The sequence below is a fragment of the Dermacentor variabilis genome, chromosome 9, assembly GCF_050947875.1.
Source record: "Dermacentor variabilis isolate Ectoservices chromosome 9, ASM5094787v1, whole genome shotgun sequence".
Taxonomy (NCBI): domain Eukaryota; kingdom Metazoa; phylum Arthropoda; class Arachnida; order Ixodida; family Ixodidae; genus Dermacentor; species Dermacentor variabilis.
This window is the reverse complement of record NC_134576.1, coordinates 37,599,043-37,671,131: the sequence shown is the minus strand read 5'-3', so window position 1 is coordinate 37,671,131 and position 72,089 is coordinate 37,599,043.

Here is a 72,089-nt window from a genome sequence, read left to right as displayed (position 1 = left end):
ACCAGTTCCTGATGGCGAATACCTCGTCACTCCTCTGCCCGACATACCAATACAGTATGACGTCACCGTGCCTCACAGTCTACTCACCATTACTGCGAACCACACTCGCATGCCTGTCTGTAACTTTGGATTGGCAAATCAAATTCTACCGCAAGGTACTTGCCTTGCCACCATTGATTGTCTCGGCGACCAATACGTGGCAGCGTTATCGACCGATGGTTCTCGCGAGCTTAGCATGCCCCTCGCGCCAGCCTCGGGCACCGATCCCAATGTAAACAAAATGGTTGCGAAGGGCCTGTCCTCTACGCAGGCTGAAGACCTTTGCGAAGTATTATCGTCCTACAGAGATAGTTTCGACTTCGACGATCGCCCTTTAGACCAGACGCTCGCGGTCAAGCATCGGATTCTTACTGGCGATGCTGCGCCTATTCACCGACGAGCGTATCGAGTTTTTGCGTCGGAACGCCGAGTAATTCAAAGTGAAGGGAACAAAATGGTAGAGAAAAACATCATTGAGCCTTCTTCAAGTCCCTGGGCATCACCTGTGGTGTTGGTTAAGAAGAAGGACGACACAAGGCGCTTCTGTGTAGACTACCGTAATATGAACAACATTGCTAAGAAGGACGTCTGCCCGCTCCCACGTGTAGACGACGCCCTTGATTGCCTGCACGGTTCCAGCTATTTCTCGTCTATTGATCTTCGTTCGGGATACTGGCAGATTGATGTTGACGATATGGACAGAGAAGAAACCGCGTTCATCACACCTGATGGCCTATACCAATTTAAAGTAATGCCGTTTGGATAATGTGAGTTCCGTCCTTACCTTTACGGTCGCCTTTTTCCGTAGTCACTGACCATCATGCTCTCTGCTGGCTCTCATCGCTAAAAGATCCTACAGGCCGGCTTGTTCGATGGGCTTTGAGGCTACGAGAATTTCATATTCCGTGGTCTACAAGTCTGGCCGCCTGCACCAAGACGCTGACAGCTTGTCGCGTTACCCTGCTGACGACTCTGACTCCTCCAATACTGCCAGTGCTTCTTGCGTATTCTCTGTATCCCAGCTGCTTCATTTCGCCGACGAGCAACGCCGTGACGCTTACATCAGAGCACTCATGGACCGTTTTGAACACTCTCCAGCCGATGCTGCTCTACGCCTCTTCGTCCTCCGTGAGGGTACTCTGTACCGTCGTAACCTTCATCCGGACGACTTTGAGTTCCTGCTTCTAATACCTAAATACCTCCGCTCCACCATTCTAGAAGAGCTTCACAACGCACCAACGGCAAGACACCTCGGCGTATCTCGAACCTACGACCGTATACGTCGCCGTTTTTTCTGGCCGGGCCTTGCCCGTTCCGTACGACGTTACGTCGCCGCTTGTGAACTTTGCCAACGACGCAAGAATCCTTCCCAGCTCCCCGCTGGTTACCTGAAGCCGCTCGACATCCCTGCCGAGCCCTTCCATCGTGTCGGCTTGGACCTTCTCGGTCCATTTCCGGAATCCACATCAGGAAACAAGTTGATTGCAGTCGCGGCGGACTACGCGACCCGCTACGCCGTAACCCGTGCTCTTCCGACCAGTTGCGCTACTGATGTTGCGGACTTCCTCCTACATGATATCATTTTGATGCATGGTGCTCCGCGTCAATTGCTTACAGACCGCTGCTGCACCTTTTCGGCCAAAGTCATTGACGACATCATGCATGCCTGCTTACTACAGCATAAGTTTACCACCTCCTACCACCCCCAAACGAACGGCTTCACTGAGCGTTTGAACCGCACCCTTACAGACATGCTATCCAAATACGTTTCAGACGACCACCGCGACTGGGACCTGGTTCTACCTTACAAATACCTTTGCACACAACTCTTCCCGTCTCGAAACTGCTGGCTTTTCCCCGTTTTACGTCTTGTATGGCCGCGAACCGACGCTACCACTGGACACTGTGCTTCCGTCCGCCACAGCTTCAACTAGGGATTACGCCCGTGATGCAATCGCCCATGCTAACCATGCTCGCCAACTTGCGCGTGCTCGTCTACAAGTGTCTCAAGACAAGCAGAAACAACGCTACGACCTCCGTCACCGTGATGTCCATTTTGTGCCCGGTGCCCTCGTGTTGCTTTGGTCACCATCGCGTAAAGTAGGCCTTTGTGAAAAACTGCTTTCCTGTTACACAGGCCCATATCGCGTGATACGCAAAGTGACCGATGTCACCTATGAAATCGTTCTAGCCACGCCTACTACGTCCTCCGCTGTGACAACCAGTGACATTGTCCACGTTGCCCGACTCAAGCCCTACAACTCTCCATGCACCTTGGATATTTAACAGCACCGTGACGGTGCTTTTGCGGCCGGGGGATAATATTACGATATCATTGAGAGATGCTCAAGAGACGAACCGCCGCGAGAACGACGAAGTTGGTCGCTGCCCTTGGCAGGAGCGAGTGTCAGCCTGGCTGCCTGGCTCCAGTGTAAATAGCGTGTAAATAGCATCTTTCGTCTGTGTCTTTCCACACGTAACATTTCACACACACACACACACACACACACACACACACACACACACACACACACACACACACACACACACACACACACACACACACACACACACACACACACACACACACACACGCACACACGCACACACGCACACACACACACACACACACACACACACACACACACACACACACACACACACACACACACACACACACTATATATATATATATTGAAATGGGGTTTATTGTAGCTCGTTCGAGGGATCGCAGGTAGCTCTAGATCACGAGTCCTAGCGCTTCGCATCAACAACCCGCGCTCGTGTCTCGCGCCGCAGCGGTGGCAGTTCGCACAGTGCCACATGCATATTACCCACTACAACTACAGTGCCACATGCATATTACGCACTACAACTTCCCCCGGGGCGAAGAGGAGCCATCCTGGCGACCTAAGGCGATGATACGACAAGGGGGTCGTGGTACGGCTTCAGGCGGCTGACGTGAACAGTCTCGCGGCCACGGCGGCGTTTGTCCGAAGATGGCGTCACCGGTTCGACCACATAATTCACAGGCGAAGTACACGCGACGATCCGGTACGGACCTTGATATTTCGGAGCAAGCTTTGGGCTAAGGCCTGGAGCTTGGAAGGGCAGCCGAAGCCAGACGTGAGAGTCCACGGCGAAGGACTGTGTGGGCTGATCGTTGTCGTGGCGATCTTTGTGGATTCCTTGGGTATCCGACGTGAACGAGCGAGCAAGTTGGCGGCACTCTTCAGCATGGCGAGCAACTTCGGAAAGAGGGGTGAATTCGGAGGCATCCGGGTGATATGGTAGTACGGTGTCGAGGGTAGTGGATGGTTCACGGCCATAAAGAAGGAAAAATGGTGAGAAGCCTGTGGTAGCCTGTACGGCGGTATTGTATGCGCACGTCACAAAAGGGAGGACATCGTCCCAATTGGAATGATCCGACGCAACATACATGGTGAGCATGTCCCCAAGGGTGCGGTTGAATCGTTCCGTTAGACCGTTAGTTTGTGGGTGATACGCCGTAGTGGTGCGGTGAATAGTGCGGCACGCGGCGAGGAGCTCATTAATAACTTCGGACAAGAAGACACGGCCTCGGTCACTGAGCAGTTCTCGCGGTGCGCCGTGCCGTAAGACGAAATGCCGTAAGATGAATGCGGCGACGTCGCGAGCAGCAGCCGAAGCAAGTGCAGCAGTTTCAGCATATCTTGTCAGGTGGGCTACTGCGACAATTATCCAACGATTGCCGGTAGCACTGCATGGAAGAGGCCCATAAAGGTCGATGCCAACCCGATCAAAAGGACGTGCAGGACAAGGTAAAGGTTGCAGAGGGCCTGTCGTATGAGAAGATGTCTTGCGTCGCTGACAGGCTGCACATGACCGAATGTATTTGCGGACATAAGAATACATGCCGCGCCAGTAGTACCGCTGGCGGAGCCGCTCGTAGGTTTTCAGGACGCCAGCATGAGCTTGTTGTGGGTCTGCATGGAAATACGTGCATACGTCGGAACGCAAATGGCGAGGGATGACTAGCAGCCATTTGCGACCGTCGGGCTGATCGTTTCGGCGGTACAAGATGGCGTCCCGTAGCACGAAGTGAGTGGCTTGGCGACGAATGGCTCGAGGGCATGTAGACGTTGAAGAACTGCTAAGAATGTCAATAAGAGACACAATCCACGGATCTTTTCTCTGTTCAGACGGCATGTCACTAACGGCAAGCGTAGCAACCGGGCACTCTATGGGTGAAGGTGGCCTTTCGTCGGAGCGCATGGGCGCACGGGAGAGCGCATCTGCATCAGAATGTTGGCGCCCGGATCGATAAATGACGCGAATGTCAAATTCTTGGATCCGAAGAGCCCAACGTCCAAGACGCCCCGACGGGTCTTTCAGTGACGCAAGCCAGCAGAGCGCGTGGTGGTCTGTCACAACGTCGAACGGACGGCCATACAAGTAAGGGCGAAATTTGTTTAAGGCCCAAACTATAGCTAAACATTCTTTTTCCGTGACAGAATAATTGGATTCTGCCTTCGTGAGAGCACGACTCGCATATGCAACCACATATTCTGGATAGCCAGGCTTCCGTTGTGCAAGGACGGCCCCAAGACCAACGCCGCTGGCGTCGGTATGAACTTCAGTCGGTGCACTCGGGTCGTAGTGGCGTAGAACAGGCGGTGAGGTAAGCCGACGGCGCAAAGTGGTGAAGGCTTGGTCACATGCCGGAGTCCAGTCGCGAAGGTCACCAGAGCCAGCCAGGAGCTTCGTCAGGGGAGCGATGATGCAGGCAAAATTGCGCACAAAGCGGCGAAAATAAGAGCAAAGACCGACGAAACTGCGGAGCTCTTTCACTGTAGTCGGCCGCGGAAATTCTGCGACAGCACGAAGTTTGTCAGGGTCGGGAAGGACGCCGTCTTTGGACACGACATGGCCAAGTATGGTCAGCTGGCGGGCTCCGAAGCGGCACTTTTTCAAGTTAAGTTGAAGGCCGGCGGTGGTAAGGCAAGTAAGGACTTCGCGTAGACGAGAGAGGTGAGTGGTGAAATCAGGGGAGAAAACTACCACGTCGTCTAAATAACACAAACACGTCTTCCATTTGAGGCCTCGTAGAAGATTGTCCATCATCCTTTCGAATGTCGCGGGTGCATTGCAGAGGCTGAATGGCATTACTGTAAACTCATACAGGCCATCAGGCGTAATAAAAGCTGTCTTCGAGCGGTCGGATTCAGCCACTGGCACTTGCCAATAGCCCGATCGCAAGTCCAAAGAAGAAAAGAATTCGGCACCATGAAGACAATCCAGGGCGTCATCTATGCGCGGTAGAGGATAGACATCTTTTCGTGTAATCTTGTTGAGGCGACGATAGTCCACACAGAAACGAATCGAGCCATCTTTTTTCTTAATGAGTACTACAGGAGATGACCAAGGGCTGCAGGATGGCTTGATAACACCACGTTCAAGCATGTCTTCAACTTGCTCGGCGATGACACGACGCTCGGTGGATGACACGCGGTACGGACGCTGGCGTAATGGTGCGTGGTGTCCCGTATCAATGTGGTGAGAGACGGTACTGGTGCGGCCTAATGATGCTTGGTTGCAGTCAAAAGAGGCGTGAAAATCATTTAAAAGAGTAAGAAGCCGCTCACGTTGTGTCGGCTCGAGGTCATCGGCAATAGAGCGACAAAAAACATCCGGTGGTACTCGGTTAGATGGCACATGGGGTGCCAGTGCTGTTACGTTGGCAGTATCCACGTCGTCGGGAACAGGGAAATGCACAATAACGTCAGCGTCCACAGTCTGGATGGTACCAATAGTCTCGCCACAGTGCAAAGCCAAAGTGTACGAATTTGGGTTAGAAATCAGTATTGCTGCAGCCCCATGGTGAATTGTGAGGAGGGCGAAAGGCAACAATATAGGTAGGCGGCGAATGAAGACGGCAGCGGGTGAAAACATGACCGTCGCTTCGGCAAGCGATGCGCATGAAAGAGGGACAAATACCGCGCTGTGAGGGGGAAGGTCAGTATCTGAAGCTACACAGATCCTGGTAACATCATGAACTTGAAAGTCGTGAGATGGCAAATCGCACAGAACGGAGAACTGAACCTCAGCACGTGCACAGTCAATGACGGCGTGATGGCGCGACAGAAAATCCCAACCGAGAATCACATCGTGGGAGCAACAAGTTAGCACAAAGAAATCAATCGAATACAAAATGTCTCGAATCAACACCCTGGCAGTGCACATAGCGACTGGCTGAACTTGTTGTGCACTGGCTGTTCTAAGCAATAATACCGAAGGCATCATGGTCACTTTCCGTAATGCACGGCAAAGTTTCTCACTAATCACAGATACAGCAGCACCTGTATCGACGAGCGCAAGACATTTGATGCCATCAACAGACACTTCAATAACGTTAGCGGGGGAAAAACGAGGACTTTGATGTTCCGACGATGACGCAGTTCGTGCCTCAGGAACTGCGGGAATCAGTTTTCCGCCTCAGTAGTACTGGCACTGGGCCTACGACGCATGGGTGAGAGTGAGCGCCGACGAGGGGAAGGCGAGCGACGAGTATTGTAGAGCTGTGACTGCGGTGCTGGTATGTCATCAGCAGCGTAGACTTCCGGTGGTGGTCGCTGAGGCATACGGTATGGTCGGAAGCCGGAGCTGGGTGGTCGCGCGGTGCCCACGAAGGCCGGCAAGCGCCGGCGGCAGAAGCGCGCTACATGTCCCGGTGTACCGCAGGCATAGCATATTGGGCGGTTGTCAGGAGTGCGCCAAGGATTTGTGCCTTGCTGCTGTGCGCTGAAAAAGGGAGCGACCTGCTGGCGAGGCGAGGGCGGATGAGAGAACACCGGCTGGAGAGGCGCTGAAGGCGGAGGCGAGAATCTCGGCAGACGAGGCGCCCGTGCAGCGGCTTCAGCATACGTCAGAGGCGCGGCCACGAGAGCCGGCTGACACGGAGGTGGAAGAGCTTCGATCACTTGCTCTTGAATTACCTGTCGGATCGCTGGAGCCAAATATTGAGAAGGCTTCTCCGTGGTCGGCAAAATCGAGAGCTGTCGCGCGACCTCCTCGCGCACAAATTCTTTTATTTGCGTCAGCAAAGTTGTGTGGTTGTCGCCAATAACCAATGCTGCTAACGAATCTTCCGTAGGCGGTGGGCGCCGAGCTAAGATGCGTTGTTTCCGTAGCTCGTCAAAACTTTGGCACAAGTTGATAACTTCGGCCACGGTACGCGGATCCTTCGCTAGCAACATTTGAAATGCGTCCTCATCAATGCCTTTCATAATGTGTTTTATCTTGTCCTGTTCCGCCATTGACGGATTCACGCGCTTACACAGGTCAATGACATCTTCGATGTAACTTGTGAACGTTTCACCGTGATGTTGCGCGCGCCCCCGTAAGCGTTGTTCTGCGCGAAGCTTGCGCACAGCGGGGCGCCCGAACACTTCTGTGAAACTTGTCTTGAATCTGCTCCACGTTGTGAAATCGTGTTCGTGGTTTCGGAACCAGAGGTTCGCGACGCCGGTTAAGTAAAACAGCACATTGTGCAACTTCGTGACGTCGTCCCACTTGTTATGCTGGCTCACCCTTTCGTAAGATGACAACCAATCCTCCACGTCATGATCATCGGTGCCGCCAAAGATGGCAGGATCACGCTGGCGCAATGCACCGGAAACGATGACCGTCGGAGGCTGTGGTGCATCTTCCTGGGTGGTTTCGTCAGGCATGGTCGCAGCAGTCGGTAGCGTCCGGCTTCGGAGTTCCAGTTTTCGAGGTTACCCCGCAGCTCCACCAAATGAAATGGGGTTTATTGTAGCTCGTTCGAGGGATCGCAGGTAGCTCTAGATCACGAGTCCTAGCGCTTCGCATCAACAACCCGCGCTCGTGTCTCGCGCCGCAGCGGTGGCAGTCCGCACAGTGCCACATGCATATTACCCACTACAACTACAGTGCCACATGCATATTACCCACTACAATATATATATATATATATATATATATATATATATATATATATATATATATATATATATATATATATATATATATATATATATATATATATATATATATATATATATATATACTCGTGTGGTTGGGGCACCTGTACAGTCTCCTCGCTTCAAACAGGAAGCCACTCGTAACCATATATAATGATATTAAAAAACACATCTTTAAATATATTTTTGCGGCGCATGTACACTTATATTTCAGACGTAAAATTTTGCACGAAGGCTGCTCTGTACGCTCTTCGAAATTAGCGATTTTACGCAGTCCAAAATTTTTCTGCAGCAGCCTTTTAAGGGAGACTAAAGAAAAACGACAGATCAGTCTAAACTATTAATGTATTCTTTGAGAACTTTATTGTATTTAATTTCGCAGTAATAGGTTGATTATTAGCAAACACCTTGCTGACCAAAGTTCCATATTTTTTGTATTTCGCGCCGAAATCTCAGCGCTGGTCACGTCACGCATTTGAATATACGTCTTTAATATTTGCGCCGCATTGACTCGGTTCCCGAAACTTGCCGGGTTCAGTCCTTGGGTCTCTTGTGACACAATGTAGTTCATTTTTACCGAGAAGCAGACGCCCTCGGAGTCCGTGACGTAACGGCGAGATGGTGCCAACACTTCGAGGCGTCGTCGCCATCTTATTGCGCTGTCAAACAAAATATGATACGCGGAAAGCGGGCGCTGCTCATTTTGTGTTTACATTTGGCCTTCCTCAGCAACGTATTCATGTTTCGTGATGTCAGTAACGTACTCGCCCAGCTTTTAGCAGTGGTAGTCAAACGTCTCTGTTGTACAGATATACGTTCCGTGCGCAGAGGAAGCTATACACAGAGTGCGCCATAAATGCTGTCGCGAGCTTTATTCCTAATATTTTCGTTGAGAATAAAAACCTCTCGGGAAATATTTTGCAGGGTATTTACGCGACGCGTTAGAAATACAACACAAAACATTTAATTTGATATCTCAGCTCTTGGCCTCGATCACGGCCTTTAAACGCCACGGTTACGCTGGCCCACAGTTAGGGTACCTCAGGGGAATTATTGCTGATGGGCGTGGGCTTCCTCTTTAAGAAAATCGCACACACAGAAGTTGGTTGCATTTAAGTCGGAGGAGTTTGCCGGCCTTTCTTGAGCCAGAATGCAGTCACGCGCGGGAGCGCAACACCACCGCGGTGGTGTCGATTTAACTTCTCCTCGATAGTTAATTGTGCTACTAAAGATATTAAGACTACTCGCCGAAGTGGGACTGGGACCAGGGCAGCGAATGAGGCTGGCTCGAGAATATCCTTGAAATTTGTGTCGGTGTCGATCTTTGCGCCTTTTGGCATAAAGGCAAGAGGAATGCGACTCGTGGTGGTTGCCCCAGTTGAAACCGTAACTAGATGGGGCTGGGAGTTTCCAAAAAAGTTGTCCAACTAGGTTAGTCAGCAAGCTCGGACGTCGGAGCAAGCACACGAGCATTGCGACTGGAGGCTTCTATGCAAATATTCTAATTGGTGCAAACAGTTACCAAGTGTTCATTCACCCTTCGTGGCCCGTGCTAGCAGCAGCCTGTATTTTCCCCATCTTCTTTTTCTTGCCTAGGCCTCTGTCTGTACATGTCTTCTCTCGAACTCGTAGCGGAATAACTTGATGTCCTTATGGACGCCTTATATCGTTGTTGTCGCCGACGCATTCAGCTCCAAGGCCAGCCTTCTGATGCTCCTCCATGGTTGCCATTGGAAGGGAAAGCTTCAGCTCGGGGCCTCCTAATGAAATGCAAGGGAAAGGAGAAATCATTTTTCTCGGCAACCAATGAACCAAATTTAATGAGGTTTGTTGCATTTACAAGGAAACGTTTTAATCTAGTGATTACTGTTGGGAATTCTCGATTTAGGTCATCAATATTTTAAAATAAAAATTGGCAAAAATCGCAAACTTTCGGAAAACGATACTTTCAAGATTACAACTATGTAACTCAGCAATGAAAGATGGTATCACAATTCTGTAAATTGCACCTAATTGTACATTTAATGCGGAAGAAAACTGATATGCACGGTTCTCAACTAGACCACTCATTTGTGAGTAGAACTTTCGCATAACCCTTGTAAACAATGAAACAAATTCACGTAGGATGTACATTGACACGCCATATTTTTCCGCTTCGGATGCTCTAATAGGTGCAGCTTACAGAATTGTGATATCCAATCTAGGTGCAGAGCTACAAATTTGTCAACTTCGTACTTCTATTTTTTCAATCTTACCAACATTTCAGAATTCTTTTTAAAAGAATCAGAACCTAAATCGAAATTCCGCTTCCAATACTCACTGTAATATAACTTTGTCTCTCAAATGCTATAAATTTCATTAAAATCGGCCCAGTGGTTATCTGAGAAAAGCGTCCCGCGTTTTTTATGTACTTGAATAAGCGGCATGGGAGTTGGGCCCGAGCTAAAGCTTTTTTAGAATTTTGGTGATCTCGGAAAAGTGTTCGGCCTCACTCAGTGACAACATTGCGGGCCGGTTTTGTGTAGGACCGAGCCATATAAAAAAAAGGAGCAAAAAAGAAGAAAAAAGAACCCATCAAACCAGCAAGAAACACGGTTGAAATGCAAGAAGGAATATTGAAGAAATGTGTTCAAAAATGACGGCGAGAAGTATTAAAAAAGTAAGAGGCACAATTAGCGTGGAAGTGTGTGACAGCAATTATGTCGCACCCTGTACACACGTGCCTGCCGGGTGCTGATCATCGACGCATATTTTGACCCATACTTTATAGACGATGGCGGAAGCATGACGGCGAGTACATGAGTAGAATACGAACGTTTTTTTTTGTATTTCGTCCCCTCCCCCCTCAATATGTGGCGCAGCAGCGGCCAGGGTTGAAACAGCAACCTTGAATTCAATAACAGAACGCCATAGCCACTGTAATATGCTACCGCGGCAGATTACGCCGAAAAAAAAAAAGAACACGGCTATGACTGACGTGGTTTCTATTTCTTTGTAAACTATGGGCGTCATTATGGAATGTTCCGCAGAGGGCTAGTTGGTTCGACATAATTAACGCAGTTGCGCAAAACGACGAAGCGACAGAACTTCAGCCAGAAAAACAACACACATGACACCTGAGCGCACTTGACACCTGAGCGTTGAAGTTACTCTCAGGTGTCGTGTGTGATGTTCTTTTTTTTTTAGCTGAAGTCCTGTCTCTTCGTCGCTTTGCGCAACTGTGTTAATTATGGACGTAAGCTCGCAGAGATGTGCGACCTTGCGGAAGCACATCTGAATTTCCAGCGTAGCTGTTTTCTTTAGAACAGTTGCAATAAGAATTTCACTTGTCTTAATTAAATCACATAGTTTAAAACGTTGCCCGCATATGACTGGCCTAAACCTTGTCCGCATATAATGCATTCTAGGCTCGCAAATAATTTGTTTCTAGAAAGGCAGTAATTCATCCATGCAAGTTTTACTTCTCGAGTATATTGCTATAGTCTCCTCGCCCCTCCCCCCCCCCTCCCAGTATGTCCATTCAATTTGAACTATATGTGGCGTTCATAGTCGTCCATAGCCAAAGCACTGGATTTCACATTCTCTTTTTTGACGTCATAATTGTGCTGTTTAAGACGCCTTTCAAAGTCACCAATTTCGCCAATGTACACGTAGTCGCAATCCGCGCATGGGACAACGTACACAACACCTGGGAATTTCTCTTTTGGTAATTTGTCCTTAACATTGACGAGTGATTGCCGTAGTTTCTGGTTTGGAATGCGCGCCACTTGAACATTGCATGAACGTAGAATACGGCTTCGAGCTTCACTTGTGGACGGGATATGTGGTACATGTATTCCGGCGCGCTTTTGACTAGAGGCAGCATACGGTAACTGCGGACGTGCCATTTGTCGTTCGACAGCATTCAAGAAAGAGCACGGGTAACCACAGGCTGATAGTCCAACGCAAAAAGCCAGACTCAAAAGCACCCCTGCAGGGAGAGCGCTCCTGACTAGGCTGGGACGGGACACGAGTGGACACGTAGATAGATACGCCTGACTGCTTAAGAAAAACAATAAGCGTTAGGCCAGTACCTAAGAACATGGACCCCAACCTCCACGAGAGCAGAAGGCAGGCGCGAGCCGAATACGTGGAAAAGACACTAGCGCTACTAGACAACACGGTATACACGGATGCTGCCACGTACCCGCGAGAAGGGAAGCGCACGGCCACGGCAGTGGTGGTGGACGGCGACGGGAATCTGATCACATGTGTGACGGCAAAGACAGCCGGCACAGCGGAGGTCGAAGAAATTGCCGTGGCGCTGGCGGCAGTACAAGGATATAGGACAGGCAGGCCTCTAAACATCTTAACAGACTCGAAGGAAGCGTGCTGAAATTACACGAGGGGCAGGATTAGCAAAGCCGCCCTCAAAATTCTTGGCGGAGCCAACTTCGCCGAGAGGAACGTTACGCACGAATTAATCTGGATTCCGGCCCACGCAGGCAGAGAGGGTAACGAAAGGGCAGAGAGCCTAGCTCGAGAGACCACGTTCCGAGCAGAGCAGTCGCACGCCCCGGAGTATCACCCACACGCTTGTGAGGGAGGATACACAGAAATCTTAAAGTTATACAGAGGGACGAGAGCCAAATATCCCCCACCGCACAAAGCTCTAACGAAGGAGGAAGCAACGAGTTGGCGCAGATTGCTGACAAACCCCTTCCCAAATTTATACATCCTAAACAAAATGTACCCAACGCAATACAGAGACGCCTGCCCATGGTGCGGGGCCACACCCACACTATATCATGTCACATGGGAATGTAAACACAATCAATCATTCCACCAACACAATAACCTGAGGGCGGAGCAATGGGAGAGTCGGCTTACCAGCTGCGAGCTCACGGCCCAAAGGGCCTTAGTGCAGCACGCTAGTGAGGTAGCTAGGCTCAGTGGAGCCCTGGAATAGGGGCCCACCCTTGCCGGAAGAGGCTCCAAGTCGCCGGCGCACAAGAATACAACGGAGACCTCGAGACGCTAATTCCTTGAAGGAACCAAATAAAGTTTCTCTCTCTCTCTCCCGCCGTACCACGCTTACGTCGGCTGCGTAGTCTTCTTGTCTCGTGCAGATTTTCTCCGCGCGTAGTAGAAGCGTCGAAACCACTGTCCTTTTGTGAGAAGCAGGTTGCAAGGAGCCGAAATGCAAGTAGCGTCCTGTGTGAATTGGCTTTCTGAAAACTGCGAACGACAAAGTAGGCCCCTTTCTTTCAATCAGCATATCAAGGAACGGAAGCTTGCCGTCGACTTCCTCTTCTACCGTGAACTGGATTGCTGCTTCCACGCTGTTAAGGTGTGAAGTGAACGACTGAACTGCTTCTTTGTGAATGATGCAAAAACAGCCGTCCACGTATCGAAAGAATGCCTTCGGAGCAGGGCTGAACGAAGAGAGTGCTCGACTTTCAAGTGCTTCCATTGTCAAGTCAGCGGCGGTTACCGATATAGAAGCTCCCATAGCCGTTCCGTGGACCTGTTTGTAGAAACACTTTTGGAACGTAGAGTACGTGTTTGATAAACAGAACTGTAACAGCCGAGCCAGGTCCGGTGCATCAATGGGCGATCTCTCGGGTAGAGTTGCATCCGACTCCAGAGCGGTACTGCATACATCCACGGCCAGTTACTTTGGCACACTAGTAAAAAGAGACAAAGATGTCGTTTTTATCCAGCACGATGTCGTTTTGGCCGATGTCTTTCGTGTGGTCCCCCCTGAACGCAAGTCACTGTATTTCACATTACTTTGTCATAATGGTTCGGCCCCTGCTCTTTATGGCCTCCCCAAGGTTCACAAGCCAGGCGTTCCCATGCGTCCAATTGTAGATTTTACGCGTTCGCCCCTGCACAAGCTATCAGGATTTTTACATCGTGTTATTTCGCCCCTTGTGGGACAGCGTGCCACTCACATACGCAATTCCTACGACTTTATGGACAAAGTCCGTGACGTCGTATTGGATAAAAACAACGTCTTGGTCTCTTTTGTCGTGAAATCGCTTTTTACTAGTGTGCCAAAGTAACTGGCCGTGGATGTATGCAGTACCGCTCTGGAGTCGGATGCAACTCTACCCGAGAGATCGCCCATTGATGCACCGGACCTGGCTCGGCTGTTACAGTTCTGTTTATCAAACACGTACTTTACGTTCCAAAAGTGTTTCTACAAACAGGTCCACGGAACGGCAATGGGAGCTTCTATATCGGTAACCACCGCTGACTTGACAATGGAAGCACTTGAAAGTCGAGCACTCTCTTCGTTCAGCCCTGCTCCGAAGGCATTCTTTCGATACGTGGACGACTGTTTTTGCATCATTCACAAAGAAGCAGTTCAGTCGTTCACTTCGCACCTAAACAGCGTGGAAGCAGCGATCCAGTTCACGGTAGAAGAGGAAGTCGACGGCAAGCTTCCGTTCCTTGATATGCTGATTGAAAGAAAGGGGCCTACTTTGTCGTTCGCAGTTTTCAGAAAGCCAACTCACACAGGACGTTACTTGCATTTCGGCTCCTTGCAACCTGCTTCTCACAAAAGGACAGTGGTTTCGACGCTTCTACTACGCGCGGAGAAAATCTGCACGAGACAAGAAGACTACGCAGCCGACGTAAGCGTGGTACGGCGGGAGAGAGAGAGATAAACTTTATTTGGTTCCTTCAAGGAATTAGCGTCTCGAGGTCTCCGTTGTATTCTTGCGCGCCGGCGACTTGGAGCCTCTTCCGGCGAGGGTGGGCCGCTATTCCAGGGCTCCACTGAGCCTAGCTACCTCACTAGCGTGCTGCACTAAGGCCCTTTGGGCCGTGAGCTCGCAGCTGGTAAGCCGACTCTCCCATTGCTCCGCACACAGGTTATTGTGTTGGTGGAATGATTGATTGTGTTTACATTCCCATGTGACATGATATAGTGTGGGTGTGGCCCCGCACCATGGGCAGGCGTCTCTGTATTGCGTTGGGTACATTTTGTTTAGGATGTATAAATTTGGGAAGGGGTTTGTCAGCAATCTGCGCCAACTCGTTGCTTCCTCCTTCGTTAGAGCTTTGTGCGGTGGGGGATATTTGGCTCTCGTCCCTCTGCATAAATTTAAGATTTCTGTGTATCCTCCCTCACAAGCGTGTGGGTGATACTCCGGGGCGTGCGACTGCTCTGCTCGGAACGTGGTCTCTCGAGCTAGGCTCTCTGCCCTTTCGTTACCCTCTCTGCCTGCGTGGGCCGGAATCCAGATTAATTCGTGCGTAACGTTCCTCTCGGCGAAGTTGGCTCCGCCAAGAATTTTGAGGGCGGCTTTGCTAATCCTGCCCCTCGTGTAATTTCAGCACGCTTCCTTCGAGTCTGTTAAGATGTTTAGAGGCCTGCCTGTCCTATATCCTTGTACTGCCGCCAGCGCCACGGCAATTTCTTCGGCCTCCGCTGTGCCGGCTGTCTTTGCCGTCACACATGTGATCAGATTCCCGTCGCCGTCCACCACCACTGCCGTGGCCGTGCGCTTCCCTTCTCGCGGGTACGTGGCAGCATCCGTGTATACCGTGTTGTCTAGTAGCGCTAGTGTCTTTTCCACTTATTCGGCTCGCGCCTGCCTTCTGCTCTCGTGGAGGTTGGGGTCCATGTTCTTAGGTACTGGCCTAACGCTTATTGTTTTTCTTAAGCAGTCAGGCGTATCTATCTACGTGTCCACTCGTGTCCCGTCCCAGCCTAGTCAGGAGCGCTCTCCCTGCAGGGGTGCTTTTGAGTCTGGCTTTTTGCGTTGGACTATCAGCCTGTGGTTACCCGTGCTCTTTCTTGAATGCTGTCGAACGACAAATGGCACTTCCGCAGTTACCCTATGCTGCCTCTAGTCAAAAGCGCGCCGGAATACATGTACCACATATCCCGTCCACAGGTGAAGCTCGAAGCCGTATTCTACGTTCATGCAATGTTCAAGTGGCGCACATTCCAAACCAGAAACTACGGCAATCACTCGTCAATGTTAAGGACAAATTACCAAAAGAGAAATTCCCAGGCGTTGTGTACGTTGTCCCATGCGCGGATTGCGACTACGTGTACATTGGCGAAATTGGTGACTTTGAAAGGCGTCTTAAACAGCACAATTATGACGTCAAAAAAGAATATGTGAAATCCATTGCTTTGGCTGAGCATGCCGCTTCAAGCGGCCACGCAATCGACTGAGGGAAGGCACGTGTCCTTGCCAGGGAAAAAGGGCTATCTCGACGCCTTTATCTTGAGTCCCTCATGATTCAGACTATGCCACACACTCTGAACAGGAGCAATGACAATCTGCCGTCAGTGTATGCCCGCTGCCTGCGTCACGTGTTCAAGACTATTTAAGCGAGCTGCTCGAGCACCTTTTACCTGTGAACAAGGCTCCCGTGTGGGAGCCGAAACGTCTTCTTTTCTTTTAAATCTTCATTTGGTCGGCGAAGTGCCCCGGGTTTTTGTTTACGTTTTAACGATGTTTCATCCCGACCAGACGGGCTTCCGTCAAACACTGAACTTCATATATCAAGTTGGTGTAGAGTTGTGTTCTGTCGGGACATTGGGAAGCACAACTGATAACGACCGTATGACACTTTCAAACACTTGCTTAAGAAATATTTTGCCTAGAGTGCATTTGATCTATGCGTTTTTAACTGCATGCACGGATTTGACACACCGTTTTACCCATTTTCGGCAGATTTATTCTCGGTGGCAGTTGCAGTTCTGCCAGGGAAACGGGCTAAATTCTGCGCCGCTCGTAAAACATGCTCATAAAGCTCCAGAGTGCTTGCATACGTAATTTATTGCAAATGACGCAATTTACCCAGCACATGGAACTTTGCCCATAAATAACTCTCGCAGTTAAGCCGTGGCTCTCAGTTCCCATGGCGGCTGCGGTGCGCTGCTGAAGGCGGCAGTGAGACCTGCCACGCGGCAGAGGCTGCTAAGGACCTCTGAATCCGGCCATTGGAAAGAACCTGGCAGCGTTTAACGCGCAAACCCTCTCGAGTGAGGCTAGCTTGGCAGGGCTCTTTGAGCAATTATCAAGCATTGCCTGGGATATTATGGGCCTTAGTGAGGTTGTAAAAACTGGTGCGACTTATACACGGCTGGCTAACGGCCACGTCCTATGCTACAGATAAGAGAGAATACGGGGTAGGATTTCTAATTCATAACGACATAGCGGGCAAAAAATTGATGAATTCCACAGCATTAGCGAGATGGCAGCAGTCGTCGTAATAAAGCTGAATAGGACATGTAGATTATAGGCAGCACGAGCCTACGCTCCAACATCCAGGGATGATGATGAAGAAATAGAAATGTTTTATGAAGATGTTGCATTAGCAATGATAAAGGTGGAAACCTAATATAATTTAGCCAGGGGCGATTGCAACGCAAAAGTGGGGAACCATCAGGCTGGGGAACATTTAATTGGTAACTACGCCATCGATTCTAGGAATAGTAGAGGAGAGATGTTGCTAGAATACGCGAAAATAATAGGCTCCGAATAATGAATACCTTCTTCAGGGCGCACAATAACAAGAAGTAAAACCTGGAAAATTCCTGATGGAGAAACAAGAAATGAAATATGTTTCATACTCTCTGTCGATCCAAACATAGTGTAGGATGTAGAAGTGTTGGGAAGGGTAAAGGGACAGTTATCATTGGTTAATGATGTCTAAGATTTCTCTCTATTTGAAAAGGAAAAGAGTAAAATGAGTGCAGAAGAAACAAGCCAACCTAGACGGAGTAAGGGTAAAAGCAGATGAATTCAGGCTTGTGCTCGCTAACAAATATGCAGCTTGGAAAAATTATGAGATTTTATGTGCCAAAGCCACGCCCTGATTCTGAGGCACGCTGTAGTGGGGGACTCCAGAAATTTGACCCCCTGGGGTTCTTTAACGTGCATGTAAATCTAAGTGCACGGGTGTATTCGCATTTCGAAAACATCCTTTAGAGCAGGAAGATGACAATAACATAGAGGTAATGAATGAAACCATAACTAGGCTGATTTCAAAAGCAGCAGCTGAAGGGGGTGGTAAGGCACCAAGGCAACCAGTAGTTAAGCTGGCTCAAGCAACGGATGACTTAATAAAGAAACTACAAAGCATGAAAGTGTCTAACTCAAGAGATTTGATAGAGTTCGCTGAATCGTCCAAGCTGGCCAAAAAGAAGAAAGTAAGGGATATTCGAAATTATAATGCCGGAATGATTGAGTAAGCAGTAAAATATGGACGAAGCAAGAAACCAGTGGGAAGAAAACTTGGTATAGAACAGGGCAAGATGTGTGCACTGAAAGATAATAAGCAGGGTAATGTCATAAACAATTTCGATGATATAGTAAAGGCAGCAGAAGAATCCTATACTGACATGTACAGTACCCATAGCAGCCACGCAACTTCATTGGAAATAATGGTAAACGCGACACAGAGGCTCCCTCTATAACTGGCGATTAAATTCTGCCTTGCAAGACACGCCCCGGTGGACAGCGACAGAAGCGAGAAAGCGGCAGCAGAAGATGAAATAACAGTCGATTTATTTTAAGATTAAGGAGGTATCGTGTCTGAAAAGGTTGCAGCCCTTTATACGCAATGCCTCATGACTTCAGGTGTACCAGAGAGCTGGAAGAATGTCACCATTATACTAATTCATAAGAAGGGATACATTAAAGAATTGAAGAACTATACGCCCATTAGCTTGTTTTCGGCACTGTATAACATATTCACCGATATAATTTCCAATACAGTCAGGGCAACACATGACTTTGTAGCTGCACGACTATCGACTCCAGAGCTGGTGAAGAAGACGGCTCACGGCATGTAGCGCGGGATAGAACACGCTAGCTCGCTCGACCTGAGCGGCCGCAGTATCAGCCGCCCGAAATAAACCGCTCCACGGCGGCTACCTCTTCGCGCTGCCTCCCAAAACTTCAGTCGGCCAGGAGAACAGGCCGGCTTCAGACAGGGATATTCTACAGTGGATCACATCCACATCATCAATTAGGTAACTGAGGAATTTGCGGAGTACAATCAACCTCTCTGCATGGCTTTCGTAGTTTATGCAAAGACACTTTATTTAGTAGAAATACCAGTACTCGTGCAGGATATTCTGCAAGAGTCCACCTAGTGGACGGTCCATTTCGGCCGCTGCTGATTGGATGCAGCTGTACGAGCGAGGAGGAGACGAGCAGGCCTAGACAATGAGCAGCGGCCGAAATGGACAGTCCACTAGGTGGACTCTTGCAGAATATCCTTCCAGGGGCCATGCATGAATATCTTAGGAAGTATCTGCGATGACATCACAGCTACTTTGCTTATACACAAGAAAAGTAGTAAATTACCTATCAAGAAAGGGGTCAGGCAAGGAGGCACAATCTCTCCAATGCTATCCACTGCTTGCTTAGAAGAAATATTCAAGTTATTAGTCTGGAAACTCTTAGGAGTAAGGATTAACGACGAATATCCCAGCAACCTTCGGTTTGCAGATGACATTGCTTTTTTTTTTTCAGCAACACTGGAGATCAATTGCAAGAAATGATGGAGTACTTTAACCACGAAAGGGTAAGAGTAGAGTGGGAGATTATATGCAGAAGACAATGTTCTGTAGCCTCGCAAGGGAACAAGAATTCATGATCGCCGGTGAGTCTCTAGAGTATTGTAGTATGTTCATCTAGGTCAATTGCTCACAGGAGACCCTGATAACGAGATGACAATTTACGGAATAAAAATGGCTTGAAGTGCATACGGCAGGCATTACCAAATTCTGAGTAAGAGCTTACCGTTGTCGTTGAAAAGTCTACAATCATTGCCTTCTACCGATGCTAAAATATGGGGCACAAACTTGGAGGTTAACAAAGAATCTCGAGAAAAAGTTAAGGACCGCGTAAAAAGCGATGGAACGAAAATTGTTAGGCTTAAGGTTAAGATACCGTCAGGGAACGGTGTGGATCAGAAAGCAAAAGGGTATAGCCAATTTTCCGGTTGACAATAATGGAAAACAAATTTGAACTGGGCAGGCCACGCAATGCGTAGGAGAGATAACCGGTGGGCCATTAGAGTTACAGAATGGGTGCCAAGGGAAGCGAAGCGCAGTCGAGGACAGCAGAAAATTAGGCGGGGTGATGAAATTGGGAAGTTTGCATGCTGTTACGTTTCGCCTACGACGCGCGGTTTAGCCGGCGCGACTGCAACAAAGCGGCAGACATTTTGGCCCATTCGGCGTCGCCGCTACGCTCCCCGCCAAGCGCGTCCAGGCATGTTCCGATGCCACGTGTCTTCATGTGCGTGTGTGAGTGTATGTGCCATTGTGCCAGACCGGAGGCGCTACGAGAGTAGAAGTCACCTTCTCCTCCCAGCCATTGTGCCCGACCGAAGGCGCTACGAGAGTAGAAGTCTCCTTCTCCTCTCAGCCATTGTGCCCGACCGAAGGCGCTACGAGAGTAGAAGTCTCCTTCTCCTCCCAGCCATTGTGCCCGACCGAAGGCGCTACGAGAGTAGGAGTTACCTTCTCCTCCCAGTCTTTGTGCCCGACCGGCGGCGCTACGACAGTAGGCGTCACCTTATCTCATTGTACAATCACGTGCTCGTCTATTGAGGGGTTCCTTCTTGCCCTCAACTGCGAGAGTATAAAAGCAGCTGCCCCCGGACGCCAAAGGAGGGCTCCGATTTCTTCTGTTGAGTAAAGTGCTCTCCCGTCTCTCTACTTCGGTCAACCTGACCGCCAACTCTTTGCGATGTTAAAATAAACAAGTTGTTTTGTTGTTACCAGTCGACTCATGCTTTGCCGGGACCTTCGGATGCTTCCAGTTGTACCCCAGGCCGCCAGGCCAACGCTACCCTTGGGGCTTGCGACCCAGGTGCAACAACGGGCGTCAGCGCCGAGTTCCCAACAGGTCGTACCATCGGTGCGACCACAACAACCGTTGCCATCGGTGGGATTCAAACAACTGTCTGCCAGCGGTGAGATCGCGACAACGGAGGCCAGCAGCGAAGAGATGCAGTTGACTGTATGCTGAGCAGCTCAACGACGATCCGGGAGCAGTGCAACGAGCCCTGTGTGATGACTGGTTGCCTGCAGCGGAACGACTGCGCTGAACTCTTGGCTGCGAGGTTTGGTGAGTGCGGGACTTTCTTCTTCTGAGCTTTGCCAGGCTTTTGTTAGTGTTAGAAACAGAGCTGGTAATTGTGGTTGTCGTTGCTGCCGGGTTAGTTTGCGGCAAGACAATAGTAAGCAGTAGAGAAAGCAGCATTCAGAGCAGCCATGGATTTGAAGTCGTTGCGCAAACCGAAATTGCTGGAGCTTGCAAGAGAGTTGGGTCTGGATGTCTCAGACAAACTCAGAAAACCTGAACTGCTAAAGGCTATTCTTGAGTTAGAGGCTGAGGATGACGAGCTGTCGGAATGCCTTGAGACTATTGAGGAGAGGTCAAAAAGACAGGAGCGCGAACTTAAAGAGCAAAAAGAGAAACATGAGCGCGAACTTAAAGAGCAAAAAGAGAAACAGGAGCGCGAACTTAAAGAACAGAAAGAAAAAGAAGAGCGTCAACACGCTTTGGAAATGAAGCGTCTCGAGATAGAGATGGAACGCGCTCGTAATGGAAGTCAGGCACACGGTGCAGGAGAACGAGTATTGTTCAAAATGACTGACCTGATGCGGCCGTTTAAGCTTGGAGAGGACATTGGTTTGTTCCTGGTTAACTTTGAGCGAACGTGCGAGAAGCAGGGGTTCTCTCGGGAAACGTGGCCACAGCGCTTGCTCACTTTGTTACCCGGCGAGGCGGCCGACGTAGTCGCTCGCTTGGATAGAGAGGAGGCAGAGGATTTCGACAAAGTGAAATCGAGTCTGCTAAAAAAGTACCGGCTGTCTGCGGAGGCGTTCCGTCGGAAGTTTCGGGAAAATGAGAAAGACAGAAGTGAGTCATACACAGAGTTTGCGTACAGGCTTATGTCAAACATGCAGGAGTGGCTCAAAGAAGAGAAAGCGTTCGGTGACCACGATAAAGTTCTGCAGTGTTTTGGGCTAGAACAGTTTTATAGTCGGTTACCTGAGAACGTGCGGTACTGGGTCTTGGATAGGCCAGACGTTTGTACGGTGGCTAAAGCCGCTGAGCTAGCCGAGGAGTTTGTGACGCGTCGGGCTCGCGGAGCTAAGGACGGTCAAAAGGGTGAATTTGGCTCGAAGTTTGAGAGGCCGAGGTTCACGCCCATGAGATTAAAGGGGGACACGCGTAGTGAGGATGCGAGTGAAAGCAGTCCGACCAAACGTAAAGAGACGGCGGCAGCCAAACGCAGAAAGCGGTTCGAGATGAGGCGAGCGCGCGTTTGTTATACGTGCCAGAAGCCGGGTCACTTTTCGGCGCAGTGTCCGGAAACAACACCAAAAGTTGTGTTTTTTTCATTATGCAGCACTGACGAGAACATGAAGCTTCTCGAGCCTTACATGCGAGACCTCCTCGTGAACGGGAAAGAGTGCCGAGTGCTTCGCGATTCCGCAGCTACGATGGATGTAGTTCACCCCTCTTACGTAGAACCCCATATGTTCACGGGCGAGTGCGCATGGATCAAGCAAGCCGTGGAAGCTCATAGCGTGTGTCTGCCAGTAGCAAAAGTGCTTATTGAAGGACCTTTCGGAGCACTTGAGACGGAGGCGGCAGTGTCATCTATGCTGCCCCCCCAGTACCCGTACCTATTTTCAAACAGGTCCGATCACCTCCTGCGCGAGAAGGGGCTTTTGTTTGGTGAGGCTAGCGTTCAGGCCTTAACCAGGTCGAAGGTTCGGGAGCTCGCTGCAAAGGCGGTAGTTGCGGGGCCGACGTTATCGAACAATGAAAAAGGGTCAGAGGTGCAGCAAGCTGACGAACTGAATAAAATTGAGCCTGTAGCGTTGAAGGCGCCAGATACTGGAGAGGAAACGCCCGACACGGGAAAGTTAGAAGAGCTATCTACTGATTTGCTCATCGCGCCTACGTCAGACGGACTTGATAGGTTGCTAAAAGTCAGCCGGTCGGCTTTGATAGCCGAGCAAAAGAAGGATGGTAGCCTAGAAAACGTGCGCTGCAATGTCAAGGAAGGTATCGCCCGGAAAAATGCGCGTTTTGTGGAAAGAGGGGGAGTCCTGTACCGGAAGTATCTAGACCGCCGAGGAGTGGAGTTCGATCAGCTGATCGTTCCTCAATGCTATCGTCAGGATCTGTTGCGCTTGTCACACGGGGGTTCGTGGTCCGGACACCTAGGAGTTAAGAAAACTAAGGACCGTCTCTTGCAAGAGTACTATTGGCCAGGGTGTTTTCGGGACGCAGACCATTTCGTAAGGTCATGTGACACCTGTCAGCGGGTGGGCGAACCAGGGGACAAATCGAGGGCGCCGTTGAAGTTGGTACCTATCATTACGGAGCCTTTTAGACGGCTCGTTATTGATACAGTGGGACCTCTGCCGGTAACAGCCACGGGGTACAGACACATTTTGACTGGGATCTGCCCAGCGACAAAGTTCCCTGAAGCAGTGCCGCTTAAAGAACTCAGCTCAGTTGAGATAGTCAATGCACTACTGTCCATATTTGCGCGAGTTGGTTTTTTTGCGGAAATCCAATCAGATCAGGGCACAGTGTTTACTAGCGCTTTGACGACAACTTTTCTCGAAAGGTGTGGGGTAAAGCTGCTACACAGCTCAGTGTACCACCCACAGTCGAATTCCGTTGAGAAGCTCCACTCCGTCATGAAGCGCGTGTTGAGAGCCTTGTGTTTTGAACATCAAACTGACTGGGAGCTGTGTCTGCCTGGGGTGATGTTTGCATTACGGACCGCGCCGCATGCGGCTACGGGGTTTTCGCCAGCTGAGCTGGTGTACGGTCGCTCGCTTCGGTCGCCGCTTCGCATGCTTCGAGAATCGTGGGAAGGCAGGGGCGACGACCCAGTCGTGGTGGAGTACGTGCTTAAGCTCCTCGAACGCTTAAGAAGGGCACAGGAGTTGTCAGGTGAAGCAATGGCAAAGGCCCAGCAGAGGGCCAAGGTTTATTATGATCGGACCGCCAGGGCCCGTCGTTTTGAGGTGGGCGATGAGGTCATGATATTGCGCACATCGCTAAACAACAAACTAGACGTGCAGTGGGAGGGCCCAGCACGAATTGTTCAGAAACTGTCGGACGTTAACTACGTGGTGAGTCTGCCAGGAAAGCGGAAAGCACAGCAAGTTTACCACTGTAATCTGCTCAAACCTTATAGACAAAGGGAAGCAGTGGTGTGCATGATGGTAAACGTTCCTGAAGAGCTTCCGGTCGAGCTTCCGGGACTAGGCTCAGTGACGAACAGGGAAGACACCGGTCAAGTCATTAGTGACCTTATCAGTAAAGCACCGCTGTCGCCTGAGCAGAAAACCGAACTACACCAGCTCTTACAAGAGTTTCAAGGTCTGTTCTCTGAGAGGCCTGGTAGGACTTCTGTACTTACTCATGATATAGAACTTACCTCCCCAGAGCCAGTACGATCCAAGGCGTATCGGGTGTCACCCCGCCAGAGCGATATTATGGAGGCTGAGGTAAAGAAAATGCTACAGCTCGGTGTTATTGAGGCAGGTGAGAGTGATTATACCTCCCCTTTGATTTTAGTTGAGGTACCGGGCAAGGAACCTCGTCCTTGCGTCGACTACCGCAGGCTTAATTCTATCACTAAGGATCAAATTTATCCGATCCCTAACATCGAGGAGCGCCTTGAGAAAGTTAGTAGCGCTCAGTTTATTTCCACCCTAGATCTTGTCAGGGGTTATTGGCAGGTTCCACTTACAGAAGAGGCTAGTAGGTATGCGGCGTTCATTTCACCAATGGGAACATTCCGTCCTAAAGTGTTGAGTTTTGGTTTGAAGAACACGCCATACTGTTTTTCAAGCCTCATGGATAAAGTGTTGCGGGGACAGCAAGAATTCGCTTTACCGTATCTAGACGACGTAGCGATATTCTCCGCATCCTGGTCTGAGCATATGGCACACTTGCGGGCAGTGCTAACCCGCCTGCGCGAAGCGGGCTTGACAGTCAAGGCTCCTAAGTGCCAGTTAGCACAGGCCGAGGTTGTCTACCTCGGTCACGTGATTGGTCAGGGTCGTCGCCGCCCCTCTGAAATAAAGGTGGCCGCTGTGCGAGACTTCGCGCAACCGCGCACGAAGACCGATATTCGGTCGTTCTTAGGTGTCGCCGGCTACTATCAGAGGTACATCCCCAGGTACTCTGATATCGCGGCTCCCCTGACGGATGCTCTAAGAAAGACAGAGCCTCAAACAGTCGTCTGGGACGAGACAAAGGAAAGAGCTTTTAGCGCCCTAAAGAGTGCCCTAACAAGCCAGCCTGTGCTACGATCGCCAGACTACACAAAAGGGTTCGTAGTTCAGTGCGATGCTAGTGAGCGAGGCATGGGCGTTGTACTGTGCCAACGGGAAAATGGAGAAGTAGAACACCCCGTCCTGTATGCTAGTCGTAAGCTGACCAGTCGTGAGCAGGCGTATAGCGCCACCGAGAAAGAGTGTGCATGTCTCGTGTGGGTGGTTCAGAAATTGTCATGCTATCTAGCCGGCTCGAGGTTTATCATTGAGACGGATCACTGCCCTCTCCAATGGCTGCAGACCATCTCTCCCAAAAATGGCCGCCTCCTGCGCTGGAGCCTCGCTTTGCAACAATATTCCTTTGAGGTGCGTTACAAAAAGGGGAGTCTCAACGGTAACGCCGATGGCTTAAGTCGAAGCCCCTAACGTAGGAATCAGCCTCAAAATTGTTTGTTACTGATGTTTTTCTTCCTGAGGCAGGATTTTTTGTTAACATATTGCTTTTGTTTAGTGTTTCAAAGTGATGATATGCTTTCTAGTGCAATTTTCCAATTTGTGGACGCGTTCTGAGTGATGCTAGACTACTGTAAGGAACTAGGCAGTGGTAAAAAAAAAGGGGGAAAGAGCCTGGCAGGGCTTAGTGAGGGTTGTGCCGTGCTTGCTGACTGAGCGGTTGAGTTTCAGCGTAGTTCTAACGCTTGCCGGGAACGAGAACAAAAATGTGAACTCTCCCGAAGTCACTTTGCAGTGTCCCGTGCGAACCTGAACGAGAGAACGAGGCCTTCTCTGTGCGCTGCGCTCAAGAAACGTCGAGGGACGCCCGACTTCGGTTATGAGCATCATCGAGCGACATCCCTCCGGACAGCGGATGCAGTCCCCTGTCCATCGGGATCTCCTTCCCCCGGCGGGGCGGTCTGTTACGTTTCGCCTACGACGCGCGGTTTAGCCGGCGCGACTGCAACAAAGCGGCAGACATTTTGGCCCATTCGGCGTCGCCGCTACGCTCCCCGCCAAGTGCGTCCAGGCATGTTCCGATGCCACGTGTCTTCATGTGCGTGTGTGAGTGTATGTGCCATTGTGCCAGACCGGAGGCGCTACGAGAGTAGAAGTCTCCTTCTCCTCTCAGCCATTGTGCCCGACCGAAGGCGCTACGAGAGTAGAAGTCTCCTTCTCCTCCCAGCCATTGTGCCCGACCGAAGGCGCTACGAGAGTAGGAGTTACCTTCTCCTCCCAGTCTTTGTGCCCGACCGGCGGCGCTACGACAGTAGGCGTCACCTTATCTCATTGTACAATCACGTGCTCGTCTATTGAGGGGTTCCTTCTTGCCCTCAACTGCGAGAGTATAAAAGCAGCTGCCCCCGGACGCCAAAGGAGGGCTCCGATTTCTTCTGTTGTGTAAAGTGCTCTCCCGTCTCTCTACTTCGGTCAACCTGACCGCCAACTCTTTGCGATGTTAAAATAAACAAGTTGTTTTGTTGTTACCAGTCGACTCATGCTTTGCCGGGACCTTCGGATGCTTCCAGTTGTACCCCAGGCCGCGAGGCCAACGCTACCCTTGGGGCTTGCGACCCAGGTGCAACAACGGGCGTCAGCGCCGAGTTCCCAACAGGTCGTACCATCGGTGCGACCACAACAACCGTTGCCATCGGTGGGATTCAAACAATGCGCACGGTTGGAATCAGCTAACGCAAGACAGGGGTAATTGCAGATCGCTGGGAGAGGCCTTCGTCGTACAGTGGACATAAAATATAGGCTGTTGATGATGGTGGCGAACGCATGACCCCTTATATTGTCACGTTGCAGTGACAATAAAGAACACAGTAGCAATACTGTGAATGACGAAACTAAGTTTTATTGGGCGAATTTGCGGCCACTAAAACTCAAATCGCGATAGCAGCAAACACAATCGGGGCACTTCAGTCGGCGATTGTCGCAATCTGATCTGATGGGCAAGCGCGTCGGCTTTTAGACACGAGTCATCGAAGGTTCCAGAATAATCGCTGGAGGCCGCGTGTCTTCCAGGAAGTTCTACACAATTCACGTGGTGCATACAATCAGATTACACCAGCTTTGGTGATAACAGACAACGGATAGAACCATCAATAACATTCCTGTAAGTTCCGATTATGCGGGTGCGTCTTGTGCTGAATGATAACTTCAAGTAGTTAGTGGTTGAAAAGCAGTCCCCGAGAAAAGGATAAATAAGCACACGTGTCAATGCCTCCCTGTTAAAAAGCATCGTCCCAATGCTACAAATAGACAACAAAGTGTAAATAAAACGACGCACAATAACGTAAAGCAACATTTCGTGAGCGGGCATAGAAATACTTAGGCGAAATGCCGTCTGGCACGACATTATAGTCTCTAGTACAATGCGCCAAAACGTCGGATGATCTTGTAAGGTCCGAAATAGCGTCGTAACAGCTTCTCTCTGAGCTCCCGACGGCCTATCTGAGTCCAGACCTAATCACGGTCACCGGGCTGGTATTCCGCGTAGCGTCGTCGCAGATTGTAATGCCGGCTGTCTGTCCTATGCTGGTTCTTGACGCTGGCTTTCACGCGGAGGTGTATGGAAAAATACCAACTAGTGTTAGGTGGTCGTGCCCTTCCATACGTCAAGACGCAAAGGTTTCTTGGAGTGACGATCGATAGGAACCTCACATGGTCGCCCCAAGTAAAAAAATTGAGTGAGAAGATTTCTTCGGCGTCGCACGTATTCCGGTTTTTTTAGTCGGGTCACAGTGGGGCAGCAACTGTCGATCAATGGTGCTCCTCCACAAGGCCTACGTCGATGGAACACTACGTTATTACCTCCCGATACTGCAGAACATGTCTCCCACAAGCAAGAGAAAACTTGAGGCAGCACGAAACAACTGCCTTCGCGTATGTCTTGGCCTTCCGAAGGGGTCGTCCCGCTCAGGAACTGTAGCAGAAGCTGGATGCCTGCCTCTCGAAGTGCTATCTTCGCAGGAGACACTTCGGATTCACCTCCGCCATGTCATTCATACGAAGACTCACTTTTTAAAGGATATTTCTAGAACCCGTGCTACATCTAACTTTGGGCAGGCCGTCGGAAGCATATCTATTTCGATTCCTGCTCAGGCGTCACAAATTATGCCCCGAAACATATCACCATGGACACTGTCCCCACTGGAAATCGTGCCTTATATACCTGGAATCAGTGCGAAAAAGAAAATGCCTCAAGCAGCGACTTATCAGATAGCTTTGGAATATATGCGCAAAGAATACGCAGCCGTAACGCACATTTTCACAGATGGCTCTACAACTCCACATCGTTCATCATGGGGACTTTTTGTTCCCTCTACAGGGCAACGATTCTCGTTTCGTCTTGAGCGAGCGACATCATCTACTTCAGCGGAGCGATATGACATTAAGGAGGCGCTTGTGTGTGTCCTTCGACAGCAGCCGCCAAAGACATGGGTGATTTTCACAGATTCAAAAGCAGCCCTACAAAGTATGTGGAACAGGAACAAGCGTTGCAAGAATCAACCTGCAGCATTTCACATTGCTTATCTTCACCACAGGGCTAAGATTGCTGGGCATTGCATAAAGTTCCAGTGGATACCTGGCCATGCCGGCATTTCGGTAAATGAAAGAGCGGATGAAGCTGCCAGGAATGGACTCCAATACCGCAAGTTAAAAAAGAACATTCTTTACAAAAGCCGACGCTTCAAACATGGCAAAAAAATATGCCTATCAAGAAAAAGACCGCATCTGGAATCTGCCGCTTCACCAACTTCCTGCATTACGTTGACCCAGAAATGAGACCGAAAATTCTACGACCACTTCCTCGACACTTAGAGACATTGTACTATCTTCTTCGACTGAACGTGGCATACACGAACAATTATCTGTACCGCATAGGGCTTACCACTAACCCATACTGTGATAACTGTCGCAACCTAGAGACAATTGAGCACATATTACTAGAATGCCCCGCGTACCGCGACGAGCGACAATTTTTTGAGCAACAAATGGACATGATTTGCCACGAACCGTTAACGTTACCGAGCATCTTAGGTCCAATGCCCGGCCTTTCAAAACAGCGGCGTGTTTCGGATTTATTGTTCAAATACCTATCAGAAATTGGTCTAATCGGAAAGCTTTAAAAATTGCACCCTTCATAACAAAAGCCTAAATTTACCCGCCATGTCACCTGTAAATATTAGTATCAGGTCCACTCGGACATTTCATATTTATTTTTCTCCTCTTTTTCTCCTACTCTCTTCTGGAATCTTTTAATCCCATTCCTCATCCCTATACAGAGTAGCATGCCACCGGTTATATACGCGCCGGCAAAATTCTGTGTTTTTCTAATAAAGAGCTCTCTCTCTCTCTCTCTCTCTCTCTTGATGTGCAGGTGGGCGTGCTGTCAGGCTTCTTCAGTGCGCTGGAGATAGGCGGCGACGTCGATAGTTTCTTCGGCGGTGACGTGCGGCAGCATGGCGTCGATAGTCCTCGTCTCGTTGCTTCCGTAAACCAGACTGAACGGCGTGATCTGTGTTGTTTCTTGCACTGCAGCGTTGTAAGCAAAGGTTACCCACGGAAGGACAGCATTCCAGCTCTTATGTTCGACGTCTACGTCCGTCGCTAACATGCTGGCGAGAATCCGGTTGAGACGTTCCTTCTGCGGGTGGTAGGCAGTAGTCCTCCGGTGACTGCTCTGGCTATACTGCAGGATGGCTGCTCAGCTGTAAAAGCCGTTCCTCTGCCAGTAACGAGGACTTCCGGCGCACCATGTCGCAGTATAGGATCACTTCGATGAAAAATTTGGTTACTTCCGCTGCACTACCTTTAGACAGGGCTTTCGTTTCGGCGTACCGGGTAAGGTAATCGGTAGCCCCGACGATCCACTTGTTTCCAGATGATGACGTCGGAAAGGCTCCCAACAAATCCATTTGGATCTGCTGAAACGGTCAGAAAGGATGCTCTATCGGCTGTAGTAAACACGCTGGCCTTGTCGGTGGTGTCTTGCGTCACTGGCAGTCACGGCATGTTTTGACGTATAGCGGGTGATATCGGCGCTCAGTCACGGCCAATAGTACTTGTATTCGTGCCAGCGCACGGGAATACCTAAGGTGCCCGGCTGTCCGATCGTCGTGCTGGGCGTGCGTGCCCGGCTGTCCGATCGTCGTTCTGGCCGGAGTGCTTCTGGCACAACGAGGAGGCATTTTGCGCGAAATGGGGGAGTTCTTTTTTACGAGGACGTCGTTGCGCAAGCAAAACGAAGACAGGTCCATGTCTAAATACCCTAGGGACAACGTCAGTCTATCCTTCTAAGTACTTCACAAGGCTTCGTAACTCTGCGTTTGCTCGTTGCTGTATGGCGAAGTCGTCTGCAGTTATTGTTCCTAGGAAGGCGTCGTCATCGTCCACTTGGCCTTGCCGTGGGGAATCACTAGGGGCACAAGAAAAGCAGTCGGAATGCTTCCTGCAGAACTTACACATGACGATGATCTCGAATTCCTGGAATCTGAGACTCCATCGCGCTATGCGACCTGAAGGTTCCTGTAAGTTTGCCAGCCAATACAAGGCGTGACAGTCGCTTACCTCCTTGAAGGGCCTTCCGTATATGTAAGGGGGAAATTTTGCCGTAGTCGAAATGATGGCAAGGCACCCTTTCTCAGTCGTAGAATACGCTTCCGCTTTTGGCAGTGTCCGGCAAGCGTATGCTATTACGCTTTCAGTTCCGTCCTTCCTTTGAACTAGCATGGCACCGAGGCCTACTCGCGTCGGCGTGGATTTCCGTCTCGGCGTCATCGTCGAAATGTGAAAGCACCGGCGGTGACTGCAGCCATTGTTTCAGCTCCTCAAATCCGTCATCTTGCCATGTTTCCCATTTAAAGTCGACGTCGGTTTTCGTGAGATTAGTTAATGGCTCCGCAATCCTTGAAAGGTCTCTTACAGAGCGCCTGTAATAGGCATACAGACCAAGGAATCTGCGGACTGCCTTTTTGCCGATGGGCCTTCTTCTGTCTTCTGAGGGTCGGCACGGACTCCAGACTTGCTGATGACATGGCCTAGGAACAGAAGTTCTTCGTAAGTGAAACGATACTTCTCCAGCTTCACAATGAGTCCAGATGACTTGATTGCTTCTAGTACTGTCTGAAGCCGCCTCAGGTGATCTTCTGGGGAGTACTGTTTGGGGAGGCTTGGATTTATGTCGAAGACTGGGCAAGGAACTATGCTTGTCGAGGTAGATGCGGCAGAATCAGAGAGGACAGACACATTACTGGTTTCCACAATTTCCTCTACGTGTGCGATCGTCGTGCCCTTGTTGATGGGCTTGAACTCCTGGCTGAAGTTTGTGAGCGTCACTTTCGCTTTCCCTCCGCGCAGTCGAATGATGACTCTTGCGACGCAAATTTCACGGTCAAGCAGTAGATGTCGGTCACCCTCGATGACGCCTCCTGCGTCTGCGGGTGTTTCGGTGCCGACGAAAATGACAATACTGGAACGAGGCGGGATTCTCACTTGATCTTCGAGCACACTCAAGGCGTGGTGACTGCGAGAGCTCTTAGGCGGCATCGCTTGATCTTCGGACAGTGCTATGGACTTTGACTGCAGGTCGATTATTGCGCCGTCTTGTTTCACAAAGTGAATGCCTAAGATGACGTCTCGTGAATACTGTTGGAGGATAACGAAGATGGCAGGGTAGGTCCGGTCATAAACGGTAATTCTCGCCATGCACGTTCCAGTCGACATTAGGTGTTCTCCAGCAGTCCGAATTTGAGGGCGTTCCCATGCAACCTTAACTTTCTTCAACAGGGTGGCGATGGGTCCACTCATGATAGAGTAATCGGCTCGTGTGTCCTCTAAGGCGGTAACTGTGTGGCTTTCGAGAAGCACGTCGAAGTCAGTGGTTCTTTGACATGCATTGCAGTTTGGTATTGGCGTTGGATCACGGCTGTGTCGTGTTGACCTGTGGTATGAACGTCTTGTCATGAGGTCTTCTTTTATCGGCGTATTCCTTGCTTCTAGGCTTCGTCGGGATGGCGGCGTCTTAGTCGGCGGCCGAGGATATTCATCAGACGAACCGCAACCGTACCTCCATCGGTTGCTGCTGTTAGTTTTCCGGATATGGGCGTGCAGACTGGCTCCGAGCTGGGGCAGTGTATGGTCGGCGTTGCGGCGACAGGTAGCGGCCTGGTGATGACGAACGGGACGGTTGTCGAGGGCTCCACTGAGTGGCGGCGAGGTAGTCGGGGATGTCAAGTGGCCGCTCGCCAGTATGTGGACAGCGAACCCTCATAGGCCCATCTCGCAGTATGGGCATCGGCAGTAGACGTGGTTCGCTTCTCCGCCCTGATAATAGAGCGGGCGATGGTCGGGCTCGCGCCAAATGTAAGACTTTTTTTGTAATGCTGCGTGGGCGACGGGTTGGCGTGCTGGTGGTGGTGGTGATGGACGACGCAACTGAGGCGTTACCGGGCGCTGGCGCGAGAGCGGATGGGGAACATGACGGCGGGCTACGGCGGTGTTCGTCATCGCTTTCGGAGGAGGCTGCGGTGATTGAGGGACCCCGAGTGACTTTACGATCTCCTCGCTGGATGACGTCGGCAATCGAATCCATTTGAGGCTGCGATAAAAGGATAAAAGCACCCCTCGCACGACAGCACTGCTTATCTCGCGCGGGTCGTCGGTGCCCAATGATTGAACTTCGACGTTGTTTGTGACGATCATGCCACGGTTGAATTGCCGGTTCCGCATTTCCAGAGTGAAGCAATAAAACGGCAGTCACTGACCAAAAGAAATGCTAAAAACGAAGAAATATTTAAGAGGTTCCGGCTTCGCTACGGAAGCCTTAATTGTTCGCAACGTTTACAACGTCACAACGTAATTCTATCGTTTCATTGCTTCATGTTTCATCCCGACCAGACGGCCTTCCGTCGAACCCTCGACTTTATTTCCAGAGTTTTCTCGATGCTCGTGGTCTCGCGAAGAGACTATTCGACCGTCTTCGGTCAGCTTCGTATCATTTCGACAAAAAGTTATTGGTTCACACCACGCATGAGTAGGCGAACTTTGTTCTCCGGGGGCATTTGCAGGTCAGCGTGGCCAAATAGACGGCTCATTTCTTCTGTAAAGATGGCAACGTTCTCGTTTGGTAGCTGCACTCACGCTTCCAATCGACCTTCGGCCCTTTATTTACGGACAACGCTCGTGAAGGCCCTCAGGAAGTTACAGTAGAATAAGTCGCACGTCGTAAAGGTGGACTCCCAGTTCTCGAACCATGTCCTCGCGGCATCTTCAAAGGAGAAGTACGCATGGCGTAGATTATCCTCAGAGCTCGAGTTGTTAAAGGCTGAGACCCTTTCGAAAGTCCCGAGCCATATTTCTGGATCGTCCGACAAAGCTCCATGGAAGGTAGGCAGCTCTTTGGGTTGTTGAAGCACAATGGGAGACGCTCAAACTGTCATTGTTGTTGCTGACTTGGCGACGCTCTTCCTGGTCGTCTCAGGCAAAAGTCCGTGCTGCGGGGGCAGCCAACTTCAAGTTGGTGGGTGAAATGCAGTCCTCGAGAAAAGAATAAATAAGAACACGTGTAAATATTGACCAATGACCGTTATTTCACCAAAAAATTGATTATGGGGTTCTGCGTACATGCCAAAACCACGATCTGATTATGAGGCGTGCGGTATTCTGGGTCTCCGGAAATTTGGCGCACCTGGGGTCTCTTAACGTGCACCTAAATCTAAGTACATGGCTGTTTTCGCATTTTACCTCCATCTAAATGCGGCCACGGTGGCCGGGATTCAATCCCACGACCTCGTGCTTAGCAGCCCAACACCATAGCCACTAAGCAACCATGGCGGGTATTTTTTCACCAAAAATAACCTTTGTGAGCGTAGTGTTCCTTCGTAACACTCGGGAAACATAGTGTAATATGGTGATATAATGATATCAATCACTTGCTAAATGAATATTTTACAAAGGCTATGTTTGATGAACAGTCATTTGACTTCGTATACTGATTTGCCATAGGTTTCCCCACACATATATTTACTGTTTCTTACTGCCTTCTTTACTGCCTTCTTTTCGGGCTTTGCGTCATTTGCAGTTAAGCCAAGGCAGCGGACTAAATTTTGCACCGCTTATAAAGCTTTCTTATATTGCGCTCCGGAGTGCTTGAATGCATTACTTATTCCAAAGGCCTCAAATAACACAAACACTTTGAACTTTGCATGCACATAGCCCATGTGGTGCCCCTTATTTTAATCAAACATGAAGTGAGCGTAGCTGAAAGTGAAGTTATCTCGGCACACTTGCTAAAGGAATTTTTAATGAATGCTTACAGTGTACATCGGATCGGCATTCAGCGTCTGCTTGATCGGCTGTTGTGGGCCAGCAGGCTTGTAGAGCTCACCTGCTTGGCCAAGGTGAGAACATGTATGTCTATATACGCTTCTCGTCGTGGTTATCTATGACGAACGTCATTCAAACGCTGTGACTACGTCAGTAGAGGGGCTGCACTGCTGTCCACATCGCGGATTTGGATATGATTGGAGCAAACTTTATTTGTGCCTGCATTTGGGCGCTCGCGCGCCCCGACGAGGGCCTATGTCACCTACGAGGTTGCCGTCACTCCGCGCGGGCCTCTGCTCGCCGTTGCCGGCTCGCTGGGTTCCTGCCTTTCGAGCGTCCCGAGGGCCTGCTGGACGGCCCAGAGCTGTTCGTCTCGGTCGCAGCTCTTTGCGGATGCCTCAAGCCGCGGTGGGATCGTTCTTGATCTTGCTTCTTCTGGATTTTTGATGCAGTCCAACAAGAATGGCGTGTAATCTGTCGTCTCCCTCCGGCAGACCCTGCACTTATCGGTCGGGTATGTCTCGGGTTCCATGCGATGCATCAGTCCCGGCTGGGTAGCGATGCGGTCTGGAGCTGTCCACTTAGTACCGCCTCCGCTCGACTCAGCCTCGGGGGCGGGGGTCCACATTGCGGACCTGAGAGTGGACGAATGTTTACTGATACGGAGGCAAGATATTTACCAGCGTTTACATGGAAATTGAAGCAACGACGCGCTCTTCGTGCCTCAAAAGTGCCCATGTACTTAAAAACTTCATGTGTGTCGAATATTGTTTATAGAGGTTCTAAAAACATTCTGTTTAATACGCATTCAAATAAACCGAATGACATAAACTTTTTCCGACTGCTGTTCTTACCCTGTACGTGTATATATGGTAAGAAGGCCCTCTCGGAGAATGCAGTCTACTTGAAGTTCACAGACAGCTACAGAAATAATGAATTCATTATTATGCGCTATAGGCCATGCACAACAGCCAGAGGCCCTATATTTTCAAATGTACTCGCTACCATATAAAACGCGGCAAGGATATGCGCTCTTTCTGGAAAAGCGGCATCCTTGAAGGGAATATCTCAGGCCAGTTGTACCGTCATGCAAATAAGCATAAAGTTCGGGCTGTCGCAAGGCAGGAATACATATGTGCTATTGTGCGAGGAACGCTGATTAAGACTGATTGAAAGTGGATTGCGAACAGAGGCTCATCGGTTGTGCTCACATTAAACCATAGCGTCACGGCAATCGCCCACTTTCATTAACGGGCACCTCAACTGGTCTATGCGGGGCGTCAACGTGATTGCTGCCATTGCATCGCAACAGCGTTACAAAATCGAGAATCCGGGACCGCGACACGCGGATCCAGACGCAAGGAGGAGGAGCACAACAGTTGTGCGAGCGCTGTCTTACTGATTAAGTGCACAACCTTGAAAGCTAGGAAGTTCGCGAGGAAATAATCCGCCAGTTACGGCAAGCGGGAGCCCTATGATGTAAATTCACAGCGCGGAGATAAGAATGAGAACAGCGCTTGTCCTCGTTTATGTCCGTTTCATCCTTTGCCTTCTTTTCGGGCTGGACACAGACAAGCAGACAGTAGCGTAGCTAGGTCTTCTGCCCCACCCCCCCCCCCTCAACTGTAGCCAGGAAGGGGAGGGTACAGAAAATTACCGGGCAGAGGGGGGGGGGGGGGTCGGGTTGATGTTTCAGCACGAGCGCTGCCGCCTTGGATACCACGCATGTCCCCTCCTTCACTTACATTCCATGAGATCCAGAATGTAGCAGGCATATGCGCTGTTTTATTTTCTTCGCCAAATAACACAGGGTGCTGCACTGATAAATTATGATAAGCGCATTTGCACATCTGCTGTCAGCCTGAGAGGTTTGGCGCCCAATACAGATGGGGAATGGTGAGAAATGTGGGTCACAAAAATATTTTAATAGAGGTTTAATTAGCGGTTTTAGAGGAAACATTGCATTTGCAAAACTGAAGCCCGACAGTCATATGTTGCCGAAGAGCAACTCCACAAAAATTGTCGTAGGTACTGCGGCGCGCACTCAGGGGCGGCGCCATGGTGGTGAGGTGGCACGGTGGCGGCCGCCCCTCCAATATTACCACCTGCCTACCCCCCCCCCCCCAGAGCGCCGAAAAGCTGATCCAAGGTAGGCAGTAGGAAAGAAAATGTCAATTTTGATGTCATAATTTGGAGGCAGATGTATGAGAGCAGCGCCGCTTACAAAGGACGTCCTTGTTTGAGCATAACAATTTATTACAGAAATTTTCTGATCATAAGCAATTACCCTCGCGCTTGTGGTAAAATAGGCGCTTGAAGTACAGCGCGAACTGCCGCAATGAGATAAAAAATGGTTCCAACGGTTCTAAATAGATTTAAAGATGGGCTGCATTTCGTCGTTGTTCGGACTGCTAGCGTGAGCTGGCAAGTTCGTGCCTCGGCCACGAAGTCACACGTGGGGTTAAACGAGTTGAGAGGTCATGGCCCTTCTAAGCAGCAGCTTTTCTCACAGAAAACCGCCGGGACAACGCTGCCTAATCTCAAAAAAAAAAAAAACCGGTGAGCCACCCAACCTTGCAGTACGCCACCACTTAACTTAGTCATCCGCTCCGCGAACCTAATTGCCTGTTGTAAAGACATGCGCGCCGAATGCCGACGCACTCGGGATTGTCGCGGCTCGAAGTGGCGTTTGGGCCAGGAATCCACCATCGACCCATCGACGAATACATCCGGTAGTAGGAATGAAGGAAAAATTATGCAGATCCCACGCACTGTGGGAATCCATGTACGCGAAGCTTTCTGTGCTGTTTGCTTTGATTGACGATAATTAGCGGCGATGTTGGCGGCGAATGTTTCTTTTCTTCAACGTTCAGTCCAACGTGAGAGGGCTGAGTTGACGTTAAACGTTGCATGCACCCCTGCTCTTCGCGTATTACACAGAACACACAGGGAGAGGTGTTTGCTTGAGGCATTGTTGTGCGCCATAATTTATAACGTCTGAGAGGGTTGCGTGTTGTCATTGCCTCACATGGCACATTGCCTCACATGGAACATCGCATCGCGGTAGAAGTATTAAACTTTAATTGAATTACGGCGTTTTTTTATTCCACCCCCGTCGAAATGCGGCTGCCGCGGCCGGGATGAAGTCCTCGAGATGTGACATAGCATCAAAGCTACCGGGCACTGAAGTGTCGATTTGACGTGCCTACGTTTCCGTGGTGTCGCCTAGACCCTGAGGTTTGCTTTAATTAATGCGGCTCTTTTTCTGCACGCCCTGCCTAAGTTGTCCGCTTGACATTTTGCATGGTGTTTATTTTTCAGGAATAGCAGGGACGTATCGTACCGTAATTTTAACATAAGTTTTCCCGTTTCCCCGCAACCACTGTCGTGTCTATAGTAGTAGCGTTCCGTTGCCTCCTCAGGTCATTTTTACTCTATTTACTGAGGAATTCGCAGAACGCATTTGACACTTTCTGGGCGCAAACCTGCAGTATTTCTGAGGAGAACAGGGTGTCCAAAAGAGGAAAGCACAGAATGACGCGCCTTCCGCTGCCTTTAGAACAGTATGTATTGAGAGAAGGACGGCCCGTTGAAGAAGAGTCTCCAGATGAAACATTCAAAGTTGTTTCTGGCCCGTTTGGACCACCTGATTGCGGAGCTCACTAGGCGGTTCACGGGGGATAATGACGTACTCTGCGGAGTCAGCGCCCTCCACCCATGGAGTGAGAATTTTATGGACAACTTCTTACTCAAGCCTTTCACCGAGCACTATGCATGCGATATCCAAAGCGTTGAAGTTGAGTGCAAGCTGTGAACGAAATTTCTTGAGCGCATCGAAGCCGAAAGGAAGTGCAAGATAGAGAGAGGCACTGCTGCGATTGGTGACTGTCTGGGGAGAATATAAACTAGCCTTCCACGAACTGCACAAGCTGGGTGTTATCGCCGTGACAATACCGGCATCGTCATCATCTTGCGAGCGCACGTTTTCGTGGCTTCCTTCGAAGATTAAAGACTTATCTTCGCAGCAAGATGACGAATAACAGTCTGAGCGACCTAGCTGTGCTTGCGGTCGAACGATCTCTTGCCGATAAGATAGATCTTCGGCGTGTTGTCGACATGTTTGATGCTGCGCACAGTAATCGACGTGCACGTCTGCATTAGTACCCATGATATCCCGTCGTACCTTTGCGGCGCTATCGTGGAAAAATTCTGCTGCACGGGCGTAGGACCGACACCTATACCGGTATCAGCACACCCGCTTCACCATCGAATAAATCCCGGCTGTGTTTTGTCTTATACTGTCACAGCGCAGGCATTGGCATCTGTCCTTGTGACGAAACCTTCCTCTGCCCCTGTCATCGCTTTGAAAGAGATTCCATGTAGGGTGCTTTCCGAGGCCGCGTCGGTGGCCTAGTCGGAGAGCTGCTATTTGCGTTTGTGAAACCTGTTGTACTGTATGCCCAAATGTGACACTAACTGAAATACCTATTGCGGTTCTATCCTCTGCTCTATTTGTTTTTGTTGTTCTTCTTTACCATTTCCAGCGTTTAGAATTACCAGCCGGTGCCACAAGAGTGTATTAACTTCATTTTAGAGCGCAGCTCTTTGGCGTCCGTTCCTGGGTTTCGCGTCGTCGTCGTCGTCGGCCTCGTAACCAGCTCCGCCCCCCTTTCATCCCCCCAGCGCTAGCAGCGACCGACTGATACCGCTGGATGCCGCTGACGCCGCTAGAGAGTCAAGATAACGTGACTGCATAGAACACCGTCGCCGCCATGCAGAAAGAGGAGGAAAGGGTCCCCCCCCCCTGTTCTTGTGTGGCGGATAGGGTGCTCTTCAGTTGCCGACGCGCCGGTTATTCGTTGTCCCTGAAACCAACTCCGCAGCTGGGGTTGACTCACTATCGGCGTCAGCGGCATCAGTCAGTCGCTGCTATCTCTTCCCTCCTCCCTTTATCGTGTTGTCCGCTTGCTGCGCGCGCTTCTGCCCCCATCGTTTGCCGCTGGGTGTACACGCCGCCCCCCTCCCCCCTCTTCCTGCGAGTCTCCGGTTGTCAAAGCGCCGGCTCGAACTTCATTCCTTTCTTCGCTCCTCCTCCAATGCAACCCCTGTGCGGTGGCAATCACAGAGCCAGATCGGTGGCGGCGGATCTGTATATGTGCACCGCCCGAGCCGAAATTGCCCCTGCCGTTCGCCCTGTGCGGTGGCAATCAGAGAGCCAGATCGGTGGCGGCTTGACATAAAGACAAACAGCAATTTCCTAACACTTATGCGGGAGAACATCCCGTTCCTCTCGTTCGTAACACGTCCCACGGCTGTGACAACCTCGCGAGGCACTTGTATAGATCTCGTCTTTGAGAATCAAGCATTGGTGTACCAAGTCGAACATATATCAGTCTATTTCTCCGACCACAAAGCTTCCTTCATGACTGTCAAGAACTGTTAGTGGAGTCTTTGTTAAAGGAATACGTGTGAAAAATAAAAAAAAATTCTGTGATAGCGCATACATGTGTTGCTCGATTTCTTTGCCTCAATCTATCGAAAAGGTGAAACAGCTTATTTGCTGCGCTCAAATTTCGCATTAGGAAGTAACGTAATCGTCGGTAATTTTTTTTTGTAATCTGGTGCGTCTTTACCAAAGTTGGAATTGATATGCACATTGCTTAGAGTTGTTAGTTCTCTCTCCTGTTGTGAAATATACTCTTTTTTAGCTATATTGCGATCTATTTAACTGATGTTATTTTGTTGCTTCTGGGTACCTGTTCTTTTCTTTAATACTGTTTTTTTTATTGGTAAGATCTTGATGAGCGCTAGTTGGTTCATACTTAGAACTGAGGAACATAGAACAGCGCTTGTCTGTGGTATTTGTTGCCTTGTGTCCTCGTCTTTTTCGCGCTGTTTCACCTCAGTTCTAATGTTTTTTATGTACGTTCTTACCATGTGTTCTTAGCAGAAGTTTAAATATGCTAAATCTTAATTTATATATGACTGCGATGCTGGAATAGCTTATTCACAATGATGTGTTTAGGAGGCCTACAGAACTCAAGACTCCCCCTCCTCCCCTTCCCGCCAACACCCCCAATCCCCAACCCCTTGAGCGATGGGAGACCTTGTTACCCGGCCCCGCCCTACCGATTCAGCTCGCACTGACGGACAGGGGCCAGCTGCTTGGAACATATCGGTGTCGTAACTAGGGAACTGTCTGGTGCCTGCATGCACCAACGATTTATTTCGGGCCCAATAAATGTTGATTCATCATCATCACCAGCCCAGTCAAAAATAGTGAAAACACAACGCATAGGTTCCCCGTCTCTCATGCGCCCCTAAAGGGACTCAGTTGCTGCGGGTGCCCCCCCTCCCCGCCTCCACTTAGGAAATCCTGGCGCCGCCCCTGCGTGCAATATTTTGGCCATGGGCAGCCCTGAACCCCAACGAAAATTAAATAGCATGTCACTGACGCTGATCTCTACACCCTATGAGAAAACGTCACCTGCCTCCCTGCTGCGAGGGCGTCAATGCTATGACAGTTACGACTTCTCTACATTCTGATCCATAAAGCCTTTCTTTATTCGTTGCTGTTGGCAAACGTCATTATCCGAACTTCGGTACCGCCACAGTGTCGGGAACGGAATAGAACACGCTTCGCGTCGATTCCTGGCCCCACCAGGCCAAGGAAGATGACCAACCCTTCCCCTACCGGAAAATGGGGGTAAGCGAAGCTTGTTTTTCGTGCACCTCGCCTTCGTCACGGTAAAGTAACCCACAGGTAAAGGTGCCGGATTGCTTCGGCTTCCCGCTCCCTCAGCTCGGCATCTTCTTCTCGTTGCAATCGTATTGTATGGGCTTGGGCAGCTCTAACGGCTGGATCGGCCCGTCGACGGCGAGCCCTTTCACGGACGAATTCTGGCTGCCACTCGTCGAAGGCTGCGCGTTCCTCAGGGGAACGTTCAAGGCGTGGCAATCACATCCGTTTTCCAAGACTGAATTGAACGGAACGAACCCGGCGCAGCGCGCGCGACGCCCTTTCCTGCCCTTTCTCGCACCGGCAGAAGCGAAACGGCTCTGATTGGTTGCGCGCGTGGCGTGAGCTCGCGACTATGGAGCTGGAATTCTTGCTTATAACTGACGCTTCGGCGCCGGCGCAGCTGTCAAATCATAAACCGCCCTTTATCGCAGCTGCTCTGCTCTGGGAGCAACTAGGTTCTTTTTTTTTTGCGTGACTACGACAACGCCACTTGTGAGCCAATAGAAGCTTCGCTTGAAAAAGAGAAGGCCGCGATGAAGCCCGTGCCGTAAAAGCTGGCGTTACTGTTGGTCTGCACTCGCAATCGAGAGGATAGAGAGATTGACGTCACTGGTGCACTATTTCGTATTGCTTTCGGTGCTGATGCCCGCAGTGCCAAAGTACTGCAAGCTCTAGCACCCTAGGCGATATTGTTTAGAGAAGTTTTTGTTGAGGTAATTTATTTATTTATTTATTTATTTAACAATACTTACGTAGGCCTTTGCACAGGCCCAAACAGGAAGTGGATTGTACAATATACACACACGAGCATGGAAAAAACAGGAAAAAAGAAAAACAAAAAAATATATAAAGCAAAAAAAATGCCATACAACAGCACTGGTATACAACGCAAGACACCCTTTTTTTGTTTCACATGAATCAGGGAAAAGGTACTCAAAACAATTGCAATATTTGTCGTATAATATTCTTGTAGTTATTGTGGATCTATATAACACCACTACTCAGCACATTGCAATATTTACATTTGAAATGCAATCACACGTGCACTAGTGTCCAGTCAATCAACCAACGCATTACCTTTAAGCTATGCGCTCAACTACTTTCATGAACAGCCAAAATATGACTCCAATTTTGCGACAAAGCCATCCACAGAATCTGAGTCTACAATTTCCTTTGGTAACGAATTACAGATTTCAATTGCCCATGGGAAATATGAATAGCTGAACGTGTCGCACTGTGTCGAATATTGCCTGATGTGTTTATTATGACAGGTTCTATTGGAGTGTCGGTGTGGTGGCTGCACGTAATCTCGCTTATCTATATTAATTTTGTCATTACATAGCATAAAAAGAAATTTCATGGCAGCCACACGACGCCGACAAACAAGGGTAGGCAGTGCTGCCTGGCTTCTAAGAGCACTTACGCTTTCGTGTCGAGAATACTTATGGTAAATAAATCGCAACGCTTTATTTTGAATGCTTTCTAATTTCTGTGAGAGTCCTTTCTGGTGCGGGTTCCACACTATGCTACCATACTCAAGAATTGGCCTTAATAAAGTTCTATATGCTGTTAGTTTCACGTAGGATGGTGCTGCAGTTAATTTTCTTCGCAAGAAAGCGAGTGTTCGGAAGGCCTTCGTGCATGTATTATCGATATGGGTATTCCATTTTAATGCGCTTGTAAAGGTTATGCCTAAATATTTTACTGTGTCAGTTTGTATTAAATCGTTGCCGTTTAATGTATAATTGAACCTAAAGATCGACTTTATATGAGTTATGGTCATATACTGTGTTTTCTTAAGATTAATTTCCATTCCCCACATGTCACACCAGCGGGCTATATTGCTTAGTGTAGTATTTAGTCTAAGCTGGTCCTCGATTCCTTGCACGCTTGTATAAATTACCAAGTCATCGGCGAAGAGCCGCAATTTTACTCCATTTTCTGCACAATCAGCGATGTCGTTAACATATATGAGAAATAATAATGGCCCCAATACGGGCCAACTTCGAGTTGGTCCGAGTCATAATTATTTATAGTAACATACTGAGTTCGGTTTGACAGATAGGCTGCTATCCATTCTACTACATTGTGCTCAATTCCGATAGACTTTATTTTCTCGATTAGTTTACAGTGCACGACGCGATCATAAGCCTTAGAAAAATCAATAAATATAGCATCAGCTTGGAATTTGGAGTTAATTATTGATGCGAAGTCATGTGTTATTTCTAATAACTGTGTTATAGTTGACAAGCCTCTTCTAAAACCGTGTTGCTTAGGATATAATATGTTATTTTCTTCTAAGTATGTCATAACGGCTTTACTTACTATGTGTTCCATTAATTTACAGCTGCAACAGGTTAGTGATATTGGTCTATATGTTTCCACGTGTAATTTATTGCCTTCTTTATGAATGGGTATTACTTTGGCACATAGCCAATCCTTGGGAAGAGAGGCTGTACTCAGCGATTCAGAAAAGATAATTTGCAAAAAGGGAGACAGCTGCTGCGCGTATCGTTTCAAAAATTCATTTGATATATTATCGGGCCCCGGCGCCTTCTTGGTGTCTATTTCCAAAAGCAAATTTAAAATGCCCGACTCTGTTATCACAACTCCGCCCATCCGGGTGTCAGCGGCTGTCACGGGCGCACTCGATATTGGCCAGCGCGTGAAAACGGATTGGAAATAGGTGTTAAATGTATTTGCTACAACGCGCTTTTCTTCTATGACCAAACCTGCCACTTCTATTTTACTGCTCACGCCTTCTGGCTTCGACAAGTAGCGCCAAAACTTTTGAGGTTGGTTCTTTATGAAATTTGTTAACTTATTTGAAAAGAAGTCGTCTTTTGCAGCTTTTATTCCTAATTTCAATTTGCATGCCAGCTCTATTATCTCCGCAGAATTTATCCTTTTTAATTTATTAATAATATGACTTTGGGTCGTCAATTAGCGAATTGCAATGTTTCTTCTATAATTGCTAATTAAGCAGTTATTGAAGATTAAAGAAAGTTATGAAAGAAAAATTAAGCGCCTGAGAAAGAAGTACAGAACATTCACTCCAGAATTTATGGAGCTAAAGCATGATCTGCAACGTAAAGTAAAACAAGCAAGAAGAAATTTTTTTAGCAACACTATTGCCGACTTCATTAAAAGTGATCCCAGAACGTTCTGGCGCTACCTCAGTCAAAGTAAGAAGGAGATCCAGAAACTCAAAGTTGATGATAAAATTCTGGATCACCCAACTTCTATTGCAGAGACGTTTAATCAGTACTTTCAAGCTGTTTTTTAACACGTGACAAATATAACCTGCCGAATGTTTCTCCTCTATTAGAATATGAGTTGAATATAACTAGGGAGGGGGTTCTTGCCATGCTGCTTAAGCTAGATAATAAGAAATCCACTGGCCCTGACGGACTGTCAAATACATTTTTAAGGCGTTACGCTCAACAAATCTGAAATTTTTAGACCACAATGTTTAACTTTTCAATAACTTCTTGTGTCGTACCAGCTGACTGGCGTATAGCCCGTGTGGCGCCTGTCCGTAAAGCCGTTGACCGGCTGCTTCCTAAAAATTGCCGTCTTGTTTCTGTTTCTAGTAGTTGTTGCAACCTTTTGGAACACATAGTCGTGAGTTTTATTCAGGAATTTGTAACCAAAAACAATATTTTGTCTCCCCATCAGCACGGTTTTTGAAAGGGTCTACCTACAACCACACAGCTTATTTCGACGTTACGAGATATCGAGTGTACTTGACCAGTCTGGTCCAATTGACATTCTGTTTTTAGACTTATCGAAAGCCTACGATAGAGGGCCTCATGGAAAATTATTGTATAAATTAGAGTGTATAGGGTTACCTTTGTACATTATTCAGTGGATTGCCTCGTACCTAGTTGATAGAAAGCAATTTGTGGAAATTGATCATTGTCCGTCTAGTGCGCTGTCTGTTACCGCGGGCGTTCCACAGGGGAGTGTTTTAGGTCCGCTACCGTTAATTTTTTATGTTAATGATTTGGTGGACGTAGTGCCTCAAGATGTATCCATAAGAATGTTTGCTGATGATTCTGCTGTTTTTAAGAAAATATCATCCACAAATGATCCTTTGTTGTTGCAAAAAACTCTTTTGGCAATCGATGATTGGCGTATGCGTTGGGGTACGGCGCTGAATTCGGAGAAAACTGTACTTTTACGTGTCACAAAGAAAAAATGTCCTAGTTCTTGTTCTTATCAGCTCCATAACCAGCCTGTATTAGAAGTTTCCCAATATAAGTACTTAGGCGTGACTCTAACTAATAAGCTTGCTTGGTCGGAGCATATATTGGACAATTCTTCATCAGCTCTGCGGAAGCTGTGGTTGCTTAAAAGAAAGATTAAACACGCTCCAGTTAGTACCAAGACGTTAGGTTACAATACATGTATTCGGTCAAAACTAGAGTATGCTGCTGAAGTTTGCGATCCAGATTATAAGAAGGATGTTATACAACTCGAAAGAGTCCAAAGAAAGGCTATAAGATTTATTTTTGATAGATACAGAACGCACGATTCGCCTTTCTTATTGATACGGAAGTACAATGTACCGACTCACGAGGTTAGGCGGAAAATTAGTCGTCTCGGCTTTCTTCACAACTGTTTTGCAGGGAAAACTAAATTAATATTTCCCGATTGCATAATACCTTTAACCACAAGGACAACTAGACACAGCCATGAATACTCTTTATCACCAATTTTCGCGAGAACCAACGCACACAAGTACACTTTTTCCCCCCGAACAGTCTCCGAATGGAATTCCTTGCCCCGACAGATTTTTGAGTCCGCCGCCTTTATGAAGGTGCTCGAGTCTAATATCGTAAACTTCGATGGTTTAACATTGCTACGGTCTTCGTGTTCTGTTGATTTTTGTTGTTGTTGATCATCGTTTCATTGTATGTATCCTTTGTAGCCCCTCCTGCTAGGGCCAAATTACTGGTCTGCAGTATTGTGTAAATAAATAAAATAAAAATAAATATCCTATTTTAACATAGCTCGGACTGAACGGAAGAGGGACCGAAGAGCCACATCGCCATAGTGTACGTTTAGCGACGCCCGCTCCGAGCACGAGGGCACCGCACGAGCACACGAAACGTTCCGCTAAGGCGAGTAGTTGATAGTTAGATAGATAAACTTTATTAAAAAAATAATCAGAAAGACCGCTAATGGTCGGGGCCCTTAGTCCAGGGCTCCGCTGGCTCTTGCCATCTTCTCAGCTCTCCTTATCAGCTTGAGCTGGTAGTCGAGAGCCGAGCTGGACAGCAGTGCCTCCCATTGCTCCCTCGTAGTGTTCGTGTCTGGGTGTTCTATGTTGTGTAGTGTGCACTCCCACGTAATGTGGTATAGGGTTGGTGCTACCCCACACCATGGGCATTCGTCCCTGTAGGCTGTGGGGTGTGTCCGATGTAATATGTGTGGTTCGTGTAATTGCATGTCTGTAGCCTACGCCAGACAGCGGCATCTTCCGTCTTTAGATTTCGATGGGGTGGTGGATATCGCAAGCGACGCCCTCTGTGGTAGGTCACGATGGCTGAATACTCCAGGTCGACAGGGTCCAGGTCTTCTGCAGCCGGCGTGATGAGTGCTCGGTTATGTACGAATCCTCGAGCTGCTCTGTCGGCCTGCAGGTTGCCCGTGATGCCAGTGTGGCCCGGTATCCAGATGATGGTTTGGGTGGTGAGGTCCTCAAGGTCCTCCTTGAGTATTGCGGCTAGGAATTGTGCAGCAGTTCTTCCAAATCTTCCTTGTAGGAAGTTGCGGCAGGCCTGCTGGGAATCCATTAGGATCGTCAGTGGTTGCTTTGCGTGTAGGCCCTCGCGGATGGCTAACGCGATGGCCAGCTCTTCGGCTTCCGTAATCGTGCAGGGGCGGGTCGAGGCAGCGGAGGTAACGTGGCCTCGGTGGTCGCATGCCACTACAACTGCGCCCTTGTTGTTCGTCCCATACATGGCGGCGTCCGTAAAACGGGCCGTGGTATTGAACCTGAACGCTTTCTCCATGTACTGGGCCCTCGCTCTCCTCCTGCCGGAGTGTAGGCTAGGGTCCATGTTGCGTGGTATCGGGGCAACGTGAAACCTGTCCTGGACGTGACGAGGTATCAAGCACGCTTCTTGGGCTCGTGTTGTTATTGCTGGGAACCCAAAGGTTTGTAGGACCTGCCGGCCCGTGCGAGTCCGCGCAAGTCTCTGTTGTTGCGAGACGTAATGGGCTTCTGCCAGTTCGCTGAGGGTGCTGTGCAACCCTAGTGCCAATAATTTTTCAGTCGATGTACTCATCGGCAGGCGGAGAGCAGTCTTCAAAGCCACCCTCAAAAGTGTGTCACCATGCTTCGTCTCGGACTGTGTGAGGTGGTAGTAAGGCAGACTGCATGTGATTACGCTCACCACCGTCTACCGACCAGTCGGAGAGTGTCCCTTTCTTTCATGCCTCTGTTGTTGGATGTTACACGGGAGATCATACGTGATATCGCCTTGACCCTGGTTTTGAGGAGTGTAAGGGTGTGTGTGGCCCGCTGGTTGGACTGCAGCCACATGCCCAGCACCCTCAGCAATGGATTCTCTGGTATGAGGCCCCCGTTGAGGCGTACCTCGAGTCTTCTTGTTGGGTGGTCTGTGGGGACTGTGTGGTTACACCGGCCTCGTCAGACTCGTAGGAGCTCAGATTTCTCGGGGGAGCATTGTAGTCCCCGTTGGCTGACGTTATCTTGGATTAGATTTGCTGCAGTTTGCAGCCGTTCTTCTTTTTCAACGAAGGACCCTGTTGTGGTCCAGAGTGTTATATCGTCTGTGTAGATTGCGTGCCCAAGATCTGCTACGTCCTGCAGTTTGCTTGCGAGACCAATCATGGCGACGTTGAATAGCGTGGGAGATATGACAGCACCTTGGGGTGTGCCCTCGTTGGGAGGGTGGTACACTGGAGTCTGGATCGCTCCCATCTTCAGCTCCGCCATGCGGTGGCTCAGGAAGCTCTTAACATACTTGTACGTTCACTCGCCGCAGTTGGTGTTGGCCAGCCCTTCTAGGATTCCTTGGTGGCTGACGTTGTCGAAAGCCCCTTTGATGCCGATTGCTAGGAGGACGTGTTCGCCGCTGTGGGAAACGTTACTGAGGACTTCTTCATGAATTGGAGTAGCACATCTTGTGTGGACAGGCCTGTGCGGAAACCGAACATGGTGTGCGGCAGGTGTTTGTTATTTTCCAAGTGTCTCTGTAGTCTCGTGTTTATAATTTTTCGTACACCTTGCCGAGGCAGGACGTGAGCGATATGAGTCGGAGGTTTTCAATTGCCAATTTCTTGCCCGGTTTGGGGATCATGATAATCCGTGCGTGTTTCCACATCGCCGGCACCGTACCTTGTTCTCAGTGTTGGTTGAGAAAGGCCGTGAGCGTGGAGATAGACTTGTCGCTCAGGTTTCTGATCATAGAATTCGTGATATGGTCCGTGCCCTCCTCTGTGTCTACGGGTGGTGGCTGCGATGACCGCTCTCATTTCGTTTTCGGAGATAGGTTCGTCCATTAGTGGGTTGAGTTGCCCTGTGTAGGGTGTACTACATCGTTGTGTGGGAGTGGGATCTCCATAGCACTTGGTCTTGATGGCATCGATGAGGTATTGTTTGCTGCCTGGGTAGGTGTGTAGTAACCGTTGCAGAGCCCTGTGTCCTTCTCCTTTGGTCTTGGTTGGGTCCAGGATGGCTTTGAGGATGTGCCACGTCTTGGCCGTGTTCAGCGTGCCACCGAAGGAGTCACAGAATCTATACCAGCTCGCGGAGGCCAGTTGAATGGCATATTCTTCTGCTTCCGCTGTTATTTGTGCTATGCGCGTCTTCAGTTTGCTGTTATATTTCTGTTTTTCCTGCGGTGGGTAAGGCCCCGTTTGGCTTCCCACAGGTGTAGGAAGTGGGACGCTTACTACACAGTCTTCCAGGTTCGTGATTGTGTCGGCGTCCTGTTCTTGGGCTTCCCTGATTTTTCGTCAGTCAGTGAGTTTGGCTGTGCCGATCTGCCTGCGTAGGCGTCCAGTCTGTATTGTTGTGCTTAATATGTAGCGATCGCTGCCTAGGTTTTCGAGTGTGTTGAGCCATTCAGCTCGCGTGGTTTGAGTGATGAAGGCGAGGTCGGGAGTGGTGTCGCGTGTTACGCTGTTCCCTTCCCTCGTCGGCATGTTCGGGTCTGTGATGAGTGTGAGGTGACACTGTTCAATTAGTGTTTGTAGCTGGAGACCCTTCCAATCCTGCCTCTGGTACCCCCACAGCGTGTTCTGAGCGTTGAAGTCACCTATGATTACAAGGGGACTGTCTTTAGCGAGGCGGAGGGTTTTCCCCAAAGAGTTTTCCTATGTTTGCCCGCCTTTGGCTGGGGAGGGGGGGCAATAAATGTTGAGGACGAAGGCGCTCTGTTTCTGGTCGCCTTTGTATATTGTTTCGAGAATTACATGTAGTACGTCCACGTCGTCTATGGGATTGTGTTGTATGGTTGTGATGTTTCTCTCTACTAGTGTGGCTACCTTCCACTTGTCGTCTTGACTTTTGTGGTATTCTTCGTAGTCATGTAGTGTTGGTCGGGCACCGGGCTCTTGCAGGGCTATGACCCCCGGTGGCTTTGAGGAATGAGCGCTCAATTGTTTCAGCAGCCCTTTCTTCCTCCGGTACTCACGGCAGTTCCATTGCCAAATTTCTAAGTTTTCTTCGACTTGCCTGTATTGGTCTAGGCATTGTTGGACGTTGTGGTCGGTGATGTTACGATTTGGTTCGGTGCTGCTACAGGTGTGGCCTTTTAAAGGTTCTGTCGTAGCGTCTTTCGTAGTTTTATGGAGTGAAGTTGGTTCTTAAGCTTGCTATCTACAGTGGCTTCCATGTGTTTTATTGCTGCATCTGTGCGTATTGCAGTCTGTGTTATTTGTCCAACTGGGCCCGTGTAGCGTCCATGGAGGCTTGCATCTGGGTGCGGATGGCATCGACATGGGTTTGTAGGTCAATGATGTCCTTGTGTGGAGCCATATCTTGTGGTATTTGTGTGAGCTGTATCACTTGTTGTTTGAGTTGTCTGTTTTCTTGCGTGAGTGTTTGTATCTGTGCGCGCATGGTCGCGTGTTCCTGTTCCAATTTCACAGATGGTGGCGTCTGTGGTTTTTTTATACGAGGGGGAGGCTACTGCTGCCCAGCGTGCCTCGTGTTCTTTGGTGGTAGTCCTCTTGAGTGAGGCTTCCTTGGTCTTTCGGTGGTGTTGCTGGGGCCCCTTGTCTTTGAGTGCCACGGTGGCTGTTGCTGCCTGCTGTCCTTGCTTGGGCGTCGACCGAGATCGCCGTGTGGGCGACCGAAGGTGAGACCGGGGGCGAGAGCAGGAGCGTGACCTGGACCTCGGGTTGGAGCCCGACTGGGATCCGTAGATGCTCGGAGACTCCGAGTAGTCGAAGTCGGAATCTTCCCACTCGGAGCTGAACCATCGCGGGCGAAGGTCAGCCGCCTTGGTCGACTGAGTGACCGGGTGGGGCTGTAGTTGGGTTTTGGGTGGGGTGGTGGAGGCAATATTCCATCTGGGTGGAATACGCTTGAGCTTGTTGTTGCACTCTGTTGCGGCCGTGAGATGGGCCCCTCAACACAGGGCGCAATTCGGAACACAAGTGTGTCTGGCGTCTGGGTTAATGTGGTTGCAAACATTGCGCGCACGAACCATTGGGTTGGGGCAGACGTCTGGTCGGTGTCCGGTGATTTTACAGATGGAGCAGAACTGCCTTGTCGGCTGGTAGTCTCGGCAACGCATCTCCCCTCCGTAGTAGTACACAAATCTAGGCACCTGGCGTCCGTCGAAGTGGAGTAGGGCTGTCTGAGATTGTCCGCGCATACGGGCCCGCGCGATGCGGACTCCATGTGTGCGGACCCGAAGATTCGCCATACGCTCTTCTTCGCCGGTGCCTGCGTCGATGCCGTGTACGACACCTTTAAGCAGGCCCTCGGGTCTTGATAGATACACCTTCACAGAGTGTGATCGTCCGTGAAAGGCGAGACATAATTTTCATGAGGGTGGCCGCCGTGGCCTCGTGAGGGGTGCTCACCATGATGATGTTCGAGCCGTGTCGCAGGCGGACGATAAAGTCATCCCCCTTGCAGGTCGGCCCACCTCCGGTGGCTTGGACGATTACCTTGGTCACTTCGTGGGTCTAGTTTTCGAACGATGAGGCCGGGGTCGGGCGGATAATGATTTTCATGTCAGTGCGCGGGAGTGGAGGCGCGCGTAGGCGAGGCCTGCTCCTTGCAGCCGCGTCTTCAGAAATAGGTGTTCCGGCTCCGCGCTCTTCGCAGGTCGCTTGCGACGTGGCTTTCGCGGCGGCGGCTCGCGCCTGGCTGGCGAGTAGTTGAGTGACCACTTAGCGAATTACGTTTTCTAACCCGATAGCGTTAAGGAGCTCGTGTCGCAGAAAAGCCGGTGTCGTCGGCGTTGTGTCGGCGTCCGCGGCATTGGCCGTGAGCGATAAATCAGAGCAGGCACTTCATAAATAAAAAGCAACTTCCAAGATGGGCTGGATGGTAATCGAACCAGGGTCTCCGGAGTGTGAGACGGAGACGTTACCACTGAGCCACGAGTTCGATGCTTCATCATCATCATCATCAGCCTGGTTACGCCCACTGCAGGGCAAAGGCCTCTCCCATACTTCTCCAACAACCCCGGTCATGTACTAATTGTGGCCACGCCGTCCCTGCAAACTTCTTAATCTCATCCGCCCACCTAACTTTCTGCCGCCCCCTGCTACGCTTCCCTTCCCTTGGGATCCAGTCCGTAACCCTTAATGACCATCGGTTATCTTCCCTCCTCATTACATGTCCTGCCCATGCCCATTTCTTTTTCTTGATTTCAACTAAGATGTCATTAACTCGCGTTTGTTCCCTCACCCAATCGGCTCTTTTCTTATCCCTTAACGTTACACCTATCATTCTTCTTTCCATAGCTCGTTGCGTCGTCCTCAATTTAAGCAGAACCCTTTTCGTAAGCCTCCAGGTTTCTGCCCCGTAGGTGAGTACTGGTAAGACACAGCTATTATATACTTTTCTCTTGAGGGATAATGGCAACCTGCTGTTCACGATTTGGGAATGCCTGCCAAACGCACCCCAGCCCATTCTTATTCTTCTGATTATTTCCGTCTCATGATCCGGATCCACCGTCACTACCTGCCCTAAGTAGATGTATTCCCTTACGACTTCCAGTGCCTCGCTGCCTATTGTAAATTGCTGTTCTCTCCCGAGACTGTTAAGCATTACTTTAGTTTTCTGCAGATTAATTTTTAGACCCACTCTTCTGCTTTGCCTCTCCAGGTCAGTGAGCATGCATTGCAATTGGTCCCCTGAATTACTAAGCAAGGCAATATCATCAGCGAATCGCAAGTTACTAAGGTATTCTCCATTAACTTTTATCCCCAATTCTTCCCAATCCAGGTCTCTGAATACCTCCTGTAAACACGCTGTGAATAGCATTGGAGATATCGTATCTCCCTGCCTGACGCCTTTCTTTATTGGGATTTTGTTGCTTGCTTTATGGAGGACTACGGTGGCTGTGGAGCCGCTATATATATCTTTCAGTATGTTTGCATATGGCTCGTCTACAACCTGATTCCGTAATGCCTCCATGATTGCTGAGGTTTTGACTGAATCAAATGCTTCTTCGTGACCAATGAAAGCTATATATAAGGGTTGGTTATATTCCGCACATTTCTCTATCACCTGGTTGATAGTGTGAATATGGTCTATTGTTGAGTAGCCTTTACGGAATCCTGCCTGGTCCTTTGGTTGACAGAAGTCTAAGGTGTTCTTGATTCTATTTGCAATTACCTTAGTAAATACTTTGTAGGCAACGGAGAGTAAGCTGATCGGTCTATAATTTTTCAAGTCTTTGGCGTCCCCTTTCTTATGGATTATGTTAGCGTTCTTCCAAGATTCCGGTACGCTTGAGGTCTTGAGGCATTGCGTATACAGAGTGGCCAGTTTCTCTAGAACAATCTGTCCACCATCCTTCAACAAATCTGCTGTTACCTGATCCTCCCCAGCTGCCTTCCCCCTTTGCATATCTCCTAAGGCTTTCTTTACTTCTTCCGGTGTTACCTTCGGGATTTCGAATTCCTCTAGACTATTTTCTCTTCCATTATCGTCGTGGATGCCACTGGTACTGTATAAATATCTATAGAACTCCTCAGCCACTTGAACTATCTCATCCATATTAGTAATGATATTGCCGGCTTTGTCTCTTAACGCATACATCTGATTCTTGCCAATTCCTAGTTTCTTCTTCACTGTTGTTAGGCTTCCTCCGTTCCTGAGAGCATGTTCAATTCTATCCATATTATACTTCCTTATGTCAGCTGTCTTACGCTTGTTGATTCAACTTCGAAAGTTCTGCAAGTTCTATTCTAGCTGTAGGGTTAGATGCTTTCATAAATTGGCGTTTCTTGATCAGATCTTTCGTCTCCTGCGATAGTTTGCTGGTATCCTGCCTAACGGAGTTACCACCGACTTCCATTGCACACTCCTTAATGATGCCCACAAGATTGTCGTTTATTGCTTCAACACTAAGGTCCTCTTCCTGAGTTAAAGCTGAATACCTGTTCTGTAGCTTGATCTGGAATTCCTCTATTTTCCCTCTTACCGCTAACTCATCGATCGGCTTCTTATGTACCAGTTTCTTCCGTTCCCTCCTCAGGTCTAGGCTAATTCGAGTTCTTACCATCCTGTGGTCACTGCAGCGCACCTTGCCGAGCACGTCCACATCTTGTATGATGCCAGGGTTAGCGCAGAGTATGAAGTCTATTTCATTTCTAGTCTCGCCGTTCGGGCTCCTCCACGTCCACTTTCGGCTATCCCGCTTGCGGAAGAAGGTATTCATTATCCTCATATTATTCTGTTCCGCAAACTCTACTAATAACTCTCCCCTGCTATTCCTAGTGCCTATGCCATATTCACCCACTGCCTTGTCTCCAGCCTGCTTCTTGCCTACCTTGGCATTAAAGTCGCCCATTAGTATAGTGTATTTAGTTTTCACTCTGCCCATCGCCGATTCCACGTCTTCATAGAAGCTTTCGACTTCCTGGTCATCATGACTGGATGTAGGGGCGTAGACCTGTACAATCTTCATTTTGCACCTCTTATTAAGTTTCACAACAAGACCAGCCACTCTCTCGTTAATGCTATAGAATTCATGTATGTTACCAGCTATATTCTTATTAACCAGGAATCCGACTCCTAGTTCTCTTCTCTCCGCTAAGCCCGCTAAGAGTGCAGCGGTGGCGTAGAGGTAGAACATCCGCCTCGCGTGCAAGAAGTCCGTGGTTCGAATCCCGGTGCCGGCAATTTTCCACCGGATTAAAAAAAAATCCGCGTGTTGATAAAATTGCACAAACAGGCCTGGAGTGTGGCCTGATCCCGGTGACCAGAACCGATAACGCACTCCCTCAACAGAGCAGGATTGGCCACCCTGGTGCAGTACTTGGCCACAACCTCCTATGAACACAACAATCAAACCCCGGCCCTCAGTCCCCAGCAGCTGCGAAGCAACTGACCACGGCGGCGGTCAGACCTGCGACGCAGCAGAGGGTGCTAAGAATCACTGGCTCCGGACAGGCCGCCATTGGAATATGAACCTGGCAACGTTTAACGCTAGAACGTTATCTAGTGAGGGGAGTCTAGCAGTGCTATTGGAGGAATTAGAGGGCAGTAAATGGGATATAATAGGGCTCAGTGAAGTTAGGAGGCCAAAAAAAGCATATAGAGTGCTAAATAGCGGGCACGTCCTGTGCTACCGGGGATGCTTCAAAGCGGTACAAAAGCGCCTCAAGTGAACGCGGTGTTGCCTTAGAAACGAGCTGTTTCTAAGGCTCAGGCGTGCGTCGCTTGCTCAGGCGCACATTTCGTTGTCGCGTCGAACGCTGCGTTGCTCGACGCTCACCGCGTCCGATGCGGGGCGCGTAGTCGCTGCGCCGTAGCCCATTGTCTTACACCCCTTGGCGGGTCGACGGGAACGCTGTCGCGTTCCACTCTTGAAGGCGAAGCTTAAGCGTCCTCCAATTTTTAGTTCACACATTCGTGCAATCTTTACGGAGAATGTTGACGAAGCTGCAGCCGACAATTCTGCGGCACTGCACGTCTGTTACATCGGGTACATGAGCACGGGTTGGTGGTTACTGGAGCATTCTTTACCATTTACGGCCAGTCAAGCCGTCAGGAATAGGGGGGTCTTCAGACATATATGACCCCCCCCCCCAATTGTCACCCGGGGCCTACGCCCCCCCCCCTCCCTTTTACTGCACCACTGCAAGCAAGCAATCAAGCATGGAAGCAAGCAAGCTAACTACAACATACAAGCAAAAAAAAAAAAGAAAACGAGCACACAACTGACTAAACATTGTAGGATCCATTTACGATGATTGTCAATGTAAGCGAATAGGTGAGCAAGCACTTCCAGAAACCTATTCGCTTTTTTCAGCGAATCATGCGAGTTAAGCCGCATATTTGTTAAGGCGGGAATATTTAAGTAACGCTCGTTGTTTTGTAGCGTAGTTCAATGAACAACTACAGAGTCGTTAACCAGCGCATTCGTAGCGTTATTATGTAGGTGGTTATATTTGCAAGCCGATTAGTTTACGGGTGTTGCCTTCAGCGGCGCAAGCACCCCCACCGTGGACGGCGACAGCTATAGGTAGGAAGTTTTCATTTTTCCGGGAGGTGGAGGCGGCGGCGCTGGGGCCTGATCAGCTTTCCGACAAAGTAAGCACTGAGTGCGTGTGGATGGATGCACAAGGGCACTGTAAACGGAGTGTTAAGCCGGTGCACTTGAAGTAGTGTACTAGTGCACGAAACGCTTTTCGTGCCTGTGACGGATGTGGCCACGGTCCGAGTATCTTTGACTCGGAGAACGGTCTTGAGTCCAGACGTTTTAAATTGGCCCGCAGAGAGAGGTGTTGTACATCGTAGCGAGGGCAGGTACACAACAGGTGCTCGATGGTTTCCTCGCACCCACAGGAGTCACACACCCGGCTCTCAGCCATTCCCGTACGATAGAAATAGGCGTTCGTGAACGCTACTCCCAGCCACAAGCGGAACAACAAGGTTGTTTCGCCGCGGAAAATGCCAGAAGGCAGTTGTAGACGTAGCGTGGGGTCCAGTTTATACAATCGGCAATTGAAGGCACTTGAACTCCAGAAATATTGTGTCTTTTGCGTGCAAGTAGACGAAGTTCCCTGGGAGCGTCCTACCTCGGCAAAGGTATTGGACCCGTTTGGGTGTCTTTGCGGGCATACCGGGCAGCCTTGTCAGCAAGATTGTTGCCGACAACGCCACAGTGAGCAGGAATCCATTCAAAGATAATGTTGTGCCCTCTTTACAGAGCCCCCATGGTGGTGTACTTCCCTGATCTAGATATCATCTGCTCGTAAGTTCTGTGATGTAATGCAGACTTGATACTGTGAATCACAAAATACGACCCGTTTCTCTGTCGACTCTTCGGTGACGTACGTCATAGCGACGTGGAGAGCTGCAAGTTCTGCCGACGTAGATGTAGTCATGTGTGACAATCTGAATCTAACTGTAACCTGTTTAGCCTGAACGACGAATGCGGCAGTTGAGCTGGTAAGTGAGGTCGAACCGTCGGTATATATACGTATGCTGTCATGATACGTCTGGTGCAGTAATAGGAGCATCAGTTGCTTGAGAGCCGGCGATAAATGATTGGCCTTCTTTGTAATTCTGGGAATAGCAAAATTCACTTGAGGCTGTCGCAGGCACCACAGGGGAGATGAAGGCTTCGCCACCGGTGTATATTATGGCGGTATGCTCTCTTGATGAGCGCTAATCACTCTTGAAACGGTCGCTTGAGGTCTCTCGGCTGGTAGGGAGGCTAAGTGATGGTCAGGGATCCTTGACAGATGGCGAATGTGCGCTCTGAGAGAGACGACAGCTACGTGTGTCTGGATAATCTGGTCTCCCGCGATGGCAACTGTTGCTGCTGTTGAAGTGCACCGAGGCAGCCCTAAACACGTGCGTAAGGCTTGACCTCTTATGCTCTCCAAAACGCGAATGTTCGTCTTGCAATTAATTTGTATTTGACAAGATTGGTAGACTGTAACGTAGGAGTCCGAGGAACAGTACCCTGTACAACTGCAACGTAGAATGGACTAGTGTAACCCAGTTATGCCTGCTCAGAAATTTGAACACCTGAGCAATGGCGACTAACTCGTTCAGATAGACGCAGTCAGGGCTCCACGAGACGTAGCGGTCAATGATGACACCCAGAAAGCGATGCGTCTTAACATAGGACGCAGCTTGACTATTGATTGAAACAGGATACAATGACATTTGTTTGCGCGTAAAGCCAACGAATGCTCACTTTTCTGTAGACACACTGAGGCCTCGTTCTAGGAGATGAGGCGCCGTCATGGTTGCCACCCGCTGATGCCTCGCTCGTACCTGAGGGCGAGTCACCGTAGAGGCCCAGATGCAAATGTCGTCGGCGTATATTGAGACATGAACTGTCCGCGGTATGTACTCCGCTAGTCCTACCAGGACGAGTTTGAACAACAAGGGGCTCAACACTCCACCCTGCGGCACAGCACGGCAGATGTAATGTTCCGAAGTTGCCGTCTTCGGTCTTTAAGAAACAGCACCTCTTAGTCAAACAGTCCAGAACCCAATGAAACATCCGGCTACCAACTCCCACAGCCTCAAGTGAGTTCAGTATGGCCTCATGGGCGACGTTGTCGTATGCTCGTTTGATATCTACAAAATGTGCCACTGATAGGCGCTTGAGGCTTTCTTGATTTTGGACCCAGGTTACGATGTCAATTACGTTGTCGATGGACGAGCGACCTCGACAAAAGCCCGCCTTGGCGTCCGGATAGATGTTGAATTACTCTAGGCACTATTACAAGCGAGCCAAAATTATTCTTTTTATCACTTTGCCGACGCAGCTCGAAATCGCAATCGGAATAGTCAAAGAGTTGTTCACTAAAGTGACGGCCTTATATGGTAATTTACAGGACCTCATAGTAGGCCTCATGGTGTAATTATCTAATACTTCGCTATCAATATTACTGCGTCGCCTTTCCGGCGATGCCGCAGCCTCTCTCTGTCTTTTCTTTTTCCGTGAGTCCGAGTGTAAGCGCTCCTGCGCATGATTGCTGTTGATTCTGATTGCGAGTGAATCCGGCTTGGCGTCATTTCCGTTACTGAGTGAATTATACAGGGTACCCCAACTATGTAAAATGTCACTTGACTGCGCTCCCACCCACATCATAAAGCAGTGTCCTCAAATAAGCTGATTTCAAGCAGCTGCATTGCCTGTCGCAAACCCGAAGAGACAACGAATCACCTTGATAATGGCACGGAAAGAGCACCAACAGCAGGTTTCGCGGCTTTACAGCTATTGCTTCCTCCCGACGTCACACTTGTTATCCGTGTCTCAAGGCGGACTGATCACTGTGATAACAAGATCCCCATGATAACGCGGCCGAAGCGCCGCTCTGACCACGCACGAAGCGCGAAAGGCAATGTAATAGGCATAGCATGTTTCGAAATCCCGGCATTGCTCGCACAGCATCGAAAGAGTGCGCGCTCGGCTATATTTCGCGACAGAAACTTGCATCGGACCAAAGCCAACTTAAGGTGACGGTTATAATTTTTATGAGAGTTCATGCGTGCTGCAAAAACAGGTTCATGCTATGAAATAAAAGCGAGATAAACAGACTGGGAAGCGACCGACGTGTTGAGAAAAGGCAAACCGATGAGTCATCATCATCATCATCATCATCAGCCTAGTTACGCCCACTGCAGGGCAAAGGCCTCTCCCATACTTCTCCAACTACCCCGGTCATGTACTAATTGTGGCCATGTTGTCCCTGCAAACGTCTTAATGTCATCCGCCCACCTAACTTTCTGCCGCCCCCTGCTACGCATCCCTTCCCTTGGAATCCAGTCCGTAACCCTTAGTGACCATCGGTTATCTTCCCTCCTCATTACATGTCCGGCCCATGCCCATTTCTTTTTCTTGATTTCAACTAAGATGTCGTTTACCCGCGTTTGTTGCCTCACCCAATCTGCTCTTTTCTTATCCCTTAATGTCACACCCATCATTCTTCTTTCCATAGCTCGTTGCGTCGTCCTCAATTTCAGCAGAACCCTTTTCGTAAGTCTCCAGGTTTCTGCCCCATATGTGAGTACTGGTAACACACAGCTGTTATACACTTTCCTTTTGAGGGATAGTGGGATCCTGCTGTTCATGATTTGAGAATGCCTGCCAAACGCACCCCAGCCCATTCTTATTCTTCTGGTTATTTCAGTCTCATGATCCGGATCCGTGGTCACTACCTGCCCTAAGTAGATGTAGTCCCTTACCCCTTTCAGTGCTTCGCTACCTATCGTAAACTGCTGTTCTCTTCCGAGCCTGTTAAACATTACTTTAGTTTTCTGCAGATTAATTTTCAGACCCACCCTTCTGCTTTGCTTCTCCAGGTCAGTGAGCATGCATTGCAATTGGTCTCCTGAGTTACTAAGCAAGGCAATATCATCAGCGAATCGCAAGTTGCTAAGGTATTCTCCATCAACTTTTATCCCCAATTCTTCCCACTCCAGGCCTCTGAATACCTCCTGTAAACATGCTGTGAATAGCATTGGAGATATCGTATCTCCCGGTCTGACGCCTTTCTTTATAGGGATTTTGTTGCTTTCTTTGTGGAGGACTACGGTGGCTGTGGAGCCGCTATAGATATCTTCCAGTATCTTTACATATGGCTCATCTACACCCTGATTCCGTAATGCCTCCATGAATGCTGAGGTTTCGACTGAATCAAACGCTTTCTCGTAATCAATGAAAGCTATATATAACGGTTGGTTATATTCTGCACATTTCTCTATCACTTGATTGATAGTGTGAATATGGTCTATTGTTGAGTAGCCTTTACGGAATCCTGCCTGGTGCTTTGGTTGACAGAAGTCTAAGGTGTTCCTGATTCTATTTGCGATTACCTTAGTAAATACTTTGTAGGCAACGGACAGTAAGCTGATCGGTCTATAATTTTTCAAGTCTTTGGCGTCCCCTTTCTTATGGATTAGGATTATCTTAGCGTTCTTCCAAGATTCCGGTACGCTCGAGGTTATGAGGCATTGCGTATACAGGGTGGCCAGTTTCTCTAGAACAATCTGACCACCATCCTTCAACAAATCTGCTGTTACCTGATCCTCCCCAGCTGCCTTCCCCCTTTGCATAGCTCCTAAGGCTTTCTTTACTTCTTCTGGCGTTACCTGTGGGATTTCGAATTCCTCTAGGCTATTCTCTCTTCCACTATCGTCGTGGGTGCCACTGGTACTATATAAATCTCTATAGAACTCCTCAGCCACTTGAACTATCTCATCCATATTAGTAACGATATTGCCGGCTTTGTCTCTTAACGCACACATCTGATTCTTGCCTATTCCTAGTTTCTTCTTCACTGTTTTTAGGCTTCCTCCGTTCCTGAGAGCCTGTTCAATTCTATCCATATTATAGTTCCTGATGTCCGCTGTCTTACGCTTGTTGATTAACTTAGAAAGTTCTGCCAGTTCTATTCTAGCTGTAGGGTTAGAGGCTTTCATACATTGGCGTTTCTTGATCAGATCTTTCGTCTCCTGCGATAGCTTACTGGTTTCCTGTCTAACGGAGTTACCACCGACTTCTATTGCGCACTCCTTAATGGTTCCCATGAGATAGTCGTTCATTGCTTCAACACTAAGGTCCTCTTCCTGAGTTAAAGCCGAATACCTGTTCTGTAGCTTGATCCGGAATTCCTCTAGTTTCCCTCTTACCGCTAACTCATTGATTGGCTTCTTGTGTACCAGTTTCTTCCGTTCCCTCCTCAAGTCTAGGCTAATTCGAGTTCTTACCATCCTATGGTCACTGCAGCGTACCTTGCCTAGTACGTCTACATCTTGTATGATGCCAGGGTTCGCGCAGAGTATGAAGTCGATTTCATTTCTAGTCTCACCATTCGGGCTCCTCCACGTCCACTTTCGACTAACCCGCTTGCGGAAAAAGGTGTTCATTATCCGCATATTATTCTGTTCTGCAAACTCTACTAATAATTCTCCTCTGCTATTCCTAGAGCCTATGCCATATTCCCCCACTGACTTGTCTCCAGCCTGCTTCTTGCCTACCCTGGCATTGAAGTCGCCCATCAGTATAGTGTATTTTGTTTTGACTTTACCCATCGCCGATTCCACGTCTTCATAAAAGCTTTCGACTTCCTGGTCATCATGACTGCATGTAGGGGCATAGACTTGTACCACCTTCAATTTGTACCTCTTATTAAGTTTCACAACAAGACCTGCCACCCTCTCGTTAATGCTATAGAATTCCTGTATGTTCCCAGCTATTTCCTTATTAATCAGGAATCCGACTCCTAGTTCTCGTCTCTCCGCTAAGCCCCTGTAACACAGTACATGCCCGCTTTTTAGCACTGTATATGCTTCTTTTGTCCTCCTAACCTCACTGAGCCCTATTATATCCCATTTACTACCCTCTAATTCCTCCAATAACACTGCTAGACTCGCCTCACTAGATAGCGTTCTAACGTTAAACGTTGCCAGGTTCAGATTCCAATGGCGGCCTGTCCGGTTTGAATACAACAACTCATCGGTTTGAATACAACAATCAAACCGATGAGTTCAAGAGAGTAAATAACATCCGTAGTCCTGCACAATATATATATATATATATATATATATATATATATATGTATTGTAGTGGGTAATATGCATGTGGCACTGTGCGGACTGCCACCGCTGCGGCGCGAGACACGAGCGCGGGTTGTTGATGCGAAGCGCTAGGACTCGTGATCTAGAGCTACCTGCGATCCCTCGAACGAGCTGCAATAAACCCCATTTCATTTGGTGGAGCTGCGGTTTAACCTCGAAAACTGGAAATCCGAAGCCGGACGCTACCGACTGCTGCGACCATGCCTGACGAAACCACCCAGGAAGATGCACCGCAGCCTCCGACGGTCATCGTTTCCGGTGCATTGCGCCAGCGTGATCCTGCCATCTTTAGCGGCACCGATGATCATGACGTGGAGGATTGGTTGTCATCTTACGAAAGGGTGAGCCAGCATAACAAGTGGGACGACGTCACGAAGTTGCACAATGTGCTGTTTTACTTAACCGGCGTCGCGAACCTCTGGTTCCGAAACCACGAACACGATTTCACAACGTGGAGCAGATTCAAGACAAGTTTCACAGAAGTGTTCGGGCGCCCCGCTGTGCGCAAGCTTCGCGCAGAACAACGCTTACGGGGGCGCGCGCAACATCACGGTGAAACGTTCACAAGTTACATCGAAGATGTCATTGACCTGTGTAAGCGCGTGAATCCGTCAATGGCGGAACAGGACAAGATAAAACACATTATGAAAGGCATTGATGAGGACGCATTTCAAATGTTGCTAGCGAAGGATCCGCGTACCGTGGCCGAAGTTATCAACTTGTGCCAAAGTTTTGACGAGCTACGGAAACACCGCATCTTAGTTCGGCGCCCACCGCCTACGGAAGATTCGTTAGCAGCATTGGTTATTGGCGACAACCACACAACTTTGCTGACGCAAATAAAAGAATTTGTGCGCGAGGAGGTCGCGCGACAGCTCTCGATTTTGCCGACCACGGAGAAGCCTTCTCAATATTTGGCTCCAGCGATCCGACAGGTAATTCAAGAGCAAGTGACCGAAGCTCTTCCACCTCCGTGTCAGCCGGCTCTCGTGGCCGCGCCTCTGACGTATGCTGAAGCCGCTGCACGGGCGCCTCGTCTGCCGGGATTCTCGCCTCCGCCTTCCGCGCCTCTCCAGCCGGTGTTCTCTCATCCGCCCTCACCTCGCCAGCAGGTCGCTCCCTTTTTCAGCGCACAGCAGCAAGGCACAAATCCTTGGCGCACTCCTGACAACCGCCCAATATGCTATGCCTGCGGTACACCGGGACATGTCGCGCGCTTCTGCCGCCGGCGCTTGCCGGCCTTCGTGGGCACCGCGCGACCACCCAGCTCCGGCTTCCGACCATACCGTATGCCTCAGCGACCACTACCGGAAGTCTACGCTGCTGATGACATACCAGCACCGCAGTCACAGCTCTACAATACTCGTCGCTCGCCTTCCCCTCGTCGGCGCTCACTCTCACCCATGCGTCGTAGGCCCAGTGCCAGTACTACTGAGGCGGAAAACTGATTTCCGCAGTTCCTGAGGCACGAACTGCGTCATCGTCGGAACATCAAAGTCCTCGTTTTTCCCCCGCTAACGTTATTGAAGTGTCTGTTGATGGCATCAAATGTCTTGCGCTCGTCGATACAGGTGCTGCTGTATCTGTGATTAGTGAGAAACTTTGCCGTGCATTACGGAAAGTGACCATGATGCCTTCGGTATTATTGCTTAGAACAGCCAGTGCACAACAAGTTCAGCCAGTCGCTATGTGCACTGCCAGGGTGTTGATTCGAGACATTTTGTATTCGATTGATTTCTTTGTGCTAATTTGTTGCTCCCACGATGTGATTCTCGGTTGGGATTTTCTGTCGCGCCATCACGCCGTCATTGACTGTGCACGTGCTGAGGTTCAGTTCTCCGTTCTGTGCGATTTGCCATCTCACGACTTTCAAGTTCATGATGTTACCAGGATCTGTGTAGCTTCAGATACTGACCTTCCCCCTCACTGCGCGGTATTTGTCCCTCTTTCATGCGCATCGCTTGCCGAAGCGACGGTCATGTTTTCACCCGCTGCCGTCTTCATTCGCCGCCTACCTATATTGTTGCCTTTCGCCCTCCTCACAATTCACCATGGGGCTGCAGCGATACTGATTTCTAACCCAAATTCGTACACTTTGGCTTTGCACTGTGGCGAGACTATTGGTACCATCCAGACTGTGGACGCTGACGTTATTGTGCATTTCCCTGTTCCCGACGACGTGGATACTGCCAACGTAACAGCACTGGCACCCCATGTGCCATCTAACCGAGTACCACCGGATGTTTTTTGTCGCTCTATTGCCGATGACCTCGAGCCGACACAACGTGAGCGGCTTATTACTCTTTTAAATGATTTTCACGCCTCTTTTGACTGCAACCAAGCATCATTAGGCCGCACCAGTACCGTCTCTCACCACACTGATACGGGACATCACGCACCATTACGCCAGCGTCCGTACCGCGTGTCATCCACCGAGCGTCGTGTCATCGCCGAGCAAGTTGACGACATGCTTGAACGTGGTGTTATCAAGCCATCCTGCAGCCCTTGGTCATCTCCTGTAGTACTCATTAAGAAAAAAGATGGCTCGATTCGTTTCTGTGTGGACTATCGTCGCCTCAACAAGATTACACGAAAAGATGTCTATCCTCTACCGCGCATAGATGACGCCCTGGATTGTCTTCATGGTGCCGAATTCTTTTCTTCTTTGGACTTGCGATCGGGCTATTGGCAAGTGCCAGTGGCTGAATCCGACCGCTCGAAGACAGCTTTTATTACGCCTGATGGCCTGTATGAGTTTACAGTAATGCCATTCGGCCTCTGCAATGCACCCACGACATTCGAAAGGATGATGGACAATCTTCTACGAGGCCTCAAATGGAAGACGTGTTTGTGTTATTTAGACGACGTGGTAGTTTTCTCCCCTGATTTCACCACTCACCTCTCTCGTCTACGCGAAGTCCTTACTTGCCTTACCACCGCCGGCCTTCAACTTAACTTGAAAAAGTGCCGCTTCGGAGCCCGCCAGCTGACCATACTTGGCCATGTCGTGTCCAAAGACGGCGTCCTTCCCGACCCTGACAAACTTCGTGCTGTCGCAGAATTTCCGCGGCCGACTACAGTGAAAGAGCTCCGCAGTTTCGTCGGTCTTTGCTCTTATTTTCGCCGCTTTGTGCGCAATTTTGCCTGCATCATCGCTCCCCTGACGAAGCACCTGGCTGGCTCTGGTGACCTTCGCGACTGGACTCCGGCATGTGACCAAGCCTTCACCACTCTGCGCCGTCGGCTTACCTCACCGCCTGTTCTACGCCACTACGACCCGAGTGCACCGACTGAAGTTCATACCGACGCCAGCGGCGTTGGTCTTGGGGCCGTCCTTGCACAACGGAAGCCTGGCTTTCCAGAATATGTGGTTGCATATGCGAGTCGTGCTCTCACGAAGGCAGAATCCAATTATTCTGTCACGGAAAAAGAATGTTTAGCTATAGTTTGGGCCTTAAACAAATTTCGCCCTTACTTGTATGGCCGTCCGTTCGACGTTGTGACAGACCACCACGTGCTCTGCTGGCTTGCGTCACTGAAAGACCCGTCGGGGCGTCTTGGACGTTGGGCTCTTCGGATCCAAGAATTTGACATTCGCGTCATTTATCGATCCGGGCGCCAACATTCTGATGCAGATGCGCTCTCCCGTGCGCCCATGCGCTCCGACGAAAGGCCACCTTCACCCATAGAGTGCCCGGTTGCTACGCTTGCCGTTAGTGACATGCCGTCTGAACAGAGAAAAGATCCGTGGATTGTGTCTCTTATTGACATTCTTAGCCGTTCTTCAACGTCTACATGCCCTCGAGCCATTCGTCGCCAAGCCACCCACTTCGTGCTACGGGACGCCATCTTGTACCGCCGAAACTATCAGCCCGACGGTCGCAAATGGCTGCTAGTCATCCCTCGCCATTTGCGTTCCGACGTATGCACGTATTTCCTTGCAGACCCACAACAAGCTCATGCTGGCGTCCTGAAAACCTACGAGCGGCTCCGCCAGCGGTACTACTGGCGCGGCATGTATTCTTATGTCCGCAAATACATTCGGTCATGTGCAGCCTGTCAGCGACGCAAGACATCTTCTCATACGACAGGCCCTCTGCAACCTTTACCTTGTCCTGCACGTCCTTTTGATCGGGTTGGCATCGACCTTTATGGGCCTCTTCCATGCAGTGCTACCGGCAATCGTTGGATAATTGTCGCAGTAGACCACCTGACAAGATATGCTGAAACTGCTGCACTTGCTTCGGCTGCTGCTCGCGACGTCGCCGCATTCATCTTACGGCATTTCGTCTTACGGCACGGCGCACCGCGAGAACTGCTCAGTGACCGAGGCCGTGTCTTCTTGTCCGAAGTTATTAATGAGCTCCTCGCCGCGTGCCGCACTATTCACCGCACCACTACGGCGTATCACCCACAAACTAACGGTCTAACGGAACGATTCAACCGCACCCTTGGGGACATGCTCACCATGTATGTTGCGTCGGATCATTCCAATTGGGACGATGTCCTCCCTTTTGTGACGTACGCATACAATACCGCCGTTCAGGCTACCACAGGCTTCTCACCATTTTTCCTTCTTTATGGCCGTGAACCATCCACTACCCTCGACACCGTACTACCATATCACCCGGATGCCTCTGAATTCACCCCTCTTTCCGAAGTTGCTCGCCATGCTGAAGAGTGCCGCCAACTTGCTCGCTCGTTCACGTCGGATACCCAAGGAATCCACAAAGATCGCCACGACAACGATCAGCCCACACAGTCCTTCGCCGTGGACTCTCACGTCTGGCTTCGGCTGCCCTTCCAAGCTCCAGGCCTTAGCCCAAAGCTTGCTCCGAAATATCAAGGTCCGTACCGGATCGTCGCGTGTACTTCGCCTGTGAATTATGTGGTCGAACCGGTGACGCCATCTTCGGACAAACGCCGCCGTGGCCGCGAGACTGTTCACGTCAGCCGCCTGAAGCCGTACCACGACCCCCTTATCGTATCATCGCCTTAGGTCGCCAGGATGGCTCCTCTTCGCCCCGGGGGAAGTTGTAGTGGGTAATATGCATGTGGCACTGTAGTTGTAGTGGGTAATATGCATGTGGCACTGTGCGGACTGCCACCGCTGCGGCGCGAGACACGAGCGCGGGTTGTTGATGCGAAGCGCTAGGACTCGTGATCTAGAGCTACCTGCGATCCCTCGAACGAGCTACAATAAACCCCATTTCATTATGTATGTATGTATGTATGTATGTATGTATGTATGTATGTATGTATGTATGTATGTATGTATGTATGTATGTATGTATGTATATATGTACGTATATATATGTATGTATGTATATATAATATGTATGTATATGTATGTATATATATATATGTATACGATTTCAGTGTGCCCTTATTATCGATGAATTCGTAAGCGCGCGTTGAACACCAGCTGATTCCTAGAGGACGTGTTCAAATAGGGTCGAAATCTCCGTTTATCACATTTTCATTGGCTTTCTTGATGACCGACGCTCGAATTCTACGGCAGACATCCGCTATCCTTGTCTTCAGCTAATCTGACGTCCGTCTCGATCATGTAAGCATGATCTTTCACATAACCTCAAAGAAATAAATCGAGTGGAGAGAAGTCTGGTGACCTAGCCGGCCAATTTACAAGCCCGCAATCTGTTGCGCCTGAAAAGTCGCATCCAACCAGTTTCGTGCTCGGCTGCTGCTGTGTGCGGGCGCCCATGCATCTTGCCGATGCCACGGAAGGGGAAGACGTGACAGCGGGACTTCGCTGAGAAACTCATCAACTACACCTTAATAGATTTCTTTCACGTAACGCTGTCCAGTTAATCTGATCGAAGAAGTTGGGACCGATTATAGCACCGGCGTAAATTACGCACCACACATTGCACGATCACTGGTACTGGTGCGAATTGCGCTTTAACCAGTGTGGGTTGGAGTCACTTCATTAGTGTGCATTACGCAAATTTACCTGGGCGTATCTGCGAATATTGGCTTCATCTTTGCGCATGATGTTGCTGAAAAAGTCCGGTTACTCATCGGCTTTTGTGAGAACCCCACTTCGAGAAATCTAGACGATTTTACAGGTCCCTGTCTTCCGAGCATTGTTGCAGGTTAAGGTGCTACGGGTGAAAGGCCATCGTTTAGAATCTTCCAAACTGATGACTTGGAAATTGGTACCTGGCCCCCACGTCCGGCACACTAGTATGAGGGTTTGGGGACGTAAATGCTACAACATGCGTGCGTAGGCTAGGACTCAAAGGTGGAGTCCTATGCCGCTGTTTCTTGAAGCTGCCGGTTTGTCTCAGGTTTTCATCATTTCTGACGATAGTCGACGCGTTTGGTCTACTGCAGTACTTCCATGACTGGTATATATTTGCGGCCTCTAGTTGTCATTTTGCAGCTCCCAAGGCAACGATCATTTTTAACTTCTGCTCATTAAAGAATGACATGGCGCCTGGGACGAAACGATCATCATCCCCATAATAATAATAATAATAATAATAATAATAATAATAATAATAATAATAATAATAATAATAATAATAATAATAATAATAATAATAATAATAATAATAATAATAATAATAATAATAATCAACCTAGTTACGCCCACTGCAGGGCAAAGGCGTCTCCCATACTTCTCCAACAACCCCTGTCATGTGCTAATTGTGGTCATGTTGTCCCTGCAAACTTCTTAATCTCCTCCGCCCACCTAACTTTGTGCCGCCCCCTGCTACGCTTCCCTTCCCTTGGAATCCAGTCCGTAACCCTTAATGGCCATCGGTTATCTTCCCTCCTCATCACATGTCCGGCCCATGCCCATTTCTTTTTCTTGATTTCAACTAAGATTTCATTTACGCGCGTTTGTTGCCTCACCCAATCTGCTCTTTTCTTATCCCTTAACGTTACACCCATCATTCTTCTTTCCATAGCTCGTTGCATCGTCCTCAGTTTCAGCAGAACCCTTTTCGTAAGCCTCCAGGTTTCTGCCCCATATGTGAGTACTGGTAAGACACAGCTGTTATACACTTTTCTCTTGAGGGATAATGGCAACCCGCTGTTCATGATCTCAGAATGTCTGCCAAACGCACCACAGCCCATTCTTATTCTTCTGATTATTTCAGTCTCATGATCCGGATCCGCCGTCACTGCCTGTCCTAAGTCGATGTATTCCCTTACCACTTCCAGTGCATCGCTACCTATTGTAAACTGCTGTTCTCTTCCGGGACTGTTAAACATTACTTTAGTTTTCTGCAGATTATTTTTTATACCCACCCTTCTGCTTTGCCTCTCCAGGTCAGTGAGCATGCATTGCAATTGGTCCCCTGAGTTACTCAGCAAGGCAATATCATCAGCGAATCGCAAGTTGCTAAGGTATTCTCCATTAACTCTTATCCCCAATTCTTCCCACTCCAGGTATCTGAATACCTCCTATAAAGACGCTGTGAATAGCATTGGAGAGATCGTATCTCCTTGCCTGACGCCTTTCGTTATTGGAATTTTGTTGCTTTCTTTATGGAGGACTACGGTGGCTGTGGAGCCGCTATATATATCTTTCAGTATGTTTGCATATGGCTCGTCTACAACCTGATTCCGTAATGCCTCCATGATTGCTGAGGTTTTGACTGAATCAAATGCTTGTTCGTGACAAATGAAAGCTATATATAAGGGTTGGTTATATTCCGCACATTTCTCTATCACCTGGTTGATAGTGTGAATATGGTCTATTGTTGAGTAGCCTTTACGGAATCCTGCCGGGTCCTTTGGTTGACAGAAGTCTAAGGTGTTCCTGATTCTATTTGCGATTACCTTAGTAAATACTTTGTAGGCAACGGACAGTAAGCTGATTGGTCTATAATTTTTCAGGTCTTTGACGTCCCCTTTCTTATGGATTAGGATTATGTTAGCGTTCTTCGAAGATTCCGGTACGCTCGAGGTCATTAGGCATTGTGTATACAGGGTGGCCAGTTTTTCTAAAGCAATGTGCCCACCATCCTTCAACAAAACTGGTGTTACCTGATTCTCCCCAGCTGTCTTCCCCCTTTGCATAGCTCCCAAGGCGCTCTTTACTTCCTCCGGCGTTACTTTTGGGATTTCAAATTCCTCTATTCTTTCTATCATTATCGTCGTGGGTGCCACTGTTACTGTATAAATCTCTATAAAACTCCTCAGCCAATTGAACTATCTCAACCATATTAGTAATGATATTGTCGGCTTTTTCTCTTAACGCTGTTGCGACTTTGAGGTGGTCCCGTAGCGCTCGTCACCCGTTTCGCGACAGAGTTTTGGTATCGAAGACTCCGAGTCAGGCGTCGGTGAGAATAACAAAAGGGACTTTATACACTGTATATAGGTCATTATACAGGACAAGATCGGATCGGCACGGCGGCCGAGAGCTAACAGCAAACGTGACTGTTCCCGCACGGCGACGTCCGGTGAGACTCCAACGCGTGACACATCTCACTCCACTCGAGAGCTCCACTCGGCTCACGGTGGTTCGGTGGATCCGGTTCCTCTGGCGGCGGCGTGAGGGCTTATAAAGCCCTGAGAAACGATTGTCACTCAAACGGCCCAATACAAAGCCAGCACTCGACGGTCATCCGAGATGTCCAACCAGCGACTGCGCTGGCCTCCGCTACAATATTGCCGCGCGCGGTGACCTCCAGGGAAAGGGAAATACGGCGCCGGGCTGTCTAGCACTTCGTTGCACGTTTGGGCACGTCGCTCGCCGCTGCGGCTGCACAGGACGCCGCTGCCTGGCGGCGCAGCATCTTGACTTGTCAAGGAAGCGTTAGGGCGCTGTGCCTTTCGGCGCAGCCCCGCGTTTGTCCAAAGGGCGTTCGCAGGATAATTTCTGCATCTTGCAGATTCGGAATCCGGGCTGGTTGTACTGGCACAACAACGAATACATCTGATTCTTGCCTATTCCTAGCTTCTTCTTCACTGCTTTTAGGCTTCCTCCGTTCCTGAGAGCATGTTCAATTCTATCCATATTATAGTTCCTTATGTCAGCTGTCTTACGCTTGTTGATTAACTTCGAAAGTTCTGCCAGTTATATTTTAGCTGCACGGTTAGAGGCTTTCAGGTCTTTCGTCTCCTGCGATAGCGTACTGGTATCCTGTTTAACGGAGTTGCCACCGACTTCCATTGCACACTCCTTAATGATGCCCATAAGATTGTCGTTGATTGCTTCAACGCTAAGGTCCTCTTCCTGAGTTAAAGCCGAATACCTGTTCTGTAGCTTGATCCGGAATTCCTCTAGTTTCCCTCTTACCGCTAACTCATTAATCGGCTTCTTATGTACCAGTTTCTTCCGTTTCCTCCTCAAGTCTAGGCTAATTCGAGTTACTACCATCCTATGGTCACTGCAGCGCACCTTGCCGATCACATCCACATCTTGTGTGATGCCAGGGTTAGCGCAGAGTATGAAGTCTATTTCATGTCCAGTCTCGCCATTCGGGCTCCTCCACGTCAACTTTCGGCTATCCTGCTTGCGGAAGAAGGTATTAATTATCCGCATATTATTCTGTTCTGCAAACTCTACTAATAATTCTCACCTGCTATTCCTAGAGCCTATGCCATATTCCCCCACTGACTTGTCTCCAGCTTGCTTCTTGCCTACCTTGGCATTGAAGTCGCCCATCAGTATAGTGTATTTTGTTTTGACTTTACCCATCGCCGATTCCACGTCCTCATAGAAGCTTTCGACTTCCTGGTCATCATGACTGGATGTAGGGGCGTAGACCTGTACGACGTTCAATTTGTACCTCTTATTAAGTTTCACAACAAGACCAGCCACTCTCTCGTTAATGCTATAGAATTCGTGGATGTTACCAGCTATATCCTTATTAATCAGGAACCCGACTCCTAGTTCTCGTCTCTCCGCTAAGCCCCGGTAGCACAGGACGTGCCCGCTCTTCA